The 64,579-nt window shown below is 37.3% G+C and overlaps 1 protein-coding gene, 1 long non-coding RNA gene and 1 pseudogene across 2 annotated transcripts; 1 reads left to right on the top strand and 2 right to left on the bottom strand.

The window, feature by feature from the left end:
- Nucleotides 1-4,067: 4,067 nt before the first annotated feature.
- On the bottom strand, nt 4,068-45,765 carry kiaa0319l.L (kiaa0319 like L homeolog). Its single transcript, XM_018246686.2, has 21 exons — nt 45,704-45,765; nt 42,300-42,448; nt 38,704-39,185; nt 31,804-32,026; nt 26,712-26,813; nt 22,979-23,076; nt 20,978-21,065; nt 20,570-20,662; nt 18,620-18,752; nt 18,306-18,534; nt 17,609-17,732; nt 17,391-17,523; nt 16,563-16,711; nt 15,052-15,203; nt 14,388-14,526; nt 12,081-12,240; nt 8,592-8,734; nt 7,889-8,011; nt 7,294-7,384; nt 6,376-6,470; nt 4,068-4,856 (listed from the first exon to the last, which is right to left on the bottom strand). The coding sequence occupies exons 2-21, from the start codon at nt 42,433-42,435 to the stop codon at nt 4,669-4,671; spliced, it is 3,081 nt and encodes a 1,026-aa protein (XP_018102175.1). The 5' UTR covers nt 42,436-42,448; nt 45,704-45,765; the 3' UTR covers nt 4,068-4,668.
- Nucleotides 45,766-45,775: 10 nt separating this feature from the next.
- LOC108708213 lies at nt 45,776-53,802 on the bottom strand. Its single transcript, XR_001934414.2, has 3 exons — nt 53,655-53,802; nt 47,005-47,142; nt 45,776-45,835 (listed from the first exon to the last, which is right to left on the bottom strand). It is a non-coding gene; the product is annotated as an uncharacterized LOC108708213 (long non-coding RNA).
- A 1,421-nt stretch (nt 53,803-55,223) lies between these two features.
- LOC108707713 lies at nt 55,224-62,427 on the top strand (annotated as a pseudogene).
- The last annotated feature ends 2,152 nt before the right edge of the window (nt 62,428-64,579 follow it).

The raw sequence follows: 64,579 nt of genomic DNA, 5'->3' as shown, positions 1-64,579 counted from the left end.
GGCCTGATCTTATATTTGCAAAAGGAGACCTAAAGAATAATGTCACACTTGTGGCGCAATTAGCCAGTATATATATATATATATATATATATATATACTGGCTAATTGCGCCACAAGTGTGACATTATTCTTTAGGTCTCCTTTTGCAAATATAAGATCAGGCCATAACTAGGGGTAGACAGGTGAAGCAGCAGATATATATATATATATATATATATATATATATATATATATATATATATATATATATACTGTATACTGTTTTCAGAGGGTTTTAGTGATTCTAAAAATATCCTACTCCCTGTTGATTCAAAAGGAGCTACTAACAGAGTGAGGATAATTAGCACAATTGGCTTATACTTTTTACAGGACAGGAGCAAATATCCTAAAAATCCCAGTGGTCATAAATAAATAGATGAAATTGTTTTACTGTTTGTTTTTTTTCCTGGATGTTTTAGTAAATGTTTTGTCCTTTAGCACAATGACCCGTTGAGTAGTTCTCTAACACTATATAATTGCATTTGTCATCTGATTTGTCAGATGAACAGGCAAGTGATTTTGGGGTAATCAAAAGGCAGATTGAAGTTCAACACCTTTTAAAACATCAAGTCAAGTTAATGTTTTTTTTCTTTTGAAACAGAGCACTGATTTGTTTTCCTCCAAAACTATGGTGGAGTGGGGATTCATGTCAGTGGGATACAATAATGGCAGAATACAGTTTAAAGCATTTCACAACCCCTAGGTACATGTTTTGCCACAATGTGCTGCAATTATTACTACTAATAAAACTGAAAAAAGCTATTGTACAAACAGGGACTTAACAACACTTTTTGCCTTGATTGTACAACAGTTTTTATATATTATTTTAATCCTGCTTAATTTTTGAGAGGTTTCATCAGCGCTGCCGTCAAAAACACGTATTCACATTTGATGGTCTGAAAATTTTGATGGAAAGTAATTATTTTAGTTTTGGCAACACCTTTTTTCCTGCTGTTACCAAAGTATCAGTATGGAGGCCAACATCTTATTAGTGTATTGTAATCTGGTCATGCATACAAATGAACATAAAAACATTCTGAAACACCCGATTACAGTAAGAATACAAAAAAGGAACATCTGAACAAGACGTGCTAAAAATTATCAATTAAAATGATGCACTGTTTTGGAAATAAATTTGTGTATAATTGGCATTACCATACTTGCATACCCTGTCTCTCCATTGACTGAATGCCCGGTGATGGAAGATTTTTGGTTTGAGATCATTAATAGAGGTTATAATGAATGTGATCTAAGAATGTGGCATTTTTTCCAGTTGTTTTATGCCTCACACCCTATGGTAAGAGAAGTCATCATCAAATATCGATATCTTTATTATTCAGATTTATTAATATTTCAGAACCCTTTGTTTTTTTCATATATAAACCAAGTTAGAAAAATATTTACCCAATAACCTGGATTTGGAAAGTGGAAGCTAGAGACAAGTTGATTTAACTATAAGTGAAAATGACCTATTACTATTACTGCCATTATATTCCTGTTCCTCCACAGATGCTCTTCATTGTTTGGGGACACCAGAATAATAATATTCCACAAATAAAATTTTACAACTGCTTTCTTTTTAGTCACACTTTTTCTAAAATGTACATATTAAAATTGGATTTGTTTTGTGTACTCTTTAGATGCTTCCCAGTAGCAGCTCAGCAAGCCTGGTCACCTACTTTCCAGTTAATACCTAAGTTTCTGGCATGTCCCAGAAATTGCCCCTACTAAGCACACTTGAAGCTTTGCATGCCATGCATATATCAAACTGTAACAGCTGCCCTGTTACAGTCCTAAATAAAATATAATGGTGTAGTCCATCTTTACAAAATGCATCATTTAAAATACAATGGGGGAAATGTAATAAAATTTGCAAAGAAAACAAATTTGCAAATAAGAAATATGTAATATTCTTCATTAGGCTTTTGTTAAATTGCACATCTTAATTGCGCTTGAAGGTGGCATAACGTTTTGAAACAAACGTAACAACCTTTTCATCAAGAATTTTTATTTCATACACTGCACGCTATCACAAACTATATAATAACTAAATCATAATTGCTATCCTACTGTCGCGTGAGGGGAAAAGGGTTCGCAAAGGCAAAATTGTACCCATTGCAAACATTTATTCGCATTGTGAATGATTTTTACGTTAGTGACCAATATTATATTTGTGTGTGTGTAATTCTATATACTGTATGGCTCGGAGTACTTCTTCTACATTGGTAATCAAACTTCAATTACATTTAAAAATAATTTTCAAATTATAAAAAAATATTAGTAAATGTATCATGGTATGTTGCTTAGAATTACATTTTCTTTCAAATAAACCTATATCAAGCTGCTCATGAGACTTCCCCTTATCTCCAGGACCCACCAGCAGGCACAGGATCTGTTTCTTCTTTAGACATGCACATGGATGCAGATAAGTGAGACAGCTAGGCTATTGCATACACTAATAAACTCCCTAAAAAAATTAAAATTTTAATAAGACTAAGGGGCTGCTTTATCATTACAAATACAATTATATTGGAGTTAATTTATTTTCTGTGCTGAGATGACTCACACCAAGGTGGAAATGTCTAAATCCTTCCATTCTGCATGTTACAGCATTGTAGAGCAAGTATTCACACAGGTGATAGTGCTCAGTGCTGCCAAATACACTAACAGCTTTGATAAATGCTTCAATTCATTAAAAATGTTCCTGTGACAAACAGGGAAAAGTCCAGCTACTGGCAATATTTTAGAGGTCCCCTGTAGGAAATTAGCCCAAGAGTATTTTGTATGTGTATATACATATTCATACCATTCAGAAATATAAAATATTTGATATCCCTTTAAAGAAAAACAATGCCTTCCGAATGTATATCATAAGTGACCTATTAAAGAAATATACCATATTGGCAAAATATTTCCCCTTTTGCCTTGAGTCACCATTTTCTGATATTCTGTGAATCACCTGTCATTAAATACACAGATCTGTCCATTTGTTTCTGATGTAACCTAGCATCTATATGTGCCCTTGATTTGTGTATGAGCACAGTGCCTCAGATTAGCCAAATGGTACATTAAGAGGCCTATTTATTAAACCTTGATTTTTTTCTGGTTGAGTTTTTAAAGGGGAAAACTCAAATTTTTAGAGAAAAAAACTAGAATTTCTAGACAATTATTATACCCCAAAGCTGTTACAAATCCAACTAAAACCTGTTGAGGTCATGTAGAAGTCAATGCCAGATGTCCCTTTTACAATTTGAAGATGTCGTGATCTGCGCTGTATTTCGTATGATAATCCTGAAAAGTCTGTGTTTTCAGGCAAGATGATTTCTTGATAAAGAAGTTAAATTTGTGGATGGGAGTTAGGTCGACTTTGGTTTAATAAAAAAAAATTAAAATATATGGGATAAATTTGAGTTGTAGTAAATACCTGCCCCCCTATGTACTAACAGCAAGTTCTTCTATATGGAATTACCCAATGGCACATACTGCTTGAAAAGTATACTGTATGTATGTAAGCACTAATTATATAATATAGGTATATTTTCCTTTATTGAATTACAGAAGTAGAATGGCTATGTTTCAGAACTGGCACACAGTTGAATGCCAGGTGAAAACTAAAAAGTATGTACCCTCATGAAAGTCAAAGTGTTACTCTCTCTAAGTGCCATATTTTTTGCTAAAATCACTAATTTAAATGAGCAAATATAATACTACCTAATAGCGTCTTACCTGTTTGCTCCACCATTTTAAAACCGGATGACATCACTTCAAATAGCCACTCTACTTAAAGTGCACATGCGCAAGTTTTTTTTCCTGCAGATTGACCCTGATGAACCAGTGTGCCATCGATCCGAACAAGAAAAACAGGCAAGTGCCGACGCTTAGAAGAGCTCTCCTGTGCATGCAGGTGCCTAGGGCTAGGGGGTTTTAGAAAACGGGGAACCTCTATAACGTCAGCCAGGTTGAAGAGATTTTTTTTAGGGTTTGGGGAAAGTCTGTGCAAGTAGTCTGCTTAAAAACAAGATTGTAAATCTAGTACAGTGTTGAACTTTATTAACACAAAACATTTCATTTTTATTCTTTTACTGATTCCAGCGATCTCTTTGTTACCAGTGTTTCTTATCTTATTCTGGTAACTTCTAGTTTATTTTTGTTAAAAACAAGAAGCCAAATAACCCCATCTTTCGAGAACAGAAGCCAAGCTGAGGTGAGCTCAGGCATGTAGACAGAGCCAAAGTAATCCAAGAGCTGGAGACGATGCCCAGCGCCTTTCACATTTTAGCCTTCAAAGCTAGGGGGGTAGTGCAGTTCATAGGGGACATATTTTTCCTAAAAAAAGTGGCTCGTTCCTGAGATTTTCAACCCCAGGATTATGTGCAGAAAAAAATACAATTAAATTAGTTTCTTAAAAAAATAATTAGTAGTTTTCCCATTTTGAAATTCCTTTTCAAGTATGTCCAGTTACATAGTTCCTACCAGAACTATGGAGTGATGATAAACTAAAAAAATATTCAAAAGCAGTTCAAGTTAGCAGCTTCAAGAGTTGAAAAAGTGATATTGTAAGTGGGTATCTTCTCATGACCCCAGGATAGTTAGGTATTCCTTTGCTTGTGCCTACATGGTTCTTTCCAGCTATAAAACTTCTTCTCTCTGGGTTTTGACCTTGTGATGTGTTTGTCCATTACGCAAAGAGCCATTCTGGGGTCGCAGTAGCTTGCCTTTTTCCCTATCTGACCATGTGTATGTGTTCTCGTCACTGTCTATCTCTGATTCAGAGTGCATCAGACTGGTATTCTGTGTTGAAACTTTCAGCTTCACTCCTGTGGGAAATAAAATATGACAATTTGACACAGCAGAACTGAACATGCAATTCCCATCCCTTTCATCCGGCTGAAGTTGAAGCCCCTCAATGTTTAATGACACAATACATTCAGACTGTTATAAAGGTGGCCATAGACGCACAGATATTACCGTACAAAACAAAGCTTTGTATGATATTCGGTGCATGTATGGTGGAAGACGAGCCGAACGATATCTACAAAAGACTTGGATATTGATCGGGCCTGGTCGGAAAATTTTTATTGGGCGCTTTGAAGTTTACATCTTCAGGTTTACAGATTAAGGTTACAACTATGGCCACCTTAAGAATGTAGACAAACTCTATAATAATTGGGTACTTGCTTTTTAGTACACACCCCTAAAAGTCCATACTTGCCCATCCAAAGGTATTCGGTATATAAAGATGGATACAGTACATAGAACTAAAAAGTTAACAGAGGAACACCTCAACTTTTAACACAATAACATCCAGAACATAATGTTACCTTAGAGGCATAAGTACATATACCACATAGATACTATATAGAGCCCAGAGTAGTGGCAGGGGCACAGCCTGAAGGACAGTTAGGCTAAGATTGCAGTTAAGATTTGTGATGAACACTTTGCTGTTCTTGATTATGTTGGATCAATGGCTGATTAGTAACACAGTACAAGAAGGATCCACTGGCACTCAAAGGCTGGAGCAAGCAGGGATAAACCCTTGCGTGTTTATTTGCAGAAAGTGGTGCCTCTTTTCCTGATTAGTAACACAGCAATGTTTTCAATGTTATCAGCAAAAGATGTATTTGATTGACCTTGGCTCATAGCATCACTTTGGTACTAAACTTCCCACCAGAAAAAGTAGGGTTGGAATAATAAAGTAAGCCTTTATGGTATGTGTGTGTTGGACAAGGGGAGACATCACAGGTGTCTTTACATTAAAGGGGAACTCCACAAAAATATAACTTTAGCTTTTTGAAAAGTAAACATAATTTCAAGCAACTTTGCAATATAAATCAATTAAAAAACATGCAGACTTTTCATGATTTTTAATGGTTTGGCACAATTCCCTAAGCCTAGCCCCTGCTGATCTGTCTGACTACTTTGCTGAGCTAGCTGACTATTGTTACTTTGAATCAACAGACAGCTGTCCTTAACCTGCATCTTGCAAACCCCACAATTCCCTGCACGTGTGATTTTAATAGGGAATAGAACATCAAAGTGCAATGCATTGTGGGTTATGTAGTTCCTGCATGCTGTCTGTAAACTGTGGAGAAGTTGTTACAATGTGTAACATCAGTGTTTTAGTCCCTCCTTTCCTGCCAGGATTTCAAATGATGCAAAAACAGAAAAGCTGTTAACCAGCTGGATTTCAGCATAGAAAATGGAATTTAATCATACTTTTTGAAGGAACAGGTAACTGTGATGGATATATTATTGGTTTCTGTGTTATGTGGGCCTCTTTATCAAATTTTGATTTGGAAACCGGAGTTCCCCTTTAATGTTCTTCTATCTAGTTACCTGGTTTGAGGTTGGGTTTCAACTCCATATGTTCTTGGTCATCAGTGCCTTCAAGTACCTTATATCTGCTCTTGCGTTTGGGTTTCCCCTTCTTTCTGTAGAAATAAGATATGAAATGCAGGGCATGCCACTTGCTGAGAAAATTAAAACCTTCAGTTTTAAGGTATTTTAATGTATGAGGCTAATACAAACACACCATGTTTCACACAGCAGATTTATACCATAAGATACATTTTCTGACAGTAATAGCAACTGCCATAATTTTTAATTTCAGGTTGAAATCTGTCCACATTTATTGTTTACATTAATATCAATGAGGTCTGCACTGGCCATATCAGGCGGTTCTCTGTTGGAAGAAATAAACTGGCAGAGGAAATGCTATGTGGACATTAGGATAAGGTAATATGAGGGCAGAAACCCATATGGGCCATAGTACCCTCAATCTACAGATAAAATAAATAAATGAAAAATACAAAGAATGAACAAAAGAGTGAATAAAATAATAATACATAAAAGTGCCCACAGTACAGTCTCAGTCTTCATCTGCAGTTGAAGTTTCCGGCCAGAACATAGGAGTGGTGCAGCAGAAAAATTAAGTACTTATGTTAAGTGCCCTACTAAAAAAAACCCTGAGCCATAACCTTACAGTGCGTGTTTAGGCAACTCCAGGCTCACCACTACAGAGGCACGTGCACCTCGGACTGTCATGCTGCCAACCCTTTGGCCAGAGGATCAAATAAATATTGCCTACACAGAAGAAGCAGAGACCAGACTCCAATTGAAGGGATGCTACACTTGATCTTGGCCAATACTGCATCAGAGTAGGAATGTAGTAATTTCATAACAAATCATTTATGTACTAGGGGTCAACACTTCCTCTAACTTCATTGTGACTGTGTGTCCATTTGTCTCACTTACTTTCTGCAACAACAAATTGTGCACCAGATTAGCAGTCCGAGAGCCACAATGAAAACAAAGCTTGTGATGATGACATAAAGTACACTCCAGTCTGCAAAAATAGAAAACACATTTTTCATATACCATGCAGTACAAACAAGTATTGTATTGGCATACATATTAGAAAGGTTCACAAACAGCTTGCCTTGATATCTTTCAGTATGTATAACGTAATGCCTTTCAGAAACACCAACTGCCACTTTTTATGGGCCCTGAAGGACATTTATATAAAACTTAAAGTCAATTTCTGCTCACCAAAGCCAATTCATGTGATGTCAAAGTCATGTATTGTATAATGGCATGACTTAAAGTTCTACACAACCAAATGTCCAAGTTGGAAATGTTCGATGGTTGCAATGCCAAGAGCATTCAACATTTTAGTGACAAGTATACTGCTATTCCCTGTTGCTAATAATCTTAATTGCATGATCAAACAGTATTAGGCATATGGGCATCCATGCTGCATAACATTTATTATATGTGCATTAATATTCATCATTTATATTAACACTGGACAATGGATTTTTTTTAATTTAATAATCTTACGTAGACTCACCACAGTTGCTTTCTCTGTCGCCAAATTGTCTGCGAATTAAGTTCTCCATCCAAAATGGGTCACAGACACAACGCTTGGTGAAAGAGTTGCAGTGGCCATGGAAGGAACAATTCAGCTGGCAGGCTGAGATGGAAACAAATATGAGGCTTAAATTAAAAGGAGTTGAGAGTAGTTTGAGGAGGTTCTGTTGAGTTGACAGCAAAATACTAAAGAGAAGGGTGTTTTTGAGTACAGTGGACATGGCCATAATAGTAGTGTAAGGAAGGGAGCTAAAAGTGTTGTGTCCTATAACCATTCATTACAGTATTATAATTTTTGGGATGCTACAAATTCCAGTCCTACAAGTGATGTAACAGCTCATAAGATAAATAGTGTACATGTGACTTGTTGCATGTTATTTATGCCTCTCATAAACTTATTTCTAGGGCAAATCTCCCATGTAGTCAATAGGTATGTCCAAACTGTAGCAGGGGATATCTTGATCCAAGGAAACTCTTGAGGAGTTTAGCCCTAAATGGTAGACTTTGATAGAGAAAGGAAAAGTAGTGTGTTAAAGGGAAAGGCCTAAGGGGAGGTGATGATGATGGGGAAGGGGCTCCTGAAAATGTGTGCATGGGGATGGAGTCGAGTATAAGGAAGTAAGAGACACGTGAAGGAGGTACCCAAGTATGAGGAAGATGATGCCCTTCTTACCAACACTTACTAAAAGTGTCAATTTCCAGAGCTCTAAAGATGAGGAAATCATTTTGTTGTTTGCGTAGTTCATTCCGGAGTATCCAGGCCACCTGGTATCCCTTCAGTGTCTGATGTGGGGGCTGATTCAGCACATAGAAGACCACCTTAGTGCTGCAAAACAGATCACAAATAATTTTTAAAAGGATAAATTGCTGCAGTACAGTATTTTGTGTGTTTATAGATTCTATCAAGATATACCTTCCAGCGGGGGCCCCAACTTTTTTTATTTGGCAACCTGAGGGGTGCCAAATAAGGGCTGTGATTGGCTGTTTGGTAGCCTCTTTGTAGACTGTCAGCCTACAGGAGCCTCTGTTTGGCAGTATGCCTGGTTTTTATGCAACCAAAACTTGCCTCCAAGCCTGGAATTCAAATACAAGCACCTGCTTTGAGACCATTGGGAGCAACATCAATCTAAACCCCCTGTTTTTGTAAACAAATGCACTTGCATATATACTGAATTACTTATGAGACAGGGGACCAGGGAATGGGCATTGATTAATTGGCCAAATCAGTAGCACTTACATTGTATTTAAACATATTTTAACTTAGCCTTGGAGTGCAACCACAACCCCCCCCCCCCCCCCCCCGTTTTTTGTATTTTGTAATGTAACCAGAAGCTGCAGGCTAAGCTCTATGTGATTTGTAGCACCCGCATACCCAACACTTTAAACAAGTGGTGGTCATATGCTTTTAAAAAATGGTTGGTTTGGGCAGTCTTTCTCTTTTAAAAGCCGCAAAAGCTAGTGGCAGGGGAGGATCTTAGCCTCAGACTGAAACCAAGGTTCAGGAGATCCTTATCACAAGTAATGCTGCTATGCAGAGAGGTACAAGACTTTTTATACTATCAAATATATAACGTTACTGAGAGATTCAGCCAGAGGCAGTACTTGCTGCTTGAATGTGTTTTTATTACCACAACATGTTTCGGGCGCTATGCCCTTTATTAAGTGTTAAAAACAAAAAAGTGAAGACAAAGTATTTATGCATTAGTGTGAACAAAGACCACCCCCAAGAGGGGGTTGTGCACCAATCCCTCAAAGTCAAGTTACGTCCAATAAGTCCAGTGAGAATGACCAGAGGTAAACAAATTAGGGACCACTGTACTGGGTTTACCTTGACCTGCTATGGTGGCTTATCAACTTTATGATCATAATTTTGTAACTAAAAACCCGTTTTTGTAAACAAATGCACTTGCATATATACCGAATTACTTATGAGACCGGGGGCCAAGAAATGTGCACTGATTAATTGGCCAAATTAGTAGCACTTCCATTGTATTTAAACACATTTTAACTTAGCCTGGGAGTGCACCCACAACCCCCCTTTTTTGTATTTTGTAAACTAGTCCAATTAAACCTAAACCTGCATAAAATCCTTCTAAATGTCAGCTCAAAAAGTGCTGAACAAGGTCTGCACCCAAAATATCGACAAACTACATTACTCATTATAAAATAGTTAATATACATAATGTATACAATCTGCTGTCTGCCATGACATTAATATTTCCTTTCATAATGCAAAGTCCAATAATAAGTGTAGAAAAGTTATTGCTGGCTAAACCAACTTTTAGGGCAATGGCAGACTAGGCAATTTCTATCGTTTTGTGGGAGAGGGCTAAAACATTAGAAATCAGCACTTACTTCAAGTTAATGGTACTGCATACTGAGAGATACACACTGCTACATTCTACAGGTCACAACACTATAAACATCACTCCTTGTGACATAATTTCCCATGTTAGATGGGAAACTACATTTCCAATAGTGTCCATTTGCCTTTAAGATGAGAGAGGAAAATAACCACATTGAGGCCCATCCATGGAATTTACAAACCTGGATAAGCCTTAATCAAAATGGCAAATGGGTACTATGGACTAAAGGAATTGTTGTTTTTATGTTTCAACAAGTTACAAAAGAAATGATGGTAAATCTGTGTGTTCAACATTTGCATAAGGCTCAGTAAAGTGTACAAAGCCCTCTATGTAAACTGTATACAGTATAAACAAACAAATGCACTGCATGCTAAAAATTTGCCACTGGGTATAACACAGCCCATAAAGTGTATTTTATTAGAATGTGATTAACAGTATTTGGATTGCCAATTCACTTAAGACAAGCTATGGTGGTGCTAATTCCTAAATAGCAAATGTTTAAAACTATCCTAAACAACTGCGGGCACCTGTCCACCAAGCAAGTCTAAAGGAGAACTATCACAAAAATTAGGACTTAATATAAGCTTCATCATACTGAAATAAGAAGTTTTCTAAACATAATCAATTAAAAATACTGTACCATTTCTGAAATAATCAAGTTCTTCCACTCTCAGCATCCGTCTCTCTCTATATGTAGGAGGAGTGAGTCTGATTTTGAATGACGATTAGATACAATATATCTTTTAAGATGGCTCTTTTGCCTAGAAGATCTCACTCTTTAAAAAGCACCAGAAATCCTATCTCTCTACATGCAGGATTTGTGCAAAAGTCAGTTATTTTGTTAGAATTTGTTTGTGCTGGAATCAGTTGAGTGAGCTCTAATACATCTACTAGAAAAGGGAGCCCCCTTTAAAAGATATATTGTATCTGTCAATGAAAATCTGACACCCAACTACTGCAGACAGAATGAGAAACAGATGCTGAGAGGGGATCGTTAAGATAAACTTGAAACAGTACAGAATTTTTTCAGTTAATTATAATTGGAAAGTTTACTATTTCATTATGATGAAGCTTATATTCAATTTTAATTTTCGCAATAGCTATCCTTTAACATTGTTTTAATCTGCAATGATCATGCAAAATTATATAATTTCTGTCCATAATGAATACTGTTTTTTCATATAGACCTGAACATGTGTGATTCACAAAACAATTCTAAGGTTTTATCTGGACTAGTAAAACAAAGCAACCTATGTTTTGGTTTTGTTAGTCATACTGCAGTTGGCCAATTAGAGCCAACAGGTAATTGGTTGCTGTGGGTCTCTAACCTAGAGTACAATTATTCCAGGTTTGTCATTTCTCTTCCCCAAAATGTGTAGATAAGACACCATATCATGATATATATTTTTGACAGGTGCCAATGCATGATGTTTTCAGTTTTATAATCAATAAACAACGATACACAATTCTTCAGTTGTTATACTCAAGTACTATATAATAAAAAAAATACAAGTTAATTTCATCTGTCACACGTAGAGACATATCTGAAATTTTATTCTTGACTCTCTTCAAACATTTTACCATTTAGCGTTGCAGGAATAGAATCACTGAATAATAAAGTTAAATTATTTGCATACATTTTTCCCTTTGGTTTATGTATCCTATATAATAAGGACTAATGTACCCCTTTATTTGAAATATATAGATATAGGAAGTAACCGGGGACCAACAAAAAACATTCTGGGATGTTCTAAGGAATTCTCCAATCTACATTATGATCTTCAGATTGTGGAAAAGGGAACTCACCTTTGCTCTGTGTACTGCTGGATCTTTTGAACAATAATATCTGAATCAAGCACACCGAGCAGGACTCCAATCTGCCTCATGAACATCCCTTTTTGCCTCTCGGTCAGGTGACTGACATTAATATCTAGAATCATCTCCACCAGATTGTTTTTCACGGGGTCTGGGATTAGGTAAATAGCAAAAAAAAAATCAATATGCTTCAACACAGACCATTGAAAGGATATTTATACTTCTAAACTAATTTCAACTATTGGACCTATCATTTTCACTGACACCGTAACAAAAATAATCACTGTATTCTAACCTGTAGTAAATTAAAATATAAAGAATAATTAAATGTGGAGAATACTTTGCTTTTATTTATCCTTTGCTGGGCCCATCCATAATTTAACATGGTGTTGATCAGAACTGCCAGAATTTATACTGTACTTTGCTTATTAAAGCATTCTAGCTTTCTATATTGCAGCAAATAACAGGAATTGTTCTGTTTGGATAATTTATTAATAAATTACATTATAATGCATCACACTGGTATTTTGTGCTGTTTATATTCATTTTACTAGGTCAGCAGTAAATTAATCCAAGGGGGAAGTAGATGGCAAAAAAGGGGGGTTGTGGGTGCACACCTAAGGCTAAATTTTAATATGTTTAGGTACAATAGAAGTGCTACTGACCCGGTCAGTCAATCTATGCACATTCCTTGATGCCCTTTCTAAGTAATTCAATAAATATGCAAGTGTTTGTATTTTAAAAACAGGGTTTTTAGTTACAAAGTTATGATCATAAAGTTAAACCCCACACGGTGGTCCCTAACTTGTTTACCTCTGGTCATAGTATAAAAGGTATTTTACCTCTCTGCTTAATAGCATTGCTTGGAGTAAATATCTCCTGTGCCTTGGTTTCAACCCATGGGCAAAATCCTTCCCCGCCACCTGCTTTTGCGGCTTTTAAGAGGGAGAGACTCCCCCAAAAATTTTTGAAAAAAAAATTGATAATGGAACGAAAATCAAGGCAAAGTGAAATGATATGTATAGTTGCACGCTTGTGTATGTATGTGTGTGTTTGTAGATGTGAGTGTAGGCGTGAGTATAGATGTGAACAAGAAATTAAAGGGAAAGCTAAATGAGGAGTGTGATAGGTGTAATATGTGTAAGTTGTGAAAAAGTGTTACCTAGTGACCTATTATATTGTACCTAAACATATTCAAATTTAGCCTTAGATGTGCACCCACAACCCCCCTTTTTTGTATTTGGAAGTACATAGCAGCATAACAACGTCAACATCTGCTGATAATTAAATTGAAGCATTTAACTACATTCTATTCTCTGTTTTCCAGTCTCAATAAGATACGTAAAAACAGAAAATGACCTTTTTTACGTTCAATAGGCATATGGGATAATTCTCCAAATTTGTTGCTGATGTATGAGTCTTCATATGAATTTGTAATTATAAAGAACTGCTCACAGTATAAAACAACTGTAACTGATCGGAAAGGTTTTATACAGAGCTGCTGCATCATCTAGTTTGTTCATGGGGGGCAACAAAGGTAAAAACAAAGATTGGCAAGAAACAGTCTGTGCTACCACAGGTAGCCTTTTCTGCAAAAGCTAATGCTGCACCCTTATGGAGTGTGGGGATAAATATGGCTGCTCCAAGATGAAAAGTCTGAGGAAAACGCAGCTGCCTCATTTGTTCTATCGCATTGCCATATGCTTACATACAGTATTTGCATTTTGCACATCATTTTTCTTATAAGGTTTTTTTCTCTGTTTTCCCTCCATTTGCTTATTATATTGCCAGCCAACTGTGGTTTGTGGATTACCATGAATGTTGTCATGTTGAGTTAGGCATAATACTTTATTGTCTACAGCCTCTGGGTGCCTGTTAGCAAACCCAGCCTTTGAATTTTAGCACATGCCAGAAGGGCTGCTGTAAGATGCCCTAGCCACTATTTAGTGGGCTAGTGGGGACCTCTGTGTACTTGAAACGCTAGGCCCTGTTTTGAATCCTAGTCAATGTCTAACCTACAGTTGCTGTTTTTATGACATAATGGAGAAACACTGATTTATGTAATTTAACCCCCAACAATGAGTTCTTCAGTTTTCCAACACTGGCAGAGGCCCCTTCTTCTCTAACACCAACTTTAATTTCAATTAATTCCATACATATAAGTATACTTCTGTGATAGATGTATAGAAACATGTCCTCCAACTGCAACACTTTTATTTTTGATAGTGGCATTTAATTCCACCAGCATCAACTTCTTTACAGCTTTGCTTTTTTTGGGGGGAGACGAGTACGACTCACCTGGTTTCACCTCCACAGTTGCCCTGTCGCTGTCAGTTTCTCCTTTGGCATCGGTTACTTTCAAGTGAAAAGAGTAGATCCCTTCAATCAGATTAGAGAGGAACAGAACTGAGTGACGATCAGATCCATTAAGAACCTCCTGCATGCATAAGGAAGAATTAGCTTTCTGTTATTGCACTACTAATCATACAGTTTTTAAAAATACAATTATTACTAAAATATACTTTTTCAGTAATGCACTTTTTAAAAATAACAAAACATTAAAAATAACACATACTTCTCAAAATACATCAGAACTAGAGATAGGAGGCCTAGTATACCAGGACAAGCTAATTAGCAAGTTGTATAATTTAATACACAGTTTGACATTAAAGGGACTTGCTTCTTTTTAATTTGTTTTTAATTGAGTATTATTATTATACATTTATTATTTGTACACATATCCTTTATACACTCTAGAGTTACTTTTTTCACTACTGTATGCTCACTAAGTACCTTTCCATCTGGATATTTCCCTCTATGCAAAGTCACTAGTATCAGGTAGATTGGTAGAAGTTAGAAAGCATCATAAGAAGGTATGCAGGAGCACATGGTACTCGTGTTTGCATATAGTGCAGTGTACTTAAATAACCACAAGGCCCAATAGATAATATGGTCTGCTTACCCCAGCTGCTGGACTTCCTTCATCCCGCTCCCACTGGTAGCTTACAATTCCCTTGTCATCAGAAGACTTTGTGCCATCCAACTCTGCCGTGTTACTTGGGAGAGTAATAACCACATTTCCTGCAATTTTGGCAACGGGTGGCTTGTTGATCTCTGCAGAATATGAGATAATATGCAAATAAAAAATAGTTACTAAGCTACCCCTGTATCTGGAAATTACAACTGGTATCAATATATTATCTTGTGCTAATGTTTTAAAGGCATAATAAGTAGACATTGAGCAGAGTCATCAGTACAGCAGTAAATATTGTAATCTACCACTGTCTATGGTCCTGTTCTATGATTCAACAATTTTGGGACATGGTCATATCCTATTGTAAATCCATGTTACATAGTCAGATATATCCCACACCTCTCTGGGCAATTTTTGGAGATGCCACAAAAGTTCCAAAAGCAGATAAGAAATTAGCAAATATTGTTCCGGCAGTTAGCAGAAAAGCCATACTTCACTGTTGGATATCAAGTCTGCCCCCATTACTTGAAATGATGCTTACTAAATTTGATGGATTGGTTGGAAGCTACTCTTAATAGAGAATGTCAGGTTACAACCTTTTCTGCAAAATATGTGCAAACATTACCTCCTAGACGACAACAAGAAATCTCATGTATTTCCCTTGTATTTCGGCTCACCACCTTTTAAATGTCAAAAGAGTTGGAGGGGAGGAATCCTTTAGTGATTGGAATTGAAATATAAGAGAATATCTATTAAAGGCTCTGGTGTTGCCTCTATTTGATCCAGTCTCAGGTGGTACTGGGAGTAGCTCTGGGGGGTGGGAAGTATAACTTTTCCAATGTCTAGGGGGTTTGATGATTACTGGGTGACCTTAACCATTGGGGTAGGTCGATGAATGTGTGCAGCCTACTCCAATTTAAATATGTAACCCCATTTATGACTGTATTGCATGTTTCAATCTGTATTGTATGTTTTCTTTTGGTGCTAATAAAAAACATTTCATGAAAAAATATTGTAATCTTGGCCAGCCTTTGGGATGTTCAACCTGTGAAGTCGCACAGAGTACCTTAAGGAAGAACGAGAGCCAAATTGGCTACAGCCCTTCTGTTTTGAAATAAATACATTAAAGCAGGCTCATTGCCTCCTAGTGAAAGCTTAGCTTCCATGCTTGTGTTCTTTGACCATATAAACACTTGAAACACAATATAGCAACATTTAACATGTGACTTTGTAAATTTACACAGGACATGGTTTACCCTAAGGCCTTTCCTGGCTGTAAGAACAAATAAGTGCTAAATACTTACTATGCCCCTTTGTAATATTTACTATGCCCTTTTACATAAATATAGGAATTTGGAAAGCTCTGGCTAAGTGAAAAATGGGAAATGCTGCCTTTCACTGCTCAGCCATTCAAACTGTACTGCATTAGGCTCCAAGCTGTATTGTGGTATACCTTGCCCAATTCTTGCCCAGTCTCCCTCTATTTCCAGTATACTCACCCTCCTTTACAATGACGCTAACGGTGCTCTGGCTCTGTAAATCCCTCTGATCTTTTACAGTCAATGTGAACTCATAGGGGCCAACCTGCAAGCCACTCAAAGTTGCAATGCTGCCATTGGCATTTGCAATTTTCACTCCATCAGGACCCCTAAATGCAATCAAGATATTAATAAGGTAATTAATGATTATTATTGTACTTAAGGTCCCTCTAAGTTTCATGGCCAAACCCATAGTGATTCCCCATAACACCCTTCGTCCCATCCCAAAAATTCTAAATAAAATAATTTAGAAGTGTAACAGTATTCAGCCCTAAATAATTTTTCATGCTTTACAAAGTGCTCTGTAGTTTACCTCTTATATAACAGGTCTAATGTATAATGAACAGATTTAATAGTTAAAGATTTGCTACCTCTAGGTAACCTATATCACATCCACTCTTCTTTAGTGTCACAGGAAATATTTAAGTAGTAATATAATTACACATATATAAATTACACATATAATTAAAATTATATCCACTCAGGGTACTCAACACTTCCAAATACTAACAGGTGGGGACCTTTATCCACCTCTACCACCCATAAAACTACGGATGGCAATTAAAATCAATTAATACTTTTATTAGTATTCAGAATTAATGCTGTTATACAATCATTAAAAAATTGGCTGGACATTTTTAATGATTGTATAACAGCATTAATTCTGAATACTAATAAACTGTTTTAATTGTATCAATTTCTGTGGCACACTGTAGTTGTGTCAACTGGCATCTTTGGAAGATACAAGTTGTGAGAGGAAAAGTTGCTTTGTGAGCACCGAGTACATACTTTGTTTTCTCCCACAGGTAAGAAGAGATCCCTTGATCATCTGTGCTCCTGCTTCCATCCAGGATTGTGCTGTCTACAGGGAGAATGAGCTCTTTGTCTGGTCCTGCATCTGCCTCTGGGGGTTTGTTGTCCTCTATAACAGGAAGAGACTATTAAGCACTGCATTAGATCAATACCCTATCATCTCACTGGTAATAATCTAAAAAACAAGATTTTACCTGGCTGTACTATTACTGTCGCCTCACTCGTTGACTGCTGTCCTGCAGAGTCAGCAACTGTCAACTGGAAAGTGTAGTCTCCCTCCTGTAATGCAGATAACTGCAGATTTGCTGTTCTGACTCCCTGAAAAACATATTTACCACATTTCCTTAAATACATTTTCCCAAGCAGTCCATCTTTAAAATGTTGACAAAAAAAATTGACAATCTTTAAAATACACTTGGGAACATCAGTTTAACATTTTGTTTTGCTAAAAAGGGAACACTGGGTGCACCTATATAAAATTTTAAAAAAAATCACATTAGAAACAAAAGAAAAAAAAAAAAAATAGGTTACACACAGAGCACTAGCAGAGCATTGTCAGTTACTGAAGATAAGACTATATACTATCATACTGCAATTTCTATGGCAACATGGAGTTATGTGGTACAGTGTAGTGTGGTGTGGGGGTGAATAACAATTGCAATTGGGCTGCTGAGGCACAGGACTGTCACTTGAGAATGTTAAAGGTCTGGAATTTCATCAGCACCCATGGTTCTCAATTTGCTATACTGAACAGCATAAACCTAGGTTTATTGGTACTTGTTAAGTCTTTTCAACAAATACTGAACTCAAGTACATTGTACATGTTGTACATGCCCTGTTTACTTCTAAATTAAGAAGGCAGCTTAATAATTGTGCATAAAACACACTTACCTGCATTTCCACAACCTTTCCTTTGCTGCTGGGACTCAGCGACCATTCATAGCTGACAATGCCATGGTCGTCAGTACTAAGATTACCATAGAGGACTATGGAATTTTTAGGAAGGGTGATGACTTGATTGGCTCCAGCATTGGCCACAGGAGGGTAATCTACAGCTTTACTAACGGTAAGGTTTGCAGTGGTGGAATTCTTGGCTCCATCTGAATCTGTGACAGTCAGGCTATGAGCAAATGAGTAAAGCAGATGTAACTATAAAAAATATTATGAACCAAGGGGACAAATTCTGCACCCAGATGAAAACGTACCTGAAGGTATAGTTCCCAGGCACCAAGTTGCTAAGTTTTAATACTGGTGTTTCGGCGGTTACTTTTTCTTCTCGCAGTGGACCCTTCAGTTCTTCCCAGTAGTAGCTAACAATTTTTTCATCATCTGTACTTTCTAGATGCAAAGACAACCAAATGATGTTAAAGATTATAACGATATGCAATTTGGTAAATATAATATCAAAATACTATATATATTCTAGTTAAGAAATGCTACATTGCCTTTAATCAAATTGACATACACCAGGAAAATTTGAGAAAATGTGGGAACCATGGTTAGATGCCATCCCTCAAGTATCTTCACCAGACAACTGAACTCTATGAACAATTTTGTATACACCTTGATAATCTGATGTTACGTTCCTCCATCTTCTTTGTGTCAGTTACTGTTGATATGTAAACAATCATACCCAGTATTCTTATAAGTGCCAAGCATGAGTATCATTTTTTGTTTTTGTAAAAATGCAAAATAAAAACCTATTAAAAAAAGTTTAGATATAGCCCATGATCTACACATCATAAATACAGATATTCATTATCATTAATATTATGATTATTATGATTATTATAATATTATTCTCCCTATCTGCCTCTAGAAGAATGAGCAGGACATGCAAAATTGCCAAAGAACCTTTGAGATGCTATTCAATTCAGAAAAACTTCAATTCAGAAAAATTCAATTGAAGTCTATGGGGAAAAATTGGAACTGAATTTGGAGAAAAGTTTTTTTCTCCTCAAATTGAATCTCGTCCATGAGTTTTCATGTGATAAAATATGAGATAACTTTTTCTCATTGAATTAAATCTGGCACATGGTGTCTTGCACCAACTTTTACTCAGAATGGGCTAAATATGTTAGGGCATGGATTAAACAAGGCATCAAACATGTTTCACAGCCCATGCTAAACGGACTTCAGCGCTTCCCACAGTTGTGTTGAGTTGGATATAGTTAGAATATCCTGTTCTATCACATCCCAGAGATGGTTAGCTGCCCTAAGGTAATTTAATTATGTTTGTAGAACCATTCCTGGACAATTAAGCATTGTGGCAAGGGGAATTATCCTGTCAAAAAACACCATACCCAGATTTGAGAAATAAATAAAACTCCATAACACCATAGGGAAATTTAACTATGGGTCAGGATCCAAAATTGAGTTATCATGCTGTTTAGGGTGGGTCCCCCACTTATACTGGTACATTTCTTCCCACAGAAAAAAAAAAAGATCCACCACAGGGTAACACGGGCAGAAAAACCCATGTGTAAGAAGCCCTAACATGTCTTATCTCTTTTACCTATACGAGTAGAAGTAAATTCAACAGGTGAAATAAATAAGGTAACAAACATATTTCACCTGGATTAACCTGGTGAGCAGACTTCCATATTATTTTGTACACTCGGACTGCTTTGTAGGAACTGAAGAACTGAATAATCTTTATTTTAACTAAAAACTTCTAAATTTCCATTCCATATACTTTAAACATTAAAGTTTTATTATGTTATTAAATTTATTAAATTTTATTAAATGTGATTACAACTAGTATGTACAAGGCTGTTTATATTGTATTTCTAGCTCTGACACCTGAAACCATGTTGCAAGCCAGTTGATTAACAAACCAGGAGGAAAACGGACTCCTTTTACATTGTTTTAGGAGCTTGGCCCTGAACATAGGGATAACCATATACTGTTTTCACTTGCATTAACATTTAAAATTACAAGAAAAACAAGAAACTGAAAATGTTAAATGAAAGTATGTTGGAAAGTTGCTTAGAACTACAATTTCTTTTTATGCAAAAAGCAGTCTTTGGTTGGAGTGCCCTGTTAATATATTAAAGGATGTACACAGAGACTTTAAAAGGAACATACTTTATGTTTACTGATACTGTATACAAATACAGCAATGGCTCTAAGAAATGAGCGGGTTATATACTCACGGCTGCCATCTATAACTGTGGAAGTAGTTGGTAGGGAGATTTCTTGGTAACTGGGAGACACAATGGCAACAGGAGGCTGGTTCACTCGTGGCTCTAAATGAATGCAAGAATAAAAACAGAAGTAAGTCTTAATGTCCCACCAGGTGGATCATGTGCTCGTGTGGAAAGCACCTGAGACTTGTGGTGCCACATATTACACTTTTATCCAGAAACGCATGGCACTACTGGTGCGGGAGGTTTTCAGCCCAAAAACAGTTGTGTGCATTTTTGGCCTAAAAATTCTAATATAGGTCTATGCAGCATGATAGAAGTTTCTCCATAGGCATAGTTTGGTATGTGTGAGTTTAGCTTAATGTTGATTGTATTTAAATGTTTAAAAACTACAAGAAATATTTATAATTCACTTACTTGGGTTAACAGTGACATTTACAAATCCTTCTCCATGTGCATTTTCTCCTTTCACAATCACCTTAAACTCATACAGGCCAGCAGTGAGCTAGAAAAAACAAAGAAATGCAACAATATTTGAAACCGATGTACAACCAAGCAGGAAACCCATCAGAGAAGTAGTCCAATTGGCTAGTGTCCTTAAGTATATCCTGGGTCAAAATTAACATTTTATTTTATAAAGAGAAATGGAAAAAAAAACCTCCCACAACACCATCCACCAACAATATGTGAAAAAGTGATTCCACTGCTCATTTACATGTAATACAGGTATGGGATCAGAAAATCCATCTCCCTAAAGACCATTATAAGCAAATAATTCAAATTTTTAAACTTGATTCCTATTTTTTGTAATAATAAAATAGTTCCTTATAATTGATCCTATCTGAGATAAAGAAACAGTAAAGGTGGCCATAGACACACTGATAATATCATAAAAAAATAAATTTCCGTACGATATTCTGTGTGTGTATGGTGTGAGATGAGCTGACCGGTATCGGCAGAAAACGTGGATATCGGTCAGCTCATCGATCGGGCTGGCAACAAAATTTTCATCGGACGCCCTTGAAGGCACCCAAACATCGGCCATTATTAGTGCTGAATTGTCAGATACAGGTAGAATTCTATTGTTTCTACTTGTATATCTGATGCATTAGCTCTACACGTGTGTATTGAAATGAACACTCATTCTTAGAAAGATCTTTTCTAGGAAAGATCTTAATTGTAACCTCTATGGCCACCTTAACACCATTTAAAGCTGAAAAGGAGAAAAGGCACAGATTACATAGTAGAAAACAGATAAACTCTATAGAATCCCATTGTTATATACTATGTAACCTATGCTTGAATGGCTGCCCCCATTGCTACACAGCAGCTTGTTTACAGAAACTACAGTATTCTTTCGAAAAACAAACACACCAGTTGTACCAGTGCAGAGCTACAGTTCATTATATTTTAATAACTTTAAAACACTTTGCTGTTCCTTTAATGTAATATTAAATACTTAAGGTTTGGTGATTCAAATTACAGAAAGATCCTATACAGGAAACCCCCAGGACCAAAGCATTCTGGATAATGGATCCTATACCTGTACACAAATCTATACCTTTATTTGCTATAGACAATTATTCATTACTAACTACTAAATAAACCTCTGAGATAGCATTTTTTAAACCATGATACTGAATAATCTTTGTTTTCAGATCTTTTGAGAGTTGCTTTGAGGATCCCATGCAGTCACTCTTCAGAGGAGAGTCAAACAGAAGCACAACTTGCTATTGGCCACCTTAAATACATTATCTCATGATAAGGAACACAAGTTCAAGGCTTAATCAGCTAATCCAACCAATTTGGTGTTGCCAGTAATGAGTATTGAGCAGCTACATGCCATGCATTCAAATTAGCAAAATTACAAGGGTACCCACATTTTTGCAGTCAGTTTTTCACATTTGATTTAATTTCATACAACTGAATACTGCTTCACTAAAAACACCCCAGTACTCAGATGTTCCTGGGAAATGAAAGACATACCATTTTTATCTTTTTTTGTTGAAAGTGGAGTAAATTATTATGCAGGCTGAGAGGGGTTCCCAAACACATGACTGTATTATTTGGTAGGATATTATGATTCAACTAATGGGAGGCAGCAATCTCTTTGTTATTGTGCTTCTTCCTCCATATACTTTTCATATACCTGGTGGCTATGTGTGGTGCCAACATGCTTCGCAGCACTTTATAAATAACTTTAATCACACATACATGCCTTTGATTTGCTTATTCTTTCCATGCTCTTTATAAAACAGCCTAGCAGCTTTCCTCTCAAGATGAGAATTATTTTTGGCAGTTGTAGAAATACAGAACTAAAAGATCCCCTCTCAGAATCCTGAAGGGAGATTATTTAATTTGTAGCGGTGCAACAGGTCGAGTAATAAGCAATTACTCTACACTGCAGAAAGTACTTACCTTTGACAGCTTTAATTCTCGGGAGTGCTTTCCTTCCATCTCCCCACTGTAATCTGTTGGATGGGTTATCAATCTCCAGTCGTATGTGTATGTTTTCCCTGCAGAGTGTGAAAATTTTAATATTTCCAACATAAGATTTTCCAATATTTCTCTTATTTTGCTGTATCTTACCCATATTACCCCCCCCTCCAAACTAGACATTCTTGAAGCTGATTTCTGGACAGTAGCAATGACATTAATTTTGTCTGAGAATAAAGAAAGTCTTTAAAATACTATGAAGACCGATGGGAGTACAGAATGTGGTAGAAAAGCATTTCATGTTAAACAAACTACATACAAGATGCACATTCTACAATATATATTAACATGCACAAAGAGATGAGCAAAGTATTTCCTTTCTTATATTGAGAACTTAATTCAAAATTATGTATGGATAAAAGTGAAAGTCTTTAGTCAAGCTGGAACACTATAATAATTTTATGGTACCAAAAAGTACTCCTTCTAAATAAAGTGGACAGCTACAAAATGTAGCAAGCACAGCTCCCACAGGAAATCTGCCTTCACCTAGTTTGGGAACTAGGTCACCAGCACATGAGAGATCAGCTTCTTGAATTATACAGCTGTCTAGAATATAATTTTACTGACACAGAAGGCTTCTTTTGTACCATACAGCTCCTGCACAACATTGAGGTGAAAGAGTCGTAAGGCCACAGCTGCTTACAAAAGAAACACCTGAAATATTTACCAAAGTCTCCAAGGTTTAAAATAGAGAGAAACAAGCACAAAATAGAGAAGATGCATACGAAAACCAGAGACAGCAGTTGTAAGTTATCCAGCAATAACATTTCAAACGTAGGCAGGGGCACCATGTACCACTGTAGATCCATGCAATCCATACTAAGACCCTGACACCATCCCTTGGGAAATGTAAAAATGGGGTTCAAAGCATGCATTTAATACATTCGACGATTATGAAATGCTAGCCTTTAGAATGGCAGGTTGTTAAAGCCAACCTGGTCATTTTCTTTAACGGCAATCCACTGCCTTTCGCAACTTGTCTACACATGCACACAAGATTTAACATTTTTGTTGCAAAGAGCTCTGCGTGTATCCCGACAGTCTGATCCTGTGCCTGTCACATACAAGGTATAGAATGCTACAGATCTGCTGGTGTATATAAAATGGTGTTTTAATGCCATGAACTTCCCAATAAAATCTGGAGACAATAATGCTATGTGTCATAGCTCATAACCAAACTATTTTTTGAGTATTTGCTGATCTCTGCATTATTAAAGGTGAAAAGGAATATTAGGTGAAGACCTAGAAGGGTAGGAGGGAAAACTGGGGTCATAGTCCAAAAAACATTCCTGAACTTTGAAATGAGTAGTTAATTTAGCTACTTAAGCAAAAACAAGGACAAATTTAACCCCCAGCAATCCTAAAGACAATTTTTTAAGGGAACCCAAAAACAAGTAATTATTAGGATCTAAATCTAAGGAGTCGTATATGTATTTAATCAAATTATAACACCTTTACAGACTATAGCGCATAGAGATTTCTGATTGTACTACTCATGGCAAATCGAAACACTGTGGGCTACTTTCAAGTGATGGCAAGAATTTGAGGGAGAAAAAATATTCAATATAAATATTTGTAAATGGGAAAAACAACCAATGTATGTGTGTGCATGTTTTTCTAAAGGTAACCAAGCATCTTCATTGTTAGCACTGGCTCTTAAAACATGTGGAAGTGAAAATATTTCCTGCTTTACTATACTATACACCTAGAGGCAGAGAGTGCATACAGTTGTTTTAGTAATTAGGAGTTATATTTTTTACAGTTACTAATATTTTGCAATAAAGTAACACTAACAAATGAAAATACATTATATAGTAAAATGTAAAAAGTTGTTAGGAGTTCCACAACCAATGTAAGTACTCTTAAAATGCTGCTTTTGGAGCTCACACAAATGCACTTAGTTGAGTTAAAAACACATATAAGCGCGATAAAGGGCTCAGCATGTGCTTGTGAAGGCAAAAAAATGTTTGGAAATTATTTTTTACTTTTTTTTAATACCAGTAAGCAAGCAAACACGTTAAAAGAACTTCCCAGTAGTTACATATATTTTCTAAGTGTTGATAATCAAGCCATAGCATTCTACCAAAGCATAATTAACAGAACATGGGAATTAAACTTATAAGACATCAGGCAGGAGACTAATGAAGATAGCATCAAAAAGCATTTACATATTACTGTGAGATGTGTGACTAGATTCACGTTTAAATAGTACGTCTATAAATCCTGAAATGCACATTTCATTCATTAACATAATCATTGCCATTAAAATATCCTTGGGGCAATTTAGTCATTAGTACATATCACCTGGCCTAGTTACTTACTGATCTCTATATAATGCTCCAACACTATCACTAATTAAGAGCGCAGCTGATTTAACGCTTCATTGCCACTGAAACAATCAGTCTCCTCAGACAATACAGGAGCTAAAGAAAATCACAGCCTTCTCACTGGCTATGACTTTAATCCAAATACATTTTCTCAAGTAAAGGCAGAGTTCCCTCCTATCATCATAGGGATTGCGATTCAGTTTAATATGAAAACTAGACACAAATCTGAACTGCAAAATAGAGGAATGTCCAGTACGAGTGCATACACCTTGCGGTCCTATGTCTGTACTGCAACAGTCTAAAAATAAAAAATAGTCTAATTATGCTTTGTCATCTATGTGGTGATCTACAAAAGCTAAAACTGTAGTACAAACTGTGCCCCACAGAACATAATGGAATATATTTAAGCCTATAAGTAGGTTGCTACCAGCTGTTGGTCTGGCATAAACCATAAAGTATATAAGGCAGTGCAATGCCCGATTCTGTGTAGTCCAAAAGAAAAAAAAAACCACATGAATGTATGAATGTACTGCACTTATTTTTCAACACAATTTGGTGTTAGGTGCCTTTTCTTCAAATAGTCAAGTTTGCCATTGTGAACTGCAATACAATCAATATTTTACATTGCTCAAGAGACCGATTAAAACAAATGTAAAATTTGGGAAATTGTAAAATTCAGAACACTCATACAGAGTGCAGGACCCTGAATAATCTGCAAATAATGCAGGAAAACGTTAAAGCAGGGTTCTACTGTAACCCATCTGATAGAATTTACTGGATAGTGTTAAACAAATTATTGGTTATGGGTAATGTCACATGGAATATGTGTATCCACGAGAAATAAATGAATATGCGGGCAACATACAGGCCAAAATAACTTTCCATTGCAAACCAAAGGAATTCCTTCATTTTCACATTGCCTTTTATTTTGGTGGCTAAACAACCCATGTGACATTACTTTAAAGCTCAGGTCAATAGCTAACACACAATTTTCTTCACTGGAGCTGATATGCCAGTTTGATCTGCTCCCTTCGGCATCAACCAATGGTGGTTTTTGGTTTCAAAAAGTGCGTGGTTTAGTGTTTATGTAGAAAGAGCCATACCATCTGCACACGGATGGGCCGATGCTGTGCCTAACAGTGCACATACAAAATGGATGGAAGGAGCACATTGTCCTTTTTTCCACTGCCATACAGTATCTACACCAGAAAAAAATGTGTTTGCCACCAACTTTAGCAGTGTGGTTAAACTGTGGGAGTATGATCTGCAGTTCAAAGGATCCTGAATGTCAGGCCATTTAATACAGTCAAAGAAAACTGGTTGCTTACCTTCTGGTGGCTCAGGAACAACAAAAGCATTCAGTTGAACTTCATTTTTTGGTAGTGTAACCTCCACACCATCTCCAGCAGATACCACTAACTTGTTTGTGACTGCAAGAAAAAAAATAGATGTAGTTTTGTAAGAGAACTCTTCCTGTAATAACATGTATTATTTATTGATATATTAAGCAAAAGTGCAATACCTGAGCAGTGCTCCCCTTAAACATGGAGAATGTAAAAATGTCACTGACACACCTTGCCTCCTGGGTGAAAGAGGCGCATCATCAAACATTGTTCAAACTGCATCAGCAATTAATTGGCACCCCTCATACTCCCCTGCAATGGCTATTCATTAAAAAACCTAGTAAGATGGCATATCACAACATTGTTATACTCCATGCCCGCCAAAATTGGCTTAAAGCAGCAAAGATTTTTCAATTTACTGGTCACCTTTTCCAGACCCCACTATGGTGTAACAAATGGTTCCCAGGTGTTGAAAGATTGGGAAAGAATCTAATGTGGGAAAACTGTGGCATTTGCTTTGGGGATGTTTGGAGGCAAGGCGAAATGGCTAGTTTTGCAAGTCTTTGGCAAGACTTTTCCCTCCCCAATAATCAAAGGCTGCATTATTTACAGAAGTCTCTGTCTGTGCAACACAACAAGCAGCCTATCCTGTTATCCCACAATTTAGTTTTTTAACGAATAATGCAAGGCTATTCCAAAGGCCTAATTACAAATTCTGACGGATTGAGTATTTAGAGTAGACTAACTGCTTTTACCATAGGGAAAGGTATGTAGCTTATAAAAGACAACAAGATCAAAGGCTGTTACATAACTGTTTATTGTAAATTTAAATATTGTATGTATACTCCACTTTCATTCCCGTTCTCAATCCTTTTTAAATTGTGATCTTGACATTATCTCTCTGATTGTATTAGCAAATGTAGCTTGTATGTGCTGACTTTTCAATAAACTTGCCTGAATTAAAAAAAAATGTTGATGCTTATAACTGTTTTAGATTTATATTTTTGTGGACTACACACAAAGCACAAAAAACTGGTGTAGCCATCACTAAGTGACACCACTTTTTAGCTATTAAACTCTCCATCTGATGCTTGCCCAGAAGTGTATTAAATTGCACTAATGCAAGTCTACAAATGTTTATGTTCTAATACAAAAGCCCCTCCCCATTTAGGAATGGCAGCATGTGGGAGTAAGGGCCTGGTCCTGGAACATAGTTGAGCAAAACTGGGCAGGACAGTCGCAAGTATTATCACTCAAACAAGCATAGGGAAAACTGTAAAATGGGTCAGGCAATCAGCATGATTTGGTCCATTAATGGGCAAAAAAACTTGGTGGGGCAACCTGAATATTTGGATAATTCTGTGAAATCGATAACTTTAGAATCAGTAGCGTAACTATAGAGGAAGCAGACCCTGCGGCAGTACATTCGGGGGTGACCTGCGACACATGCGATTTGCGTGCGCCGATGTGAGTACACAGGCCACGAAACAATTTTTTGGTTGGGTGGCCTGTGAAGTAACACCACTGTTTAGAATAGAAGTCTCATATATTTATTTATGATGCATATAAAGACGTACAAAAAGGAAGAATTGCCTAAAAATATATATATTTTTGTAAATATCTGCAGAATATATAACAATTCTCCATGGTATACTTATTATTAAAAGAAAAGGGGGAACTCAGAAAATGTGATAGGCAATATATGAAACTGTATTCTAATTTGTCTCTTAGCAAAAAGGAATAACGTTTGATGCCTAAACTAGAGGAAGAGAAAAAAAAAAGAAAACCCTTTCATGAAGAAGATAAAAGAATACTGTAGGGAAAAATGACAATACAGCTGGAAAAAGAATGGAAATGTAATTGTTATTTTTGGTTGCTGGGGTTTCCTGAGGCTAGGGATGTGCAAAACCAGAGAAGCAGAGTCAGTTCCCCATCATGAAAACTAAATCAAAAGCTAATGGTGCCTGCCCCCTTATACAAAACCCTATAACATAGGAAGGCCCTCCAGTTAAATTATCTTCCTAACCGCATCTTTCTTGTGCTTTTTGATACTTTGCTTTGAACCTGCTGAGGGAGCTTTTTGTATACAAACCCTCAAAAGCCACAAGTTTTACAAAGCCTTTAACTTCAAGGGTACAAAAGCTGATTAAGGGTAAGGCCAAACTCAGAAGATTCTCTGCTTCCAGATAAATGCAGGCTGAGAATCAGCCCTACACCCCTTGTTTGCCTGCACACTGAAACTGTGTCTGGCCTGGTGCAGGCACCAAAATCTGTTATTATTGCAATTTGGCACTGAAATACACCTTGCACCCAGACTGACATAGTGGTTCCAGGTACATTCAAGGAAGGGGCTGAGTCTCAGACAGGGTCTTATTCTCAGCCTTTGTTTATCAGCATTAGTCTTAAGGTCCCCATACACAGGCAGATATAAGATGCTGACAGATTAAGTCGGCAGCTGATTGGGCAGTATATGGTGCCCTCTGATGGGCTTCCCTAATCGATATGTTGATTGTGCAGGGTTAAAAATCCCATCAGATTGAGAACCGCGTTGGTTCATTGATGCGGTCTTTGATCCGACCGCCCATATTCTCTTTGTTGTCGTCAAGGTGGGCACATTGGGGCGAGATCTGCACGTTTGATGATCTCTGTATGTATGGCCAGCTTTACAGTGGTCAGTTAATGGAAAAACTTCTATACTGTTTCCCCAACATTTAAATGAGTTTTAGCAGATTTGAGGCATGGTGCTGCTCCACATTTAGCAAAAACATATTATTCCAATAACCCCAGGTCCCAAGGGTTCATCATTTTCAACACAGCACATTTTTATAAAGGAATTGTTCAGTGTATACATAAAAACTGGGTAATTAGATAGGATGTGCAAAATAAAAAAATGTTTCTAATATAGTTAGTTAGGCAAAAATGTAATGTATAAAGGCTGGAGTGACTGGGTGTGTAGCATAATAGCCAGTGTGAAAAAGCAAGAGGCTGGCACACGGAGCGAATTAAACCGGGGTCCTACCCCTGGTGTGTTTATTGCGTCAAACAACGTTTCGGAGGGCGTTCCCCCTTCGTCAGGCCAGCCTCTTGCTTCTTCACATTGGACCATTGGGAGTGCCGTCTCCCTTAGGCTTTGGGCACCAGCGGTATTGGTTGAAGGGCCTGAGTGTGAGCGTGATTTCTCTGCACTATAGCATAATAGCCAGAACACTACTTCCTGCATTTCAACTCTCTTGGTTTACATTGACTGGTTAGCCTGGTTACCAGGCAGTAACCAATCAGAGACTTGGGGGGGGCATGGGTCATATGTATCATGTGGCCCTCCTTCAAGTTGCTGACTAGCTCAGAGTTATAGAGCTGAAAAGCAGGAAGTAATGTTCTGGTTTATTAGGTTACACTGCCAGTCACTCCAGCCTTCATACATTACATTTTTGCCTAACTAGCTATATTAGAAACATTTTTTATTTTGCACAGCCTATCTATTTACATAGTTTTTATTTTCACACTGAACTGTGAACTGCAGTGTATACAATATTAATTACAGTGCTTGAGGCACAAATGGATTAAGCAACTTGCCCTAGGACAAAAGGCGGTAGAAACAATCAGAACAAGGCCCGGTTTTCACTCACAGTAACCAGAAACCCTGATGTGTTAATGAGTTATAAGACTGAATTCAAACAGGATCTTGTGAGTCATAGATAAGTTATTAAGTGACAAAATAACCTGAAACCCTGACAGGTCATAAGCAGGTAATATAAATCAAACATAGCAAACATAACATTAATCTGAGTCCAATGCTTATTCACTCTACAACCTGAAACTCTGACATGATCAGGGTCACAAGGAAATAACAGGATTTAGAGCCATTTCCACAATGCATTTAATCGAAGACCAGTAATTAACTAAATATTTATGCTAAACCCTGATTTCCAATGATAAAATGAAGAAATCATAGTGCCACAAATCAGCCCTAAATCATAATAAGGTCACCACAATGCTTTACAGTCCATTCAGTTTTTTATGCTACAATGTAGTCCTCTGGTACTGTGGCAAAAAAACCTCTATATTTACCATGTTCAAAGTATATTGTCCCAGAAACCCAGGTCTCTGCATAGGTGTTGATGGACAAATGTCTTGCCTATATGTTCATTCTGGACAGCAAAGGATTCCTTCAGTTACACCTCCCATGTAGAGCCATGTGCAGCCACATTGTGAATGTAGACTTAAGCACTTTGATGTTGGTAGAAGTGGAATACACCTTTGGGTTCTGTGGTGACATTTTGGGTTTCTTGGAGACCTCTTTCAGCATCTTGTGTCCTGCTATCAGTCTGAACTTATTGAGAGGTCTGACAAAGTTGGTAGTTACTTGAATTCTTCTCCACTTGTTGATGATCTTCCAGACAGTGGAATGATTGAAGTCCTCAGGGAGCTCTCCAGTGTCTCCAGTTTCTAAATCAAAAAGGTTGTGAATCCTTTTGAATTCAGAAACTGGAGACATTTCAACCAAAACGGTTGAAGACATACTTGTCCTTTAAATGATTTTTGAATGTCAGGTAATGGATATGGTATAGTTCATGTCTTTAAGTGGTTTTAATTTACTGGGGGGGGGGAAGGTTATCTCACTAGGATCGGCCCAGGGGGAGGTTCTTGAGGGCAGTATGTATAGTAAATATTGGTTAACACATCGATGCTGTGTAATTGTCCTGAGGAAGACACTGCTCTCTGGTGTCAAAAAGGTGACGACGCAATAAAGAAATATTTTTGTATAAATGGCATAAACAGAAATTACAAACTCCCACAGAAAAATCATAATATGTAGCACACATATACTGAAATTATACATCAGTCAGGAGGCATACCAGGCCTTCCACATTCTTGGACTCCCTGCAGCCACAGTGTCTTCTGTTTCTAGTGTTACCCTGTGTACATGGCTCTTTCTCGCCTACTTATTCACACTCCTCCCAGTCCCCCCAAAAAACATAACTGACCACTAACAATCAGCTTTGAACATGGCTACATTTGCATCATTTGTGACTAAGTCAAAAAAGAAAGACAGACTGTGTTTTGTAGGCGGCTTTACCTGCTGCAGGAGTGCTGGTAGGCTGCGTAGTGGGCTGTGCACTTGAATTGCTGGATAGTAAATTGGGTACAATGGTGACAATACTGTTGGATATTTCCTGCCCAGTAGCCACTGGATCTTCAGGTAATGCACCAGTGACATTATCACTGAAAATCAAAGGTGGTCTTTCTGTGACTGGGTTGCTTGAAGACTGTGTGTTGGGTAGCTGGGTAGGTTTTCCTACCTGAAAGAGACAAGAGTGTAAAGATCAGTACAGGAAAATAAACAATTATCAATAGAAAACTACTAAACCTTTTGTTGTTAATGCATTTAGTTAAAGAAAAACGTGCACCAACATTTGCATTATTTAAAGTGAATAGAGGTGACAGATACCCAAAAGTCATACTTGTAATTTAAATTGGATAAAATTCTGATGCAACATTCCAAGAATAAATCCTTAATTTCAGAGAATAAAAGGAAGTGATGTGATTTTAAGTTTTCTTCATTTTCTAATTCATGGCTGCCATCATGGGGGTTCAGACGGTACTGCTGTCAGTGACCACATGACAGAGAGTGGCCCCGAAACTGAAAGGAGTGATTTGTGAAAGGGATGGGCTTGTGATTAAGTCAAAGAGTGTTTGGTGGATCAGGGTGGAGTTTTTTCTTAACTGGGAATGGTCAGAGAATATCAGAAGCCAGATTATGCATGGGAGGGGCATTTCATTTTTATTGGGCCCCCATTTTACTTGTTGGCAGGGCCTACCACATAGAGGGCCCAGGTGACTAGTAAGGTTATAACTGGTGGTCCTCTAGGGGGGAGGGTCTAGCTAACTTAGTAGTATGGCCTCCATTATTACCGATGGTAGGCCAGTTTTCATTGTTGTACAACAATAGTAGGTCATACATGGTATGTCCTTAAAACAAATTGTATATACCTTGCAACAAAGAAACAGTATAGGATTTTAAGGACAAGGCAAGTTAAACTAAAGAAGTAACTAGAAATGTTGTACATTATGTATTGTGCTTCTGTACCAGCCCAAGGCAACCACAGCCCTTTAGCAGTAAAGATCTGTGTCTCCAAAGATGCCCCAGTAACTCCCCGTCTTCTTTTCTGCTGTTTCACTGCACATGCATTGTGTTGCATTCACAAACTGAGCTTAGGGACCCACTCACAATATACAGTATACATAGAATAGAAAAGTCACAATATAAGGCTGATTAGTAATTAATACAGATAATTACTACATGGCAGCACAGAAACCAGTATAATTATCAGCCCTGTAGCATCAGATACACAGGTGACCCCGTGTGACAAGTTTGAAGTCCTGGATCATTGTTGCTATTGACAAGCTGAAACTTTAGGCTGGTGCAATAAGTTCAGTATATAAAATATGGTAGTTTTAGCCATATTAATTTTTAGCGTTTAGTTCTCCTTTAAGAGCAAGGGTGAGAAACTGCGCACCTTGCAGAGCTTTGATTTCCTCAAAAAGGATATACTATCGCCACAGAGAACCCATCAATCAGGGGCACGGGACTCAGGTCAGAAGCGCACCCATTCGTGTCGATAAGCTAGGTATATATTTATACTGACTCAAGCATAAGCCGAGGTAGACTTTTTCAGCACATTTTGGGTGCTGAAAAACTTGCTTATACTCGAGTATATATGGTACCGATTTCAAACTAAGTGATCCTTCACACTGCCAAGCTTGTGCAGAAACAGCATGTGCATGAAATGAGAAGTTAATGAAGAATATCATACAGGATTCCACCAAGTCACCAACTCAGTTAATGTTTCAACTAGGAAGATTTAACATAAGCTCTAAGGATGAAAGATTCTTTCATACTCAGTGTAAATGAATAGTTACAAAAGAAGGATACCTGGATATGTAGTCCTAAAAGGGGAAATATACCTTCCCCCCTTTGACATTAGCTCAAACAGTTGGGCTGATGTTGAAAGGCTGCATAAACTATCTGAACTTTCAAATATAATTTCGTTTTAACACATATTTGTTTCCACATACGGAAAGGAAACCATGTCACTCCCACTCTGTTTGCAGGAATGAGTTTCCATAATGCAGCCCCTCCTTCATCTTGTTCCAATGTTGATGTGATGGATTTTTGGACTTGAAGAGAATCTGTGCTCAACCGACTATAGAAAGCAGAGGGACTTCAAGTCCCATAATCCATCACTTCACAGTGGAACATGATAAGGGAGGGACTACATTACACTGTGAACGGATGTTGGGAAATGGTTCTTGTGAATAACATCTCTGAATATGTTAGCATTTATGCACCTTTTCAACATAAGCCCAACTGAATGAGCTCATGTGCTCAATGGGTATTTTTGTTCATTAACAATTTTCTAGAATGTATTAGCTAGCCTTAAACTATAAACAAATATGTGTAATGTTAATTAAAACCACTTAAAGACATTAACATTAACTATATAATTTAGATGCATGAACACATCACATATCTTATATTATAGCTATGGGGATCAGATTTTGTAGGATCCAACACAATCTTGTGCTGTTGCATGCGGTTGTGTGGCAAGATCAGATCAAATCTGACCCACAAAATCTAATCAAAATCTCCCATGTCGTTTAGCCTGCAGTTTTTTTAGGATGAAAGATCAATTTGCCATGAATGTTAAAGAGCATATGTCAAAAGAAGCTATGACTACATCACAACACTGTAATTGGTAGAATTAGCACGATAACCACATAGCAATGTAATTTCTGACAAAACGTGTCTGACAGGTTTTTACAAACCATTACCTCAAATATCAAATACTGCATGTTGAAAAGTTAGGACATTGCACATATAACTTCAATGTGGGTGATCTTATAATTGGCTTAAAATTGATGCAGCATATCTTCGCTTCATCATCTTTTTAAACCACTTAAACCAGGGGGTCTGACTAAATCTCAAGCCTTGAAGGAGAGCTTGATGCAGAAATCTCTCAGTTTTAAGCCGTATTTTAGAAAAATTTAACATTATTGATGGATTTATACACTGCCGAGAGAAGCACGTGATCTGTATACATCTTAATTAGTATGTCTATTGTCTCAAACTAAATTGCTTTATGTATTACATATACAGATGAAGCCACTTGGATTTGTGAGTTAAATGCGTCATGACTCAGGGGTAATTGAAGAAACTGTGTTATCTTAAGTCATCTTAACTCATTTAATGCATTTAACCTTTTCATTAGCATACCAAAGCTCCATTGTTCACAATGGTGAATGCTTTAATTAGATGGGTTGTTGTGACACAGTTTTCTGTGTTAAATGAGATAAATGGGATATCTGTGTTTAGTTATTCTGTGTCAAACAGACAAACCAAAGTGGCTGCATCTGTATATTGCATATTACAATTGTAATATGGGATTTAAATATAGAGTGAAATGCATCCCTTTAATTATTCAAGTGAAAGAAATCTGTCCATGTTCTGTTGACTTGCAAGGTATTGATGTACATGGCATGCACAATGAATTTACTGAAAGTGCCAGCTGGTAATATCATATCAGTGCAGACACCAGTTTCTTACAATTCGTCTGCCCCCACTCCGCATATCTTCATTTAACATGATTTCAATGAATAGGGCATGTGCTGAACAAACTTTTTGTTCATTATTCTAATGACAAAATATCTATAGTTTTTTATAATTTCTTCAGCCAAACAGGGCAACCTGAAGCTACTCAATGTTTGGTTCTTGAGAGTTAGATGTTAATTGTATCAGTGTACATAATTCCATTGCATATATTAAAACAGTCAGAAGAAAGGATTTCGAAATTGGGGTATACTGCTTCTTTAGGTCAGGGCCACAAAGAATTTTCTCCATTGGCATATCTTGAATGTGTCCTAACTGGCATGGCATCAGTCCATCAGCACATACAGTGCATGCTTCCATGTTTCCAAGCCCAAAACTGCAGGAAGGCAGACAAACACGTTTTTTCTCCACTGGCATATCTATGCACCATGTGGCCTAAAGGAAACCTTATTGAGATTATTGTATAAGCAAGAAGCTCTGCAATAATCTGCACACTAATAAGGTGGCAAAGAACTGAAAGGACAAAAGGTGCTGTTTAACATATTGAAAGAACATGAGAGGCAGGGGCATAACTACCGGGGGAGCAGGGGTAGTTACCGAGAAAAATCACATGGTATATGTATTGCTATAAAAATAAAATGTAAGACAAGCCAGCTATTTAACAGACCAGTTTTTGCTGGGGAACATTGCAACATTGTTTAAAAAAACTAACAACCAGGAGTTAAGCAAATGCTGCTTTCAACAGCAATTGATTTATAAATATTTAAAAACACTGAACATTTTTAATAATATATATAATATAAACACACAATATATTCTCAAGTCATTTTTATTCAGTCTTTAAATTTATTGTTCTGGTTCTAGAGTTTAAAATTGTTAGCCTGCCTGTGCACATTAAATAATAATTACCATAGTCAGCTGAAAAAATATTGATTTAGCATAATTGTCTCAATTTTTTCGTCAACCTTTTATTTTTCCCTGAAGCAAAAATAGCTTAAAGGGGCAATATACTCCTTGTTCAACATCAGTGCTGTATACTTTCATGTAAAGCCCTGTACAGGCACGTTAAATAATGACAAGAGGGATCATTTACTATCACCTAGAGAAGAAGGCAAGAAAACTAAGGGGAGCATCTGTGTGCCACCTTAATGCTCATTTAGAAAGCAGTCTGCCCCCCTTGAGCAAAGAACAGAGAGCAATGTCGGTGGACAAAAGCCAGTACCTCTTTATGGTACTTTGCACTCTTCCTTTCAAAATGACTCCTAATGTGTTTGAATTTTAAAAAATCAGAAAAATACAAAGTTAACACGTCATATTTTAGGCGGTATAGCCCAGTCAAGGTAGCCATAAATGCAATTTTGCCAGTCTGACTGCACTTGATTACTTCATTATTGAAAACGTAATCTTTCGATTCCTACCTAATGTGTGGTAGGAGCTGTGGATAACCATATTGCATGATAAATGACAGGTCACCCGCATTCGTTCATCTTAGTCCACCTTAACCCTAGTGAAAATGATCTCTTGCTGGCCAATCAAAGATATAGAGAATCATCCAGTGTAAGGCCACTTTAAAGGGAATGCCAACCCAAAAAATAATTTTTTGTCTAATAAAAGAAAGTATAATTCTAATCAATTTTGCAATAAACATTCATTACAAATATCTCTATGGTTTAAAAGTTATTTGTATATGTAATGCCATCTGACAGCAGTGTTTGATTGTCCCTTTCTATTCTCTGTCCTGGTGGCTCAGACTGTGAATACAATGTAATACCAAGCAGCTGATTAACAGACCTGTCTTTGCTGGGGAACATAAGGTGGCCATACATGGGCAGATTAAAGCTGCTGATTTCAGTCCTTTAGACCGATCCTGTATCTTATCTGCCAGTGTATGCAGGCTTCCGACGGGTCTCCCCAATCGATATCTGGCCTACATCGATTGGGAAGGTTTGATTTTTCTGGCGATCTGCTAGTTGATGCGGTCCTACAACCCGTTGCGCCCATTCTCTTTGCTTTAAATTTAAGTTTTTTTAAAACAAAATACAAAACAAATTGAATAAGCCCCATGGGCCCCTCAGCACTGTGGGCTCCTAGTCTATAGCCTAGCTTAGTCTATGCATTAATCTGCCATTGTTCTGAATGCCTAGGATGAAGATGGCCAATGTAAAACCACATGTATATGAAAAACACAGCTATGTAAATATGCAATGCATTTCACACTGCTTTTCACACTGTTTTTCACACTGTTTCTAGTGTGAGTCATATAACAAAACTTCATAAAAAGGCCATGAGTTTTTGCTGTTGCTTAACTCTACAGTCCTATCTCTATATTGACTTAAAAGTGCAAAATACTTGATCCCTGAAATGAAAACACTTTGAGAGGAAAATCTATTTCCATTTTGTAATCCCTATATGCTTCAGTCGTTCCTACTATTGTTAGCCTCATTTAAAGTAAACCGTGGAATCGATCTTTGATCTGACTGAAAATAGTTAAACCTTATCATGCCAGCACAGTCACATGGAAGCTGTTAGTTTCAGAGGCTTCAAGGCACACACATCCTGACACTAGGTCTGTTGGCTCAGACCCACATCCTGTTTGTCCTAGTGACAATGTAGCCTGCAGCATGCTGAGTTTGCAGGTCTGTGTGCCCTTTAGCAAATTCAGAATTTTTGCCAAATGGACTGTTTACAGTATTTAATGTATTCAGTTGATTTTTGAGGTTGTTATTGGTTAAAAAAAGAAAATTACATCTAAGGCAGAAGGGGTAACAGCCCGAGCTATTCAGATTTTAAATTATAAAAACAATTTAATGCATTTCTCATAATACCTTGGCAGAATAGAATATAATTAAAACCTCACTCAATTAAAAGACTTTAGAAGGCAGCAAACAGTTGCTGCAAAATATATATTAGAATGCAACAAATGCACAATTTTTGGATTTGGCCGTATACATAACACTCCACATCAGATTTGACCAGACACTGATCTGAAACTAACCCCAATTTGCCTATACAAATTAGATTTTTTAAAAAGTTGACACCTTTAGTTGTCCATTGGTTTATAGACACATTATCAGATTTTGGCCAAGCACACGTAATTCATCTGAATCAGAGCATGTTATTGGAATGTTGAATTACACATTTTTCATGTACACAGATGATATTGCATTATATGGTATGAAGTAGCCATGTTATCTAGCACTGAAACACATCATTAATATGGGTTATGACCTATGGGGATTACAGCAAAATGTGCCTATCACTTTACACTCTATCTACTATGATACAGTCATAAAAAAAAAAAGCATAGCACTTAAGACTACTATATAAGCTAAGCATTGTATGTGAATTTCAATTGAATCAATGACTAACCTCAGAAGTTTCTTTGTGGATTGTTACAGCTGTTGTAACTCTTTCATTATCTCCATATTTTTTGCCATCATGCAACTCAGCCCCTTCCCTTTTAACTCTCTGCCGAGGTCCTCTGCTCCGTCTCCTTCTGTTGAAAACTTTTGGTGTCCACTTCACCCAGTCCTGAATCTCTTGATAGTCAACTATTTCTGGCCTTAAATTAAAAAGAGTGGCTTCTGACCTCTTTATGAACACAACAAAGGAGTCTTTAGAGTTAGTTTTGGCCACATTGCATTCTTGTAGAGTCCTGCAGGTAGTGAGCATGCAAGTGTCCTCCAAGAGCCAAAATGCATCACAGAGCGGGGTCTGACAGCAGGAGGACTGGCAAGAATACACAGTTTGGTGTCCAGCTACCAGTTGTAGAAAAGGAGCATTCATAGTTCTAAAGCCAAACCCAAAGTGAACGCTACTTGTCTGGCACACATCATTGCTGGGGTTGGTGCCTGGGAAAAAAAGATAAATATTTTTAAATTAATAATGGCGAGAGAAACTGTCAATACAACTAAAAATAACTAACTGATATTAACAAAAGTAACATTTACATGATTCTGGTAGAAGATATTTCAAGTCTGCCAGATTCCTGATCCAAAATGCATTTCGTAAATGATTTTCTGCCATATTTTTTACTAGATTCGTGCATTGAATAATTCTATGAGCTTTTCTTTGACCTACGCCTGGCTGCAGTCAAACTATTTATACATAGGCTGGGTGTAAGTACTTAGAGCAAGTCACAATAACACTTGAGTGAATTTGTTTAAATACACATTTTACTTATTGAAGAAGAACAAGAGGCCAAGGGTTTGTGGGCTACCTGGTAGGGTTAATTCTTCTCAAATGCTGTGAAACCCGTCTGTCCACAAAGAACTAATACACTCTTTTGTTATCTTTTAAAAAAAATGCACAAAATTTATCTGCCTGTGAAAGGATTAGCCTAATGGATTTTCTAGTCTTCCAAAGGTGCAGTTCAATTTCCGGCACATTTAAAAACCTTGGTTCTAGGGCAATTCACTTTTATTTCAGGACCCTAGGTCTTACATTTAATTCATTAAATAAAAACAAATCTAGATTAAGGTAAAGGAAATGACTGTTTGACCAAAGAGCATTAGATCTCTTCACATTCAGCAAGTTCAGTGAATGTTGTGCCAAAATGGCTCTAATGTGTGGAATGAAATATTTAAGCATTTGTATGATTACTTATCTTAGAAAGGCCTAGTACCCAACAAATAATCAGTAATTTCCTAGTCCAGTGGTACAGCACAAAAATGACTTAGTACAGGTATGGGACCTGTTATCCAGAATGCTCGGGACCTCGGGGTTTCCAGATAAGGGATCTTTCCGTAATTTGGATCTTCATACCTTAAGTCTACTAGAAAATCATTTAAACATTAAATAAATTCAATAGCCTGGTTTTGCTTAAAATAAGGATTAATTATATCTTAGTTGGGATCAAGTACATAAGTACATACCCTATTGCAGACTGTTTTGCTTTACAGGCATCCACATGGAATCCAATTGAACTAAAAACGAATCCCAATTTTAATGGGATGAGCTGATAATCAGTTTAAGATATTCAAGGCATAATACGGCATGTACATATTCAATGGGAATCTGCCAGATTTGGAGAAGATTACGATTGGAAATGTGATTATTTGGACAAATGCAAATCTGTCAGTTTGGGTGAAAAGTTCTTTCATAACATTTCTGTATCACTTGTTGGTTTAAACAACGTAAGAGTAACCAGTTTGCCACCTTCCAAAGACGCCAAAAGACTACTTAATTTAGACTGATTTGGACTCTAACAACAACTACCTTGGGCTGTGCCTTATACTACCCACCAAGTGATGTTATAACCAAACAGGATGCGATGTTGACTCTAGTGACTTTCTGCTAGTAATATCACTGCAAATCAGAGTCCATAAAGTCTGTGCGGTCAGAGGCTCTGCTCATTTACCCTCCCCCAGGGTTACAATGACCTGATTACACTTCATAAGCCTGTGATGCCAATGCGAGGAGACAGGGAATGTGTGCAAATCTGCAATACACAATGTCATCAAACTCTGGACTGCCTTAATCCTTCTGCTGCCACACAGAACAATACATTTTCCTTTAGCCAGCTTTCAAAAATGTCTGCCGGCATGGATGCAGGAGCTATATATCACTAAAAAGCTATAGGGCATTTCCACAGAAACCTAGCAAAGACATAAACTACCAATCAATATTATTCATCCCTTTAGATGGACTGTGAAACAAACCATTCATGAGAAAATGGTTGTCTCCACTAAGGGGCAGATTTACCAACGTTTGGATTTTTTTAGTCTCCGAGAATCAAACTTTTAGCACAAAAAATCGTTTATTTTACTAATTACTTGAAACCAAGAAAAAATGATATTTATTAAATGTAAAAACAGTGAAAAAAAAGTAATACAACATTTCTTCATCTAAACACTGGAAAATCTTTCTTTGCCTTGAGCTTTTAAGATGTTTTTGTGGGGTTTTTTTTCCGTTTGTAATCGCCTGAAAATGCTTGAGAAAATGAGGATTTCAAGGTTTTCGTATTTCTATTTGGATTCCTTCCACATTTTTTATTGGTCTGGGCTTTTTATATTTTGATCTTTTATTAAATAAGAAAATATTTGTGCTTTGTTTTTGTTATGTTTTTTTAATGTGAATTTCTAAAACTACACTAATTTAACTTTGATAAATAGACCACTAAGTTTGAGAAGTAATAACTAAGTTATTAGGCCAAACAAAGTTCAGGTTATCTGTAACCAAGTTACAATTGTACACGCTACATGTTTTTGTCATGATAATGACAAAAACAACGAACAAAGTACAAACAACTAATATCTATTCCGCCTTTGGTTTCTCTCCTTTCCCTTGTTGAAATAGGAGCTCCAACTTAAAATATCATAATTATCCTATATAACTGGGATAAACTGTGTCTAATTAAAATCTTTTTAACATTTGCAATTTGAAATAAGCACATTAATAAATATCAGTAATTGTCTGCATATTAGGGACATCGTTCCTCTGGTATTTCAACACTTAGCACTTAATCTTCAGGTAGGCAGATAATCGGTAACTAAATTAGAATTATCAGGTAGGTTCTGCACAGGCATAGGTACACCTCCAAGGATTCGTCTCGAAAATTACAATACTGATACATTTAAGGCATATGGGGCATATGCACTCCTGGCATTTGTCAGCTATAGGAGAAGTACACAAACCTGCTTATGCGGTCTGATAGAGATTACAACCCCTGTGCCAAATGCTTTAGAATACAACTTGGGGAAATAAATATTATTTATACTACCCTGGCTACAGTTGTAGGCCAGTTTGTGGAGAATAAGCAAAACGACATCCAGCAGCCTGCTAAAAACTAGCAATGTAATGTACTAGCATCTAATAACTACTTTCACTTGCAATACAATATGCCTTAAACTAAGAAATGCATTTTGAAATATATGTATTTTTCCCCTTTGCCCGTCACACTATATAAATTCTGCACACAGAAAATGTAAGCTGTATTTTCATGCACTTGAAGGAAAGATGATCACCTGTGCTGGAGCCAATCAGCCAAGTGAAGGAGTACAGTAGTTGAAGCCATTTCACAAAAGTGAACTGCCACACATGCAGCTTTGGTTTAGAGACCAGCAATCCTGAGTGGCGTTTTTCCATGGTCTTCCCGTCCATGGAAATTTGGATTCTGTGATCAGAGAAGCAGAAAAAGAATACTAAGTATCCAGTGCTCACTGTGGTCAGCTCAGTTACATTGCAGACAAGACCATACTTTCAATATCCAAACGTTTAGCTGATTAAAGAGAATCTCCACCCCAATTTTTTTTTCATAGTGAAAAAAAAACTAAGCAACTCAATGCATATTCAGTAATGGTTTTTTTAAATGGAAGTTATTTGTAAGTGTAATTGCCATGAAAAACATTTCTCTGGCAATTTATTTTCTATACACTACTCCTAAAACAATGTAGCAGACTTCCACTAATTAACAGAGCAGGAGGAGAACTGAATTCTGCTACACAATATTAAACCGGAGTTAGTGTGGAGAAGTAAAAGGGATAAAAGAAATACAGAATTTACAACAGTTACTATATTTACAAATAACTTTAAAACCATTGAAAAATGTTTTTGGAATGTTGCTTAGAATTGCACATTCATACATACCACAGAAATGATTTACTCAATATCCACTTCCATGAGAGACTAAAATTATGAAAGCACACATAGGGGGCACATTTACTAAGGGTCGAACTGAATTTTTGAATTTAAATACGTTGAATTTCGAACAAATTTTTGGGTACTTCGACCATTGAATAGGCCTAAATTCGACTTCGATTCGAAGTAAAAAAGTTTGACTTCAAAAATCAAAGTATTGTCTCTTTAAAAAAGTTCGACTTCGACACTTTGCCACCTTAAACCTGCCGAATTGCTATGTTAGCCTATAGGGACCTCCTAGAACCTATAGCCAACATTTGGCTAAGGTTTTAGAAGTCAAAGTAAAATCGTTCGATCGATTAAATCGTTCGATCCCAAGGATTTCATCATACGATCAAACGATTTTGCTTTGACCGAATATGGCCAAATTCGATTAAAAAAACTTCGACTTCGAATATCGAAGTAATGCAATTTGATGGTCGAATTTCAACGTTTTTTACACTTTGAAAATTCGACCCTTGATAAATCTGCCCCATAGGGTCTGCTAAAGGCCTGTTATAAGTAGGTACCTCTAACAGACTGCTGCATTAAAAAATTCTAAAGTAAAGGACAGCTGAGTAAAGACATGTATAAATAAAATAACTTATTCCATGCCAATACTCAAAAAATGCACAACAGTCTTGTGTTACTGTATTAAAAAATGGTACATGCAATTTTCCAGTCAGCAATGGAAGCTTTTCCCAGAGAGGGCTAAAATCTTTTGGACTAATCCCTGCAGAGGATAATTTTCAGGGGGAATCATGGACAGTGCAGCTCTCTGCATACAGTGGAGTGTGCTTCTACATGCACATAAAAGTTATTAGAAATAATATCACATTTTAAGTTAGTCACTGGGAGGCACATTTCAAATGTGAATTTCAAATTCATGTGAATTTTTTTTAACTCTAATAAATTCTAATATACTCGAAATTCGATTGGGGGGTTATTTAAAAAAAATTGAATATCTAAAACTCAAACTAATTTTAGCGACCCTTAAACTCGAATCGAATTCAAATCGAATTTGACGAAACTCGAACCGAGATGTTTCTCCGAAAATAACTCAAATGTCAGTAAGAATAGTAACGTCTCTGTAAATTGGTCACTGGACCTCTCCCATTGACTTATACATGAACTCGGCAGGTTTTAGGTGGCGAATTTTCAAATTTGAATTTGTAAAGGGACATGGTTTGATAAATCTTGAAATTTGAATTACGGTAACATTTAATCGAGTTAGGATTATCCACAATTCGAATTTGAGCGTTTTGACCATAAAATTAACTTTACACTTCAATATTAGAAAAACAGTCACAAATAGAAGATAGAAAGAAATTGTAAAAAAATATTTATTTCTGGTGAAACCAACTGAACTGAAAAAAGTTTTGGAAGGTGAACAATCCCTTTAAGTATTGGTATCCTAAAATGTGAGGTTACATAACTTCCTTTTTTGAGCAGATTACAAAAAAAAAATATTTCTGCTGACTGGATGCACTGGGTTTCATACCAGCAATACAGTCATAACACGTCATAATCAGGGTAAAAAGGTTCTTGCAAATTTGGCTGGCCATCTCCTCTCACCTGATATCCATACTATTTCTTCCTCCACACCACTACTTCCCAGATCTCCATACCACCTCTGCCTCATTCCTGCTCATTCCTTGGACTATCCACCCAGTGGTTTTTTTTTCCTAGAGTTCTATGCTGATTATTTTTCAATTCAATAATATCCCCTTTTAAAGAACAGACACTTTTTGATATTTGTGGACCAACAGATTATGACTGCATTATACTTAAAGAAATTATGGGTTTAAGTGATGCCACTTCTGGTTAACTGGGTTAGGTATACTTGGAAATTTTCACTTCTGTTCTTTCTGTTATTCTCATAGCATGATACAACTGCATGTTGCAGGGTAATGCTGACAAATGTGTCAAAGCTAAAGTCAACACAGGAAAAAACCTCAAAGAATGCAGAAAAAATGTTAGTTTGGTTGTACAGAATGGTATTATAATTGTTTGTGTGTGTGTGTGTGTATATATATATATATATATATATTATATATATATATATATATATATATATATATATATATATATATATATATTTGTTTTTTTGTTATTATTTAATTATTATTTATTTATATAATATAAGAAACATAACCTGGGATTAAATAACTGCTATCCAAGAAAACAGGTGGTTATACCAGGGTTATACCCTTGTGTATTTATTCTGCAAACGTGCCTACGTTTCGGGGTCAGACCCCTTTGTCAGACCCCTTTGCTTGACAAAGGGGTCTGACCCCGAAACGTTGCACGTTTGCAGAATAAATACGCAAGGGTATAACCCTGCTGTTACTTGCCTTTGAGTGCCAGTGTTTTCTTGGATAGTCTGCTCCAACACCGTGCACCAGGCGCTGAACTGCTGAAGGCCAGGGTTGTGCGAGCGGGCTACATCACATTGCATTAAATAACTGCTTCCAAATATCAGTGGCCATACAGAAGGATTAAGAAAGGTAAATTATTCAGACAACACAATAATTGAAAAGATAGAGGTATAAGAAAATTCACTTCGTCCCTTGGTAAATGTGCCCCTTTGTGAACTTTTAGTATGTTATAAAATGACCAATTCTAAGAAACTTTTCAAACTTTTTATTTTAATAGTTTTTTAATTATTTGCACAGGGGCCACTGAACCCATCTACAAACAAATGCTCTATAAGGCTATACATGTATAGTTATTGCTACTTTTTATTACTCACCTTTCTATTCAAGCCTCTCCTATTCATTTTTCAGGCTCTTTTCCAAATCAGTGCATGGTTGCTAGGGAGGTTTGGACCCTAGCAACCAGATTGCTGAAAAAGCAAACTGGAGAGCTGTTGAAAGCTAAATAACTGAAAAAACACAAATAATAAAAAATAAAAACCATTTGCAAATTGTCTCAGAATATCACCCTCTACATCATACTTAAAAGTTAATTTAAAGGTGAACAACCCCTTTAAGCCACACTCAGACAGTTCAAAAATGTGTGGTTCCCAAACTGCGGGGCTGCCCCCGACCATCTGCGCAATGAGGCATGTAGTAGTGAGACAGGAGCTTAACCCAGAGTAACTATTAGGAAAATAATTAGGAAAGTCTGCTTACTTTCACTGAAATGAGAAATGGCAAATCTGCCAACACATTGAGCAAAAGGCAAGACAGAAAGCTAACTAGTTATTTACACAATGGTAATATCCAATTCTAAATTAAATAGTGAACTCTAAAACAATTGGCATGTTGAACTGAATGGAATACTACAAATTATCCAATTTGCTGCTAATAAAAACATCTTTTAAAATAATGTCAGCAAAATTACACAAGTCACACTAACAAAGTAAACTTAAAGGGGCCGTTCACCTGTAGGTTATTTTACTTTTTATAGTTTTTATTCTTCATAGTTTTTTTAAATTATTTGCCTTTCTTTTCTCCCTCTTTTCAGCTTTCAAATGGGGGTCACTGACCATGATGTCCATAAACCACTGCCCTTTGAGGCAAGAATTATAATTTTTTTTATTACTTATATTCTATTTAGGCCCTACCCTATCCATCTTCCAGTCTCTCATTTAAACTACTGCCTGGTTACTAGGGTAAATAAGTCTCTGGCAACCAGATAGCTGCTGAAAAACCAGACTGGAGAACTGCTGAACAAAATGCTAAATATTTTAAAAACCATAAAAACTAAGAAATGAAGACCGGTTGCAAATTGTCTCAGAATATCAGTCTACATCATTCTAAAGGTAAATTTAAAGGTGAACTACCCCTTTAATATAACACAAATAAAGCGGTTTCCCTTGATAAGCAACTTTTGCCTTATGGTTGCAGTTACATGTTTTTGTGCAAGACTAAATACAGTACTTAGAAATGATCCACAAGAAATTGCAGACCACATATTTTTTTCTGCCAATATTCAGACTATATATGCAACAATAGCTTAAAGATGAAGTAGAATAGAAAGTTTTACTTTAAGTATTGAAGCGTACATTGTAAGGTACTACATGCAGTGCTATGAGGAAATAACACTCACCTGAATCATGTCAGCTAGGGTAGAAATGGAATCGACTGAATAATGCAGCCTGAAAAAATAGGTGAGCTTCTGAACAGGTTTCTGCTTTCCTGGTCGTTCTTGTGCCTCCTCGGTAGTCCCAGGAGAGACTTGTAGCTACTGTGGGAGGAGAGAGAAAGAGAGAGTCACCTCCCTCCTGAACTAGCCAGGAGAAGCCACAGGGTAAATATGTGTACTCTAGGGTGAGATAAACCTGTGGCTGCAGCCTGGCATTTTATCTGAACCTGTCCTGCAAGCTACACATTTCTCCTATCCGTTGGCACTTATTTCTGTTTACACTAAGATTTAGTTCGGAGAGCTGTACATGTTCCACACAGATCATTTAGTAAACTGTGTATAATTCATAAAAAGAGAACAGAGATCTATGATTTGCCTTTGCCCCACAAAAATAATAAATAGCCTCTGTGTGCGTGTCTGAGATAAAATACAGAACATTGCTGTAGCAAGCAGGCTATAAATCCCCCTGCAGCTGTCCCATGCAAGATACAAATGTTTTCTCAGTGTCAAATTTACATAAGTGTAAACAGACGAAGCTCTGTGCCTGCCCAACAAGGCAGCTCCTTTCTGTGTCTAATTAACACAAAGTATAAAAGCATTATGTGCCTGCTTTACAGTGATCACAGAGAAACCAAGGGCACAGCCCTTGTCTCCTTACCAGAAACTTGTGTTTATCAAATCAGAAATCACTGGGTCCTATAATACTAAATAAAGCAAGTCCCTCCATGAATCACACTTTGGCAACTCTTGAGGGCCCCTCTGCCACTGGCCCCTGAATGCAGTACCCCCCTGATGGCGGCCCTAGTTAACAACATAAATGACTGCTCAGATGGAGTCATGGAAAAGAATGAACAATTTTGCACCAATGCATTACCCAGAGCAGCCAATCAGCTATATCCAGCATTTTAACTTTTAGTTCCCAGTTAATACGATTAAAATAATTATACAGAGTAATATAGCTGTACTTCGCACTGACCCTGTTCTTAATGAGATTCAAGAACACTTAGAGCTATATTATCACCTAGAAATTATACCACCTACATGGCTTATCACAAAGGGCATGTATAAATGTGATTCTGTACAATGTACTAAAAAGTTTAATTCCACTATATCACGTAAAACATGCTAGTAAACAATATATAAACTGTAATTCTTAAAATGTTATATATTTGATTACTTGTAAAAAATGTCTTAAACAATATGTGGGACAAACTGGGTGCACCCTAAAAGAAAGAGAACATATACTCAACATTAAGGACACCAAATCTGACACCATGATTGCTAAATACTTTTCAACATGTACAAAAAGATTTGTTTCGGGATTATTTTTGGATTTTGGAGAATGTTCCGGTAACTGGTATTGATAGGGTTGCTACCTGTCCGGTTTTGACTCGGACAGCCGGTAATTTAAAGGGCGGCCCGCGTCAAACTTCCTGCCAGTTTTCCAAATAAGGAAAGCTGGGCAGGATTCCCCATGATTGACACGGCGACTGGCCAATTGCAGAGTCATAGCCCCGGCCCCCGAAGGTCTTGGCCCCGTCCCCTACATTGCAGCCTCATCCCCTGCCATGTCTCCACCGGTTAGAAAGGTGGCAACCCTAGGTATTGAAAGAATTGTTCAGCACCAACAAGGTGGTAACGTCTGTGATAAACTATTAGGAAATGAAGCAAAGTGGATTTTTCATTTAGGGTCTAGACAACCATTAGGTATGAATATGGAGTATAATGTCTTGTTTTTTTTCAAAATTTTTGACCATGCCCAATAAGCGACCACACCCCCTAATCACAATGTCTATTTCACACAATTTGGCAGGTTATTAAAGTTTGAACACAGTTTTAGTGCAATGTTTTATGTGTTATAAGTTTTGCTAAGGACAGTGAACTGCCCTTTAAACTGAAAGTTTTAGTTCTCCCCAGACATCTACTTATCTTAAATAGTTACAATAGTTTCTTTGCTTATCTTAAATTGTTACAGAAGTATCCAAGTACAGCTGCTGACTGTTCTGGGCTCTGCTAAAAAGCCTCTTATTTTAATTACGTTTCAAAAGTTTTGTATCTTTTTCTCGAGTCAGTGCAGGAGATCAAAGAGAAAGTCGGGACATTTCAGTAAGAAAACCGGGACTGAGGGTTGAGTTGTCAAAATCGGGACTGTCCCTCACAAAACCGGACAGTTGGGAGGTATGCAATTGGGTGTTCAATTTTCGTTGTGTCATTCAGACTGTTTATATGCTAATTACTAACACTTTGTGATTGGATAATTAATTGTGTTTTGTGATTTAACAACCTATGATTAAGTGCCCTTCAGGCATGAAACGCATAAGGCTTGCTTTGTTTTGAGATGTTTTTCTTCAAATAAATGACCATTCTAAACACGTTGGTCCAGTTTGTGCCAGCCTATCTACAAATTGTGCAAAAGTTTCTGGAACCTCCCTTAAGATGAAGGGCTGGGGGATGTGCATATGGACCCCCCGACTTGTTTGGTGAGTTTCATCACTCATTTATATCAATCAGATGTATTGGAACTATTAATAGCCTTGTAGACAATTAGCTAAATCAGTATAGTGCTATCAGACTAGTGAAATCCAATTAGCGGTCATAACCACTAAAAAAATAAAATCAGTCCCACTCAGATAATGGCCAATGATGGTGCTTAATAATGTTTTGAATGATCGCATAAGGTATTACAAACAAAATACATTGAAGGGTCTTTGGGAGCTGCTTCTACATTTCATATGTCACTACATAACAGATATACTGTATCGCTGTGCTGCTGCAACAGAAACTCAAAAATAAACCATGGCAATATACTTCCATTAGCCCCATTACATGTATGTATTGTTTCAATGATAAAGACTTTTAAAATGTTCAATACTGTGAAATACTAAAGCTGGCCATAGATGTTGAGATTTCTAAAGGATCAGATCCTGATCGTGAGACCACGATCTTCTCAGAACGATCGTACGAATTTACCATCAACTAAAAAGACCAATTTGCCAGGAAAACAAAGGGGGGCTACCTGCTTGGCCCTGCAAACATAGATAGATTGCACTGGGACCGACAAAGATTTTTTGACTTGGCCGATCAATTTCCCGACAGATGTCGGCCGAAAAATCGTAAGATGTACGATCGTTCGAATACCACTAACCGCACGATAATTTCGAAGGATTGGTCGGGCTTCCCTAAAATCGGTCGTTTGCCAAGAAGAATCGTCGCGTCTATGGGTAGCTTACGTAATTAAAGTACAATTACAATGAGAAGATTAGAAGAATCTTTCTAAAGCAGAATCTGACCAGTACTTTTGCTAGTGTGAAAAGAACCACATGCCATTCATGCTATAGAACAGAATACTATTTTTGTCCTACTAAACACATATACCCAGTTGGAAACTGCTTCCAAATGATATAAACTTCCTACGTGTTCCACATACATAGGAAAAAAATCTTCCAATAACTGGCCTATAGGACTAGTGTTTGTGTGGGTCAGGTTTTTTTTAAGATTATTCATTTTCTGAGATAGCTATGAATAATTTACAAATCACCTCCACCTGGATTGAATTAATTGCTCTCTGCATGTTTCACAGAAAACTGATCATTCAACAAAGCCTGACGCACAAAATAATTATTATAAATGTGCATGTATACATTGCTACCAAAGTATGGGACCTGTTATCCAGAATGCTCGGGACCTGGTATTTTCTGGATAATGGATCTTTACGTAATTTGGATCTTAATAACTTAGGTCTAATAGAAAATCATGTAAACATTAAATAAACCCAATAAGCTGGTTTTGCTTCCAATAAGGATTAATTATATCTTACTTTGGATAAAGTATAAGGTACTGTTTTATTATTGATAAAAGTAGTGCTTGGTGCGCTGGACAGCAATGTTAGGGTCTCCCAACCTATAAAGAGAAAGCAATTCCAATAGTATAGTATGTTTGTGCCAAGACCTATTCTATTAAATAAATAAAACTACTCACAAAGGTCTAGCAATTATCAAGCCCGTAAGTGTGTAGGTTCGGTAAAAGCTTGCGCTGACCTGATGGATAATGGGGTAATCGTCCCGTATAGAGACAGATGTTAGGCACTATTGGTCCGTACAAGATACAAGGGAGAATTAAACAAGGTGTAAATAAATACTTAACTTTATTTAAGATTAATACAGCCCTGTCTCTATACGAGACGATTACCCCATTATCCATCAGGTCAGCGCATAATTAGGATTGCATCGACTCTTCCCGGTTTGAAGGTGCTCGCTCCAGAGTCTGGTATAATTGTGCGAGGGGACCGCAGAAAAAGGTACACCTAAAGACCGAATTTGAAGCTAACGACGGATCCGCTTACCGCAACACTGTAACAACTTCCCCGATGAGATAAACTTCTCCTCTGCAGAGACGCCGTATGATCGTAGCAAGCGCTTCGAATTCCAGCGTGAATGAGAATACTACCCTGCGGCTTCTGATACACAACCGGTCTGACACGCAATCACTGAACTACTGTGGGGTAAGCGCGGACGGTGTCAACCGTTCACGTATTATATTATTTTACTTACCATACTGCACTATTGGAGCTTCTTCCCTCTAGGAACGAAATTTTCGATGCAAGCTTTTACCGAACCTACACACTTACGGGCTTGATAATTGCTAGACTTTTGTGAGTAATTTATTTAATAAAATAGGTCTTGGCACAAACATACTATTATACTATTGGGATTGCTTTCGCTTTATAGGTTGGGAGACCCTAACATTGCTGTCCAGCGCACCAAGCACTACTTTTATCTATTTTACCCTAAACGTGGATTAGTGGATCCACATACCGCAGGTGCTGCTTTTTTACACATAAAAAGGAGAAAAAGAAACAAGGTGCGGTATCTTCGACCCCTTCAAATAAACTGTTTTATTATTACAGAGAAAAATAAAATAATTTTTAAAAATTTGAACTATTTGAATTATAATGGAGTCTGTGGGAGACAGCCTTTCAGTAATTTGGACCTTTCTGGATAAAGGGTTTCCAGATAACGGATCCTATATCTCTACAAATTTCAACATTAGCAATTACAGGTATGGGACCTGCTATCCGGAATGCTCAGGTCCTGGGGATTTCCAGATAACAGATCTTTCCATAATTTGGATCGTCATACCTTAAGTCTACTAGAAAATCATGTAAGCATTAAATAAATCCAATAGGCTGGTTTTGCTTCCAATATGGATTAATTATATCTTAGTTGAGGTCAAGAACAAGGTACTGTTTTATTATTACAGAAGTTTTTTGTTTTTTTTAAATTGGATAATATGCATAAAATGAAGTCTAAGGGTTAGTTCAGACGAGGAGATTCGGGGAGATTTTGTCGCCTGGCGACTAATCGCCTCATCTTCTGGGCGACAATCTCCCTGAACTGCCTCCTCGTGTCTTCCCATCCGCTATGATGAAAAGTCATCTGCGCTAACGCACACGCAGCGCTGTGTTTTCAGAAGTCGCCTGAAGTTGCCTTACGAGGAAACTTCGGAAAACGATGTGCCACGTGTGCTTTAACGCAGGTGACTTTTCATTATAGCGGATGGGAAGACACGAGGAGACAGTTCGGGAGATTGTCGCCCAGAAGTCGAAGCGATTAGTCGCCAGGCGACAAAATCTCCCCGAATCTCCTCGTGTGAACTAACCCTATGAGAGATGGCCTTTCCGTGATTCTGAGCTTTCTGGATAATGGGTTTCCTGATAACAGATTCCATACCTATATCAGGATACAAATATTTAAAGGACGCTAAATTATAAATAAATGATATCACATATGGCATATACAGTTTTCTCAACTGGATAGGCTACACTCTTTCATCCGGCCATTTAAATGGCCTGCATCTTTTCTTCTTATTGCTTGCTGTTGTATGTAAATCTGTATGTTCAATGTATACATCCATTTACTGTACAGCGCAGTGGAATATGTTGGCGCTTCATAAATACGTGCTAATAATAACAGCGATGCTTTGCCTGACACCAAGGACTGGGGCTATAGTAGACGAGGCAGAGATAAAAACAATGTATGCTTAACCTATGTTGATGTATTGAAATGGGCTACATGTACAGTTCATTATAATATCCATTAACATGGGGCACATCACATGCCTATATTATAAGGTAAATGATTAACATGTATCACATCATCTAGTATTGTATTAGGTATACACTTAAAATGTTTAGTCTCCCTTCATTATGAATATAGGTAGAGAGAAATAGGTATTGCTCTGGAATTGTTTATGTTTGGACTCCATATAAACACTAGAGGCCGTCACACGTTAGAATGTTTAGCACTTACAGAATGGGAGGCATGTGACAGCAGCTGAATCCATTCCCTAGGTCAGCGCTTTGTGGCCATGTAGTAATTCGTACAGGCGGAGTGCAACAGATCTTGACAGTATTTATAGATGTATCGATGTGTCTACGTACAGACGCACATGAAGTCGCAGCGATTATACATAAATCTGTCATATCTGTGAGAAAAACTCCAGTATAGGAAATGCGCTGTCAGTACTTTCGCACGCAATGAAACTATACGCTGCGAAAAGAATTCATTTTAAAAACCGTATCTATAATGCACCACTGCAATACAATTAGAGAGTACCTGTGCCTGTTGTCCGATCAGTCTCCTGTGCACCCACCCCCTGTACCCACAGCTTGGCTCCTCCTCCTCCCGGAAGCGCTGGCTTTCCCGGATACCTGGGTGCACTTGCTCTTTTTCGCAGCATGGCGTTTGTCACCATGACAGCCGCACCGTGATGCTGTCCCACAATTTGATTGGTAGTAGTCCAGAAAGCGAAGCTGCCAATTGGCTGGCGTTCCAAATAGGAAGTTGGGTAGTGGGCGGTCCTGGCAGGGGTATCGCTGCGCATTGTGAGCAGCGGGTTACTCAGTGCTTCTGGTAAAACGTAAAAGGGACTTACACAGGGTTCTATCTAATCTAAAGGTTTACTCTGCTACAGTGGTAAAATTGTCTATTGAAGTAATGCGTAACAAAAAGATCTGGAACTTGGTTTCACGCGTTCTGACAGGTGTCTTCGGATACCTGTTGTGGCTGGGCAGCAGCGCCGCGCAATGCCGGCCCGCCCCCCGCGCAAACGGGGGCGCGCGTGCGCAAACGAGGATTCGCGAGACCTAAGCTAGGCACGTGGCTCTCATGATGGTACTTTATTACTGAGGTTGGCACTTTATTAAAGACCAGCCTTATTATTTGTACATGAAGCAGGATTCATAGCTATGTAGTATAGGTGCCTGTCAGTGCTCAAGTCTGTTCTAATTCCTATCATAGGCTTCATTGTTTATTTATGTAGCACCAAAGCGCTACAGCAGCGCTTTCAATAATTTTACTAACAATTTAATAAAGTAGGATTGGAGGACCTTGTTCGCAAGAGCTTACAATCTAAATGCAGAGTATAAGTAGCAGATATTGTATTTTGTATGAAAGTTAAAGGGATAGTTCCCTTTAAAGGGCGCCTATTAAACAAATTGTTTCCCCCACTGTAGGTGCAGAACAATAGAGCACGCACTTAGCTTGGAATGCATTTTGGGCAGAGAATGCCTGCATTACTTATCCTTTTAATCAGGCCCTTTCCTAATTCAATTCAAACCACTGCCTGGTTGGTAGGTTAGTTTGGATCTAGCAACCACAGATCTGACGCTTTTTCAAACTAGTGAGTTGCTTTACAAAATATAAACATAACAAAATAAAAATAGAGTAATAGCAGGTTGTATTGCGATATTGTGCTATCTATTTTAAAGGAGTTCCTTCCAACGCTTCAGTTCAGTTGGTTTCAGATAATTCAACAGAAATAAAGACTTTTTCCAATTACTTTCTATTTTCTATGTGTGACTGTTTTTCTAATATTAAAGTGTTAAGTGTAATTTTCCACCTTCTAACGCAGCTCTGGGAAGGGGGGTCACTGACCCTGTAGTGTTCTAAATTGATACATTTAGTTGATCCATTTCTTATCTTTGTCCCTGCTGAGCAGAATACTTGAGTTTCATTAAAGGCAGCTGTTACAATTGATACAATAGTTGCTGATACTCAAGAGATGCTGCTGAGAAACATATCAAATAATGTTGCAATTTGTAACAGTTTTAATTCTGAACCTGAATTACTGAGCTGCCAGACTGAAACATCAGAGACAGGGACTTTAAATTTAGATTTTGGAAAAGCTGTAAAAAATAAAAAAAATGGGAAGTAATATGAAAAAAGTCTTTATTTCTGGACAACGCTGTCAGACAAAGAGATATATGTCCAATTTGGCCACCTATGTGCTGGACAAAATCAGGCTGATCTCATCATTTGACCAATACAAAGATCAGATCATAGAAAAGGCCTTTGCAGGCCCATCGGACCCCATTGACATACCCCACCTTCCTTACCTTCAGGTTGGTGTAAGGTTAGACGCAAGAAACCTCTGCTAGTACCGTGTATTTTAATGGATGCTGAAATTTAAGGTTGGATAATAATTCACTCTCCCAACTTGGGTACAAAGCAGAACCCTCCTCCAAAGCAGACCCTCCTCCTATGGATAAGGGTTTAAAATGTTATCTAAAAGTACCATGCTTCTGAATGTAGCACTATTTTTGTTTAATACCCTTTTTTAAAGGTTTAGTACATATACCGTTTGTCAGTGCATTTCTGTGTTTATATACATTTTTTGCCTTTACAGATATGAATCAACAATGCCTGATACAGCTGAAGAACAAAGTGATACATCAAGATTCATCAAGATCCTGCAAGAAGCACAGACTGACAATGAACAGTTTGCTGCCCTGCTTCTGGTGAGGCTGGTTTTCTGCTGTGCTAAAATTGAAATATGCCACTTTTATGAGGCATCTGATTATTAAAGTTGGTTGAGCCGCATTCAGTCTAATTGTATAAAGTGCTATGGATTATTGTGATCAAAACCACTCAAGTGCTAAATGTATCTTACAAACGTTAGGCCCCATAACTGTTATCCAGAATGCTCGGGAGCTGGGGTTTTCCCGAATAACAGATCTTTCCGTAATTTGGATCTTCATACCTTAAGTCTACTAGTAAATCATTTAAACATAAAATAAACCCACTAGACTGGTTTTGCTTCCAATGAGGATTCATCGGAAAAGTCTACAGCGGACTGTCAGAGCAGCTGGTAACATCATTGGAGTGGCTCTTCCATCACTGCGGGACATCTTCCACAAGTGCTGTGTAAGAAATGCCTCCTGCATTGCACTGGACTCCACACACCCCTCACACGGACTGTTCACGCTGCTCCCATCCTGCAGCCGCTTGCGCAGTATTAAAGGCCGAACAACCGGGCTGCGCAAAAGCTTTTTTCCGCAAGCTATCAGACTCCTCAACTCACTGCCTGTCCTCCCACTACATTCCAGACACACCTGAACTGTGAACTTAACTTTGTGAACTGTTAATTTATTTGCACAATTCTAAATGTTTACACATGTATATATCCAATTTCTGCCAATATATTGCACATTTCATGTTTACATATTTATTGTGTATTTTTAAGTGCCTTTTTGTGATATGTACTAGCTGGAGCCACGTCATCTCGTCTCACTATATATTCGTATACTGCTGAGATGACAATAAAGTTTACTTTGACTTTGATTATAGCTTAGTTTGGATCAAGTGCAAGGTACTGTTTTATCATAACAGAGAAAAGGGGAATCGTTTTAAAAAATGTGGATAAAATGGAGTTTATGGAAGACAACCATTCCGTAATTCTGATTAATGAAATAATGGGTTTCCTGATAAAACATCCCATACCTGTATCCAAATTTATAAAAATGTATAAAAGTGTTGTTGGCCCCTTGAGTTTCAATAAGTAATACTCAAAAATCTGTTCTTTCAAGCAGGTCTTTGCAATATTTGGCCAACACCAGGCCAATGATCATATTATAAGAGGGACCTATGAAACTATCAAGAAAGGACAACATTGATGGGTTGATACTGTCCTCAATTATTGGGATAGACATTTTTGCTAAGTGAGAATTGTAGAAATTTACTGGTTTTGACTAGGTTCCTTTTACAAAAAGGTATAATGTATTGTTAAAGGGATCCTGTCAACAGAAAACATGTTTTTTTCAGTTAATAGTGCTACTCCAGCAGACTTCTGCACTGAAATCCATTTCTCAAAAGAGCAAACAGATTTTTTTTATATTCAATTTTGAAATCTGACATGGGGCTAGACATTTTGTCAATTTTTGGTCATGTGACTTGTGCCTGCACTTTAGGAGAGAAATGCTTTCTGGCAGGCTGCTGTTTTTCCTTCTCAATGTTATTGAATGTGTCTCAGTGGGACATGGGTTTTTACTATTGAGTGTTGTTCTTAGATCTACCAGGCAGTTGTTATCTTGTGTTAGGGAGCTGCTATCTGGTTACCTTCCCATTGTTCTTTTGTTTGGCTGCTGGAGGGGGGGAAGGGAGGGGGTGATATCACTCCAACTTGCAGTACAGCAGTAAAGAGTGATTGAAGTTTATCAGAGCACAAGTCACATGACTTGGGGCAGCTGGGAAATTGACAATATGTCTAGCCCCATGTCAGATTTCAAAATTGAATATAAAAAAATCTGTTTGCTCTTTTGAGAAATTGATTTCAGTGCAGAATTCTGCTGGAGCAGCACTATTAACTGATTCATTTTGAATCCCTTTAAGCTCATTTCTCTTTTTTTTCCCTCATTTTTTTTAGCCAATCAGTGACTTGAAGGGGGGGCCACATGGGACATAACAGTTAAGTTAGTTTGTTTTTCAATCTAACTTGCATGTTAAGTTTTCCTTGTTCTTTAACCCTTTTGGACTTACATATTTTGATTTGACCAATAAAAGTTTAAAGGGGAACTCACAAAAAACACAATTTAAGCTTTTTGAAAAGTAAACATCATTTCAAGTAACTTTGCAAAATATATCAATTAAATGCAGACTTTTCATGATTTTAATGGTTTCTGACAGTTCCCTAAGCCTAGCCCCCTGCTCTCTTGCTGAGCTGTCTGACTACTTTGCTGAGCTGGCTGACTACTGTTACTTTGTATCAACAGCCAGCTATCCTTAGCCTGCATTCTCCAAACCCCACAATTCCCTGCACATGTGATTTTAATATAAGGAACAGAACATCATAGTGCAATGCATTGTGGTTATGTAGTTAGTTCCTGTCTGTAAGCTGTGAAGAAGTTGTTACAATTTGTAACATCAGTGTTTAGTCCCTCCTTCCCTGCCAGGATTTCAAGTGACGCAGAAAGAGAAGAACTGTTAAACAGCTGGATTTCAGCATAGAAAATTGCATCAATTCATACTTTTTGAAGAAACAGATAACTGTGATGGATGTATTAGGGGTTTCTGTGTGATGTGGGCCTCTTGATCAAATTTTGGTTTGGAAGCCGGAGTTCCCCTTAGAATAGAAATTGTGTTTTGGGGAAAAAGCTTGAAAAACTTATTGTTAGTGCAGCGAAACAAGACGCAGGATTATTGATGCTGTGGGATTTACATTTCCAAACCGCCTTCTCTCTTCAAACTCCGTACCAGAAGGATGTCCCCACCATCTTTAGGCATAACACTGTTAGCTTGTCTCTGCACTGATCCTGTTCTGGCAGTTTACCCTCAGGCCATTAATAAAATTCCCATATTTAATGAAACTATCAATATTCCATGTCAGTCAGGTAACAAATAATTATTATACATGGTGGAGGATGCATACCAGTGTCTTTTGGGTATTCTGGCATCTCCACAGGGAAGAAAGAACTTACAGTCACATGGTAGCCTACACTACTTATGCCAAGCATACAGTGGTGTGACAAACTATTTGCCCCCTTCCTGATTTCTTATTCTTTTGCATGTTTGTCACACTTAAATGTTTCTGCTCATCAAAAACCATTAACTATTAGTCAAAGATAACATAATTGAACACAAAATGCAGTTTTTAAATGAAGGTTTACGTTATTAAGGGAGAAAAAAAACTCCAAATCTACATGGGCCTGTGTGAAAAAGTGATTGCCCCCCCTTGTTAAAAAAATTTCTGTACTCACCCCCAGGCCTGATTACTGCCACACCTGTTTCAATCAAGAAATCACTTAAATAGGAGCTACCTGACACAGAGAAGTAGACCAAAAGCACCTCAAAAGCTAGACATCATGCCAAGATCCAAAGAAATTCAGTAACAAATGAGAACAAAAGTAATTGAGATCTATCAGTCTGGTAAAGGTTATAAAGCCATTTCTAAAGCTTTGGGACTCCAGCGAACCACAATGAGAGCCATTATCCACAAATGGCAAAAACATGGAACAGTGGTGAACCTTCCCAGGAGTGGCCGGCCGACCAAATTTACCCCAAGAGCACAGAGACAACTCATCCGAGAGGCCACAAAAGACCCCAGGACAACATCTAAAGAACTGCAGGCCTCACTTGCCTCAATTAAGGTCAGTGTTCACGACTCCACCATAAGAAAGAGACTGGGCAAAAACGGCCTGCATGGCAGATTTCCAAGGCGCAAACCACTTTTAAGCAAAAAGAACATTAAGGCTCGTCTCAATTTTGCTAAAAAACATCTCAATGATTGCCAAGACTTTTGGGAAAATACCTTGTGGACCGACGAGACAAAAGTTTAACTTTTTGGAAGGTGCGCGTCCCGTTACATCTGGCGTAAAAGTAACACAGCATTTCAGAAAAGAACATCATACCAACAGTAAAATATGGTGGTGGTAGTGTGATGGTCTGGGGTTGTTTTGCTGCTTCAGGACCTGGAAGACTTGCTGTGATAGATGGAACCATGAATTCTACTGTCTACCAAAAAATCCTGAAGGAGAATGTCCGGCCATCTGTTCGTCAACTCAAGCTGAAGTGATCTTGGGTGCTGCAGCAGGACAATGACCCAAAACACACCAGCAAATCCACCTCTGAATGGCTGAAGAAAAACAAAATGAAGACTTTGGAGTGACCTGAATCCTATTGAGATGTTGTGGCATGACCTTAAAAAGGCGGTTCATGCTAGAAAACCCTCAAATAAAGCTGAATTACAACAATTCTGCAAAGATGAGTGGGCCAAAATTCCTCCAGAGCGCTGTAAAAGACTCGTTGCAAGTTATCGCAAACGCTTGATTGCAGTTATTGCTGCTAAGGGTGGCCCAACCAGTTATTAGGTTCAGGGGGCAATTACTTTTTCACACAGGTTTGGATGTCTTTTCTCCCTAAATAATAAAAACCCTCATTTAAAAACTGCATTTTGTGTTTACTTGTGTTATCTTTGACTAATAGTTAAATGTGTTTGATGATCAGAAACATTTTGTGTGACAAACATGCAAAAGAATAAGAAATCAGGAAGGGGGAAAATAGTTTTTCACACCACTAAATCACAATCATTGTTGGGAAAAGCTTTACAAATTCTTACCAGTTTACTTACTGTATTGCCCAATAAATGTTGTGAGGTGAGGAGTCAGCAAGGAAGAAGGTGAATGTAAATTCCAGTTGAGGGACCTCTTGCCTGTGTTTCTTCCTCAATGCCTGTTCTTCTGGAGACCTCTTGGGGAGAGCAATGTTTAAGGTAACTCTGTAAGGCTTTGCTGAAAATTTTTAGTAATAAGCTAACTATTTCTTAGAGGGATCCAGCTTTGAAACTTTGAGCAGACCTTGTTAATTCATATGGTTCTTCCTGGATCATGACAGAAAACAAGGGTGAGCGATCTCGTTTCCTAGCCCTGATAGTGAACCTAGCATGCATTGAAGTGAGGATGGCACTGGAAGAACCTGAACCATTGACCTCGAGACTCATCACAGCCTGTTATTCCTTGGTTGAAATCGGGATACAGGCATGCACTAAGGAGGAGAAATATCCTAAACTGCAGCTCATGGGGGTCATGCAAGAATCCTGTGCTGCTATCATCTACTATTTACAGCAGTGCATGGAAAAACATGCCCAAATTGATACTATTACAGCTGTATAGTAATTTAATCATTAGCACCTTTTTATAGTTTAATACTATATCAGTATCCTCTCTTGCTTTCTTTAGGTTGGATGGGAAAAGCAGGAGGATCCCTTGCTGCTTGCTTCAGTTCGGTTGTTAGGTACATGGCTAGAAACAACTTGTTATCCAGCTATTCCCATTTCTGATTCATGATTTACTTAAATGTGTTGAAAATGTTAAAAAAAAAAGCTTGCTGTAACTCCGTTATTAATTGGTTACCTGGTCTCTCCTTTCCCCTGTTGGCTGGGCAACATTAATATGTTGGTGTTTTAATGCCCAGAATAACACCTTTACCTATCCAACATGTTTTGCACTCAACCACTTTCATGCTTTAAACTTTTTATTTGCATTTCCTCTGTTCGGGGGCCTTATTTTATAGCACAAACTATTATAACATTTTTCTGTTCCTCTTTTATGCGATCAGCTCTGGAGATAAAACCTCTTAGAAAATAGTCCTCTTCATACCATTGAGAGCCTCCTCACATTTTCCCTACATTTACAGGTTTCTACTCCCTGCATTGTGCCCCCTAAGTGCTGAGGAGGCACCACGTAAGGTGCTTATATCTGAAGGGGTTCCTGCCCTGATGTGTGATTACTTCCAGCAGCAATGGGATGTGCTTTTTGCAGAGGATGAGCCTGAGGGGATGCAAAGTGAAACAGAGCTGAGTCTGCAGACTTACTGTGGTGTTTTCCGGAATCTGGTGGTGACTGAACCTACTTTTGTAGGGTAAATAGTTCATCAATGCCTCAATTACATATGTTAAATCAAACTTATGGGATTGTTTCAGCTGTGTCAAGTGTACACAATGCTGCTGTTATTTTCTGTGCCATAAATGAAAAGGTTTTGAAAAAATACATCTGACGCAAGACAACCAGCCATCATCTTATATCTAAGCTCTGCTAGCTTGGGACCTTCATAAAATGCCAATACATGCTTTATTTTTGGTAAACAATAGAGAGTGCATTTCCCTCTATGTTTTTATTATTAATAGTAGATTTTGTCTGTTCTATACAATCACTGTCCACTTACATATTGCTAAATAAATGGTAACTATCTGCAAAGTAATGGGCACATGCACCATAAGCTCTGATCCCAGATCTATTGTATTTGATTGTTTGACTCATTAGATCCCATTTGACTTCCAACACTGCTAAAGAGAGGAATGATTGCCAAATATCGATAGCCTTTTTGCCTGCTAGAGAAAGTACAGTGTTTTATGTAGGAGGCATTTAGCTTACTGTAGTTATTGAACCATTTAATATAGTTTTGCTTACTCTTCTCCCTCAGACAGGAAAGCTGCTTTGTATCTTTAATGAAACTTCTTATGCAGTATATTCCCATACTGTTAACCAAGGAGGGGCATCTCGGCTTAATGATGAGCCAAAAATTCAGGTATGTCTTTCAGCGGCACGACATTCTTTAAACTACTCATTACTAGAATATTGAAAGTGACCTTCGTTCCATGTCATATATGTAGTATATATTATTTTGGTATATGTTCTATCAAATTGAGCTGATGTCCATGTCCAGCTATTATATAAACATTTGAGTCTTTAACTACTTTTTGTTAGCCAGGAAAAAGATTTATATTTCAATTATGTTTTTTTAGTTATTTGTCCAGATACAAACACTATAGCAAAGGAGTAGCTAGTGAACTTTCTCTAATGATAAAGTGAAACCTCAGTTTTACATCTCCTGATATGCATATACGTTTTATTGTGGTCCCACCTATATATTGCACATGTAAAATTTCCCTGCTTTTACTTTTACCAAGATTTGAAACCATTTATTTCTGATATTCTGAAACACATATAATTGGGTTTATAATGTTTATATAGTAGTATTGCAATCTGAAGTACAGGTATGGGACCTGTTATCCAGAATGCTCAGGACCTGGTAGATAACAGTTCTTTCCATAATTTGGATCTTCTACCTTGTCTACTTGAAAATCATTCAAACATTCAATAACCCAATAGGCTTTTTTTGAATAAGGATTAATCATATCTTAGTTTGGATCAAGTACAAGCTGCTTTTTTTATTATTATAGAGAAAAGGAAAATCATTTTTAAAAATTTGGATTATTTGGATAAAATGGAGTCTATGGGAGACGGGATTCTGCAATTCAGAGCTCTCACAATTACAGGTTTCCAGATAATGGATCCCATACCTGTATTTTTTTTTAAATTACTTATCTTTTAGTTCTGCAGCACATAGGTCTTAATTTAAACATATGTTAAATTTGCTTTCAGGTTGTCAGGATTATCCCACGGCAACTTGATAACATTTTACTTTTCAGGTTATAGGGAGACAGATGAGAAACAAATTGTTTCAGAATATTAATTTGTATATTGCATACAAACTTAGTTCCAAGATTAAGTTAAATTGATAAGGCTGTGTTTTTGGTTTTTAATTTGCTTTATTTAATTATTTTTGCAGTATTGCATGAAAGTAATTCACAGGAGTTTTTGAAAGCAGCAATTTGTTTCCTGAGTCATTCCCATGTGCCATAATGTCAGACAGATGCTGGAAAGCCTGTCATCACGCTGTCTGAAAGTAACTCTGAAGTTGGGAGGAGAACTCAGAGCTGGTTCCTGGGTTTATAAGCTTTCTCCTGCTGTGTTCATTTACTGCCTTGGTTATCCACTCTAGTGCTTAGTTCAGGCTGGCTTCAAGACACACTATGCCTGCTGGATAATGTTTCCCCTAAATCAGTAGATCCTGATCTGGTGACAGCACTTTAGGGTATATTAACAGAACTGGCCCAAAGCAGTAGCATTTTCCGGGAGGTTATTCTGGAAAAAGGAGGGGCAGAAAAGGCTAATTTGTATGGTTTGGCTGCTCTAGAACAGTTACAGTTACCGTGAGTCAAGGATTCTGGAACATCTGTGACTTAAAGTGATACTGACACTAAAAAATAATTATTCAAAATATTAATGTAAATCAAAAGTTACCTATAGCTTATATTGATCGTTTTTCACTTACAGGGCTGCTTTTGTAAGTAATTGTTACTTAAAGTTTCTAAAATGGACTGTTTTGCCAACCTGACTGTCCCTTCTCAACATGTCAGTTAGAGTTTCTAATGCTAACAGACTGCTGAAGCTCAAATATGGCAGCCTCCTCATAGAGGAACATGGGGATGGGTAATGTAAATGCATCTGTAAATATTTTTATGGCAAAATTATAGATAACATGCGAAGACAATATTATGATAGATGTAAAATATGGTTTAATTTCTGGTGTCAGTATTTAAGCAGATAATCCTTAAATTGTATATTAATGTGTTTGTACACAAAAGGATGAAGAATGTCTCACAAACACTACTGGATTTGAGCACTTGTTAAATTAGAGATTGTGAAAAAGTTCTAATTCTATCAAGTATATATGTAGTTGGCAGGAAAACATGTTTCTTACAAAAATAAAACAACAACCGCTTGAAGAATTTGTATTAATTGCACTATGTTAAAGCACACAAATACTTAAGAAGTTTAAAAACACATGGACATTGTTAGTTGGCTTTAATGGTTTTAATGTAAATCTATTCTTCATTAACTTTTTATAGTTTAGAATTATCCAGA

This window comes from Xenopus laevis, chromosome 2L, assembly GCF_017654675.1.
Source record: "Xenopus laevis strain J_2021 chromosome 2L, Xenopus_laevis_v10.1, whole genome shotgun sequence".
In the NCBI taxonomy this organism is placed as follows: domain Eukaryota; kingdom Metazoa; phylum Chordata; class Amphibia; order Anura; family Pipidae; genus Xenopus; species Xenopus laevis.
Note: the sequence above shows the minus strand (reverse complement) of the source record. Positions and strands in the feature narration are given on the sequence as shown.

Coding starts and splice junctions, on each gene's coding strand:
- kiaa0319l.L (XM_018246686.2), bottom strand. CDS start 42,435: ATGGACGGGAAGACCATGGAAAAACGCCACTCAGGATTGCTGGTCTCT. Junction 21,066..22,978: donor GAGAATTAAAGCTGTCAAAG/GTAAGTACTTTC, acceptor TGTTTTTTCTAG/CTCACTGCTGGCCTGTATGA. Junction 12,241..14,387: donor AACTGTGGAGGTGAAACCAG/GTGAGTCGTACT, acceptor ACCTAATCCCAG/ACCCCGTGAAAAACAATCTG.